The 72,089-nt window shown below is 37.5% G+C and overlaps 1 protein-coding gene across 1 annotated transcript; it reads left to right on the top strand.

The window, feature by feature from the left end:
• Positions 1 to 5,361: 5,361 nt before the first annotated feature.
• impg2a (interphotoreceptor matrix proteoglycan 2a) lies at positions 5,362 to 30,806 on the top strand. Its single transcript, XM_039746277.1, has 8 exons — positions 5,362 to 6,129; positions 9,157 to 9,376; positions 10,067 to 10,277; positions 12,062 to 12,250; positions 19,640 to 19,651; positions 22,007 to 22,208; positions 28,146 to 28,225; positions 30,728 to 30,806. The coding sequence occupies exons 1-8, from the start codon at positions 5,362 to 5,364 to the stop codon at positions 30,765 to 30,767; spliced, it is 1,722 nt and encodes a 573-aa protein (XP_039602211.1). The 3' UTR covers positions 30,768 to 30,806.
• The last annotated feature ends 41,283 nt before the right edge of the window (positions 30,807 to 72,089 follow it).

The following is a 72,089-nucleotide window of genomic DNA, read 5'->3' on the forward strand; positions in this document are numbered from 1 at the left end:
AAGGCAATCATGCGACCAAGGTTGTCATGCTGGGGACACCATGTCCCAAGTCTCGACTCCCGCTGCCTTCCATGGTGAGTCCTGCGCCTTCTGGTCACTCCCGCCATCCAAAGCAAACTCTGCAGGATCGACCACAACTACTACTTCTCCCAGGTGTTGGCCAAACACCCAGGCTACCTGCTCAGCTGCTGCGAGCCTAACTCTCGCCTGCTCTCCTGCACCGACGTGCTTGCTTGCTTCCTGCTGCAAGCTCCGTTTCCTTCTCTTTTTCCTTTCTCCCTTTTTGTTCTCCTCTCTTCTAACCGACTCGTGCTTCTTTATATTGAGAGGGGCCATAGCAGCTGTAGCACATTATCAACCCCAGGAACAATCACCAATGTGGGCAGTCCCTCACCTGTGCACTAGGTGAGAAACACCCACACCGCAGATCGCCCTGAGATCCACTACAGCCACCACATCCCCTCACTAAGCCATGAGTGTGGTGATTATTTATTTAAAAAACTGCCCTCTGCTGACAGAACTGTGGACCCGCTATACCACACTGCGGACTTGGATGGAATTTTGACGAGGATCCAAAGGCTGCCTTATGTCTCTAACTTCTGAAAACGTAAGAGACGCTGATAAAATGAAAGTGGGGTGTATTAATACTTGTGTAATCAGCTATTTGCACTGCGATCAGCAGCTCAGTTACAGTTTACCGCAGGATCTGTTTGTCCTCAGACGGAGAGGGCAATGTGCCAGCACAAGAGTAAAAACAAGACAAAAAGTATTTAGAGCTGGTCTACCACCTACTGTAATGGGAAATGTTCAATCACTGTCAAATAAGATGGATGAACTGTCTGTGCTTATAGTGGGTCATGGAACATACAAGTACAGTGGCATTTTGTACTTTACACAGAGTGGGCTTAAACCTGATATACCTGATGCTGTTTTAATGTTGGACAGATTTCATCTTACTTGAGCAAACAGAGACCCAGTGCGGTGTGGAAAAAAGACAGGATGAGGAATGGTCACTTATTTGAATGAGGAATGATGTAAAAGGAAGCATATTATTGTTAAAAGTACAGTTTTTTACATTACATCATCTTTTTTAATGTTTATATTCCTCCCTCCACAAATGGGAACTTAGCAACGGAATTGATTCATTCTGCCACCAATACTTTAATGATCACTCACTGTGACTCTGCAGTTTCATGGTGATTTCAACCGTGTGACTTTGGAAGGAGCTATGACAAATTTCTATGAGTTTGTGAATGGGTCCACTTGAGGAAATAACAAGCTCTACCTGCTGCCAAATGTGAAATGTGCCTTTGAATGTAATCTATGGGCTCCTTTAGGCAAATCTGACCACGGCCTGATTAATTTTACTCCCAGCTACAAGTCATGACAGCCTGTTACAACCAGGAAAGTGAGGATGTGGAGCCTGGATGCTGAAATAACTCTAAATGATTGCTTCCAAATGACAAATGATATTTGAGTAACATGGGAACAATATTGAGGCACTCGGTCACTGCATCACAGGCTAAATCAACTTCTGTATTGACACAGTGGCAGCCACAAAGACAGTGCCTTGCTTTCCAAATAACAAGTCCTAGATTACTAATGAGCTAAAATGTCTCATGAATGAGAAAAAGAGGGCATTAAAATCATGGTGATAAAGAAGATCTGAAGGATCTGCAGCGTCCGCTAATGAAAAAGCTGAGTGAATAAAAGGAAGCTTACAAAGCTAATTTAGAAAACAACTTAATTCAGAATAACATGAAGGATGTCTGGAATGGACTGGGTATAATTGTGGGACTGAAGCAATGCAGTGCTATTAGGAGATGTGGACAAAGCTAATACCCTGAACCAATTTATTAATAGATTGTTCCTTCCACTGCCACCTTCTTCCAAAGACCAGTCTTCTTGCACCATCCTTACTACATCAGCAACTCCTATCATGTCGACTGGAAAGGCCAATGACAAATCCACCATCAGTTGTGACCTGTCCATAACTAAAGACACAGGAAAAGCTGCAGGACCAGATGAAGTCAATCTTCGAGTTCTTAAGGTGTTCTCTGTCACCTGTTCAGTTGGTCCTTATGGCTTCAGAAAGTGCCACTGCTGTGGAAAACATCCTGCATTGTTCCTGTTTCTAAGAGAGAGACATTAGGAGCATGTGCTTACAGCGCGAGTGTAGCCATGCAACGGGTGACACCTCAGCACAAGTTCAAATGGAATGGAACCAGTGTGAGGTTTTTTCTATTGTGGCCGGAGTGCCAATTCTGCCACCAACCCCCAGGTTTTCCGTGCAGGTTGGAGGGCCTACATGCAGGGGTGGATGCAGATTAAAGTCATAACCAGGACAGAGCAATTGCAGGTTAAGTGTCTTGCTCAAGGGCCCAACAAATTAGAGTCACTTTTGCCGTTTACCGGACTCGAACTGGCAACCTTCCGATTACCAGTGCAAATTCCTAGCCTCAGAGCCACCACTCCACCCATTGTTTCTAAGAAAGCAGTTGCCTTTTCACCTAATGACTTCAGACCAGTGACACTTACATCTCACATCATGAAGACTTTTGAAAGACTGGTCCTGGACTATATGAATGCTCTTGTGGAAAACACCTTGGACCAACTACAGTTTGCCTATCAGACAAAGATTGGGGTGAAAGATGCAATTGTCTATCTGCTCCCAAGGCTTATTCTCATCTGATCAAAACAGGCAGCACTGTGAAGGTGATGTTTTTTTAATTTTTCCAGCACATTCAATACCATCCAGCCATCTTTGTTAAGGGTTAAACTCAGAGCTATGCAGGTGGATGAGCCTTTGGTGTCCTGGATAATTAACTATCTGGCACTATGCAGCTCCAGGGACCCGGGTTCAAGTCTAGCAACAATCTGTGTGGAGTTTGCATTTTCTCCCCGGCATCGCAGGTCTGTCTTAACAGCATCATAAGGCCCTGTGCAAAGTTGTGTGCTGGGGCCCCTGTTTTGATAGCAAAACAGAAATATACATAGGCATCAGAAATGTCATGGGCTCCTATGCTACTGAGGTCCTCAGCCAGTGCCCATATTTGCATTTTAGGTTAATTGATGGCAGAAAATTGATGCTATATGACCGAGTATGAGCATGTTTATAAGACAGGCTCGACAGCAGTCTCAGTTTGTTTTATTAAATGGACTTATTATACTTCTCCTTGTATCATTTTCCTTTATTTGGCTAATTAACCCAGAATGACTTTTCTACAGTTGCAGGATTCCATTTGGTGATTGTTTCCTTGGCGCCCATTGCTTTATATTGCTTCATGTACTTCTCAGACCACACAGATACAGGCGGGTTTAGGAATGAGTGGCGTTAATAAATAGGATCTGATTCACAAAAATAATTGTAAAAACAATCGTGATTGGTTACCCCTAGACTTTCTCATATACTCAGATATGGGGATGGATATTTGTGGAGTAAACTGCAAGACAATGATTATATTTTTATATTATGTACATTAAAGAACCATCAACAACAAATTAAATCAAAATAATACTATTTTGAGCAATTATCATAAAAGTAACTTTGAATAATTCAGACTCTGCAGCTGCATGAACAAAAGGTAAACTACCACTTCTGGTTAAAGGAAATAGCCCAAATGTTAAAAGAAATCCAAGTTTTGTACCTAATACTTGCATGCAAAATCTGGTGGACCCAAGTGAAAAAGTACTCAAGTTATCATGTTTACATACACACATACACACACACACACACATGAACACACACACAAAGACAGACACACAGACATAATTCCAAAAACAGTATTTTCGTACTGAGGGATGTCTAAAATGTTAAGATTCATCAAAATCTCAAAATGGAATAATTTCCATATACTTCATATATGAGAAAGTCAGGGGCATCTAAAACGTTGAGATTCATCAAAATCTGGACATTCAAACTTTAGACGATTACAATACTTTCCCTATACTTCGTATATGAGAAAGTAAAAATGACCCAATTGCTTTCTTTGTGTCCTAAGCTTTGACTCCCCACAACCCTGTAATAGAAAACAATAGCTTTAAACATCTATTGCTATTATATGAGTAAGCCTGACAAATAAAATGATTCATTAGGATTTCAACTTAAGTCTGTTTAAAGCTGCAAATTTTCCAACATACAGTATAGAATAGAACAAATATAGAAAGAAAATATTCTTAAAGCATGCAAATGAAGAGCAGCTTTTATTTCAAATTTCATGACAGCAATAAATACAAATGGACATCACAGTGGTGCAGTGGTAGCACTGCTACCTTGCAGAAAGGAGACCAGGGTTCATGTCCCAAGTCCTCCCTGTGTGGAGTTTGAATGTTCTCCCTGTGTTTGTGTGGGTTTCCTCTGGTGCTCCGATTTTCTCCCAAAGTAGAAAGACATACAGAATAGGCTCATTGGCATTTCTAAATTGGCCTATGTGTGCACCTGGGGAGTGTGTGTGTTTTTTGTTTGCCCTATGATGGACTGGTGCCCTGTCCAGGGTTTGTTCTTACCATGCACCCAATTTTGGCTCCATGTCCCTCGACGACTCTGTTCTGGACTATGCGGGTTAGAAAATGATTGACAGAATAAATACAACTACAAATAAATTTCAATGCAAATTCCTAAACGTGTGGTAAATTGGTGATTTAAAATGATTTAACTACTCATGTTACTGAAAAATAACTACACAGAACATTTTAGAAATAATCACAAACAAAAGAAACAGTAATAATTTACTTTCTTGCTTATTTTTTCTTTTTTTCATATTTTTTCTGATAGATTCTTCAAGTTTACAGGATGAAGGACTGCTGCTTGACCAAAAGGAAGCCACTCAAAAAACAGTAACAATCAGTACAAAGTTGGAATTAGTGAGTCATCCTGTCCATTCATCTGGTGATTCCAATGTCCTCTCATCTACACCTGGAATTTTGATAACAGCTACTTCTGGAGCAAACCCACAACTGGATGACAGTCACACCCCCACATCACCAGAGGTCTTCACATCTTTTGGGACAAACTCTGTAGAAATCATTGATACTACAACACCCAAATCAACTGCAAGTCCTTTTCAGAACCAGATATTTCAAGAAGGGTCTGGCTCTGGGTTCTTTTATTCTGAACTAGAGAAAAACTCTAGTATAATTACAGATGTGGATCCGGCCGACATTGCTGTGTCACCTGGCAAAGATGGTGTAAATGACTTATCAACTGTGAGTGATGTACATAGTCAAGAAAAAAATGAAGAGGTTAAGCCAACTTTGGAAAGACCTCTGCTCACAGAGAACATAAGAAATATTCCAGATTATACCACTACTAATGTGGTTCCAGTCCTCTGGACGAAGGAAATATTAACAGTGGAATTGTCTATGCAGACCTCAGAGGCATCAGGTATTTATGAGTACTATGAAAGTGAGCCTACCACAAGACTGGTGATAGACTCTGATGACCATCTCCAGGAATCTGCTACCATTAGGTTAGATCCTGAAGATAAAGATGTGACTAGCAATGCCATAGAAATAGTAGAAGTCACATCTGCAGATACATTTCATGTAGTAACTGAAAGCAAATTTCAACAGTCTGGTCAAAGTACATCTTGGGTGGAGAATATGGATAGTTTCCCAGACGTTCTTACAAGTAAGAAACCAACTGAAGCTGATATTGAGGAGAATGGAAAGCAATATACCTCGACAACTGACAACACTATTACAAAATTTATTGAAACTTTCGAAAACCCAAAAACAAATAAGGATGCTGATCTGACAACTCAGGGAAATATTGAAGTTACCTCTGTGAAAATATTAGTTTCTTTAAATCCTTCTGATTCCCGCACACAAGATATGTCTAATCAGCAAAATGTCAGCCTACCTGAAGGATTTATTGATTGGACTGATGAACCAGCCATCAATAACAGTTTAGACCCTATTAGCAATGATCTAGAAAATGTTTACTCAAATTTTGATTTTGGCAATGATGAAGAGGTCACAGCTTTGCCTTCACTCAGAAATAATACTCGGCCAACACGAGCACTAGTGGTCTTCTTCAGCTTGAGGGTAACCAACATGATGTTTTCAGAAGATTTGTTTAATAAGAGATCTGCGGAGTACAAGGCTCTTGAACAGCGATTCCTAGAACTGGTGAGTTTTTATGAGCAGTGGTGACTTTGTTCAAATCCAATTCCCTAGAATCCAAGTCTCTAGGCTCATAGTTTTTTTTGGAATAGAGAGACTAGGGACTTGATCCACCAATTCACCTGAGATTATATAGTAGCATACCCTAGGATGGTAAGCATCATAGTGCAGGATCAAGATTGATTTGAATAATGTATAATAATGTTTACTATACCAATTCTCAAACCTTCTAATCCAATTCAGAGTCATGGGGGCTGAAGCCTATGAATGTTGTATTAAATGTAAGACACAATCCAACCCTGGTGATAGGGTCATTCATATGGACAATTATTTTACACTATTACAATTTACTTATTAACCTAAACACATCTTTCAGGGTGTATAAGGAAAAGCAGAGTACCCAGTGGAAAGCTAATACAGAACCTGGAGATTGTACAATGCCCACACAGAAGGCTGGGCAGGAAATCTGAACATGGATCTGTAAGGCAGCAGCTCTAGCCATTACACCACCAAAATAATTTTAAAAATTGTGCTAAATAGTGTGGCCTACAGGGGGCGCTCAGCTCCTCAAATCCAGCACAGAAAGATACAGGACACAAGTTCAGCAACACATGTTTTTTATTTTTCTTGTGGGAAACACTTCCCTCATTTCCCACCTGGTCAGCACAGCACAAAGCCCAATAAAGCAGCACACAGCAATGTTCTTTCTTTCTTTCTTTCTCCTCCTCCACTCCATCAAGTTTCATCCTCCACCTCCCAACTCCGACATCCTGAATGAAGTGAAGTGGTCCTTTTTATGTTGCACATGGGAGCACTCCAGGTGGACCATTAGCATGATCCTGAAGTACTCTTAGGTGTGGCTGAAGCCCGATAAAATATTGCTCACCAATTCCTGCAGCACCCCCTGGCGGCACCTCCAGAACCCAACAGGGCTGAGCCCATAAACTACAAGTCCCAACATGCCCTGTGGGAATCTGGGATGCTGTAGCATCCCAGGGGGCTGCCACCTAGTGTTACGTGGGAGGTAGTGTCCTGTGTCTGTTTTTGCCCCCGGTCATTCCACTATTGAGGCGTCCTGGCCAGGTAAGGGCACCAACTGTCTGCCACAATAGCTATGAAAATTTATAAGAACAACCATATGCAAAAATTCCAAGTTAGGTCCTTGCTGTACGTTCAGTGTTGCCAGGACAGGCTCTGGCATGTGTGACCAGGAACTGGATTAAGCAGGTTTGATAATGGAGGAATGGTTTGATGATGTGAACCACTGGGGCACATACAGCCCCCCCTATCCTCAACACAGACAGGTTGAGACACAAGTTTGCCCCACAGCATGCAGTTTATTTACACCTGGAGGCGCTTCCTTCACTCCCCACAGCAACACAATAGCTACAGCAAAGTAAGCACAGTACTTTCTCTTTGCCAGTCCTTATGCCTCCACTCCTCTTCTGCAAGCTTCATTCACCTCCTCCCAACTCTGGCTCCTCAAATGGAGTGAAGCACCTCCTTTTATTCTACTCCTAGGAGTGCTTCAGGTGGCTCATTAGCATTACCTGGATCACTCCCAGGTGTGGTGGAAGACCATTCATATAATGGACTTCCACCACACCTGGGAGTGATCCAGGTAATGCTAATTACCTGAGTGATCTGTAGCTTCCCCTTGCAGCCCCCACAGAACCCAACAGGGCTGTTCCAAACTGCAAGTCCAGGCATGCCATGCCGGAATCCGTAGTGCCACAGCCGCCCAAGAGGGCTGCCCTCTAGCGCCTCAGGGGAGGCTGTGCCTTGGAGATGCTCTGTCCCCAGGTCCTTCCATCCCACTGCCGTCCATGCAAATTATTCATATGTTAATATATTATCCTCTTGGAAAACTTAATTTGATTTTAGTTTTGATGCCATGCTTGCAAGGATTAGCAGAGTAGTTATTGGGTTGCAAAAGTTAAATCTGATCTGCAGCATTCTCTAGTAAATTTGCCTATTTTCAAAGCCTTGTGATAATCTTGCTGTGCGCTCACTCCAAAATTGTGTGGAAGATAACCATCTCTATTGCCACAATGATGCCAAAGAGAACAAAATATTGAGAGACTTTATAACATACATAAGGTAGAGCTAACGCATAGAAGCATAGTACAAAATTAAACATATAAATCAAACAAATTATAAAAACCCTTCATCTCTGTACCTTGCTAAACAAAACACTCCTGTTAAAACACCCATTCTTTCTCTCTTAACTCTGTGCTCTTTCCTAAGTTCTCTCACAGACTCCAAGCTCAATTGGTTTCTGTTAATAGAGCAGGTCCATGGGATTTTGGTTTACCCAGTATTATTTCGGGGGTAAATTCAACTTCCTAATGGTAACAGGGACAAGATTGTAGTGACCCTGGTTGTTAATCACCACTGAACTGTTTGAAATCCTTGCAAGGCAACGTATCCCTTGAAACTCCTGGCTGTCTGTTCCAAATAGGAGACATCACAACCCCTCATATCCCTGTCATGGGTCGAATGTGATAACAACTGAAACTTTTTTCCATAGCACCTTCGCATCCTTTTTAAGGAAGGATTAGGCATCCACACCAGTTGATGGATTGCCTGCCTGCATGCTAGTGCCGAGATGGAATATTGAATGTTTGTGTCTTATCAGTCTTATCAGTTCTCTCATCTAATCTGTTGTTGTATTTATTTTAGGTTTTCTGCATCTTTAAACTTCTATTTAAGTTCAAAGAATGTGATAAACAGTAAAAAGATTTAAAACAAATATAGGTTTTATAATTATGGATATTGCCTAGTGCTTGATTATGCTGGGATATACTCAGGCCTCTTGTTACTCTGAGCTTAAAGTAGGTTCAGAAAGTGTGTGGATGGATGGATTAGTAAAATCAGTCATGTAAATCTCATCACCTATGATGTGTGAAACCAATGTTGTGTTTATTCTGTTCCAGTACACATAAGTATGTATGTTTATTTCAATCTGTAACTTAGAAATTGACTGTTCTAAGGTAGACATTCTTTATTTATTGGTGTTTTCTTGTGTTGCAGCTTGTGCCATACCTGCAGTCCAATCTGTCCAACTTTGAAAACCTTGAGATCCTCAATTTCAGGAATGGAAGTATCGTAGTGAACAGCCGCATGAAGTTTGGAAAGCCAGTGCCCCGAAATGTCACCAATGCTGTTTACATAATCCTTGAAGATTTCTGCAACACTGCCTACCAGACTATGAATCTTGCTATTGACAAGTATTCTCTTGATGTGGAATCAGGTAATACATCTCAAATAGAAAATACAAAGAAAACAGGAGAGGATTTAAAATTTTTTGGTAGAATGTTATGGAGAGGCATTTGTTGTGGTCTGAGGCCTTAGAATGTATAGGGTGGTCCAGATCTAATTACGCAATTTTCATTACGCTATAACTTATTATTATTTATTACATAGAAAATCACCCAAAAAATCCCGGACCATCAAGAAGTGTGCGAACTGACGACATGAAGAATTGTCTTTGTGCCGAACTGGAATTGTCCCTGCATAAATCAAAATCATCCAGACAATCTGGATCTGCATAATTAGATCTGGACCACCCTGTACTGATAGATTAACCAAAACAGTCCAGCGCTGTCTATAATGTGGGTTTACCTCCACAATTTATATTTTTTTATTAAATTCTATACTGTGCAAAGAGCTGGTGATGAGATGGTTTAAAAGCACAGAGAGCTAGTCCAGACTAGACAGGATTTTTATTTAGCATCCTACCATGTCATATCATTAACTATAACAACTGACACAAGTTAATGCAAAGGAACAAACATTTTTATTCATGTAACTTACATCAAAACTCTTTTAATGTTTTTTTCGAAAGCTCAGTGATACAAATACCACATTAAATTGCATTCTGGCCAAAAAAGTTTCATGATTATGGCAAGTAATGTGTCTTATGTTTTCTGCCTTTTTTTAGGGGATCAGGCCGATCCTTGCAAGTTTCAAGCATGCAATGAATTTTCACAGTGCACTGTAAACCGCTGGACGGGAGAAGCTGAATGTGTTTGTAACCCTGGATATTTTAGTGTAGATGGGCTGCCATGTCAAAGTGTATGTGAGCTCAAGCCAGACTTCTGTCTTAATGATGGAAAGTGTGACATCATTCCAGGTCAGGGGGCCATCTGCAGGTATGTCCCTGATGTAATTAGACCTAGTTTATAATATAATAGTCTTACTCTTGTGTCAAGTTCAAATGATTTCTTTTATTGAAACTAGCACGGAGGATGTACTGTTAGCAATGATGAACGCTTAGATATGTGCTGGTGAAACTGAGTACTCTGAGACTGAACTTCAGAATAATTCATCAGTAAATATATATTTTAAGTAAAAGCACATGTGCATTTTTCTCTACTGCATTTTACAAAGAAAAAAAAATGAACTATGATAAAAGTGCAAATCACAATATATTCTGACACAATGTAAAAAGAAAAATGAAAAATATAATGATTTTATAGTTTATTTGCTGCAAGAGGCAGCACTTAGCATTGCATAGGAAGTAATTTTAGGCTCTGGTCCATTTGTCTGCTGGTCTGGCTGCAATCTGTTCTGTTTCACTATCTCTGAACCAACAGGTAACACTGTTGTTCAAACTCTAGTAAAAGGGCAAAAACACAAAGGTAGCCCTGGGGTCATAATTATGGGTCAGGACACAGTTTATTGCCTCCCCCTGATCAAATCAGTGATGGTGTGCAAATTTTGGCAGAGATTAGTGCAGCGGTGTGAGTTTACATACTTGACATACTATATACACAACCCCAGTTTGAAAAATTGGGACACTGACTAAAATGTAAATAAAAACAGAATGCAATGATTTGCAAATCTCATAAACCGCTATTTTATTAACAATCAAATGTAGAAAACATATCAGATCCTGAAAGTAAGACATTTAACTTTTTCATGAAAAATATTAGCTTGTTTGAATTTCATGGCAGGAATATGTGTCAAAAAAGTGGGAATGGGGCTATAAAAGACTGAAAAAGAAAGTGGTACTAAAAAGAAACAGCTGGACAAACATTTTACAGCTTATTAGGTTAATATGGCAACATGTCAGTAACATGATTGGGTATGAAAAGAGCACCTCAGAAGTAAAAATGGGCAGAGGTTCACCAATCCGCAAAAACCTGTGTCTACAAATTGTGGAAAAATTTTACAATATTGCAAAGACTTTCAATATCTCACCATCTAAAGTAGAAAAATATCATCAAAAGGTTCAGAGAATCTAGAGAAATCTCTGTGTGCAAGGGGCCGAAAATCAATATTGGATGCCCGTGATCTTCAGGCCTTCAGGTGGCACTACATTAAAAACTGACACAATTCTGTCATTGACATTACTGCATGGACTCAGGAACACTTCCAGAAATCATTATCTGTGAATCAGTTTGCCATACCATCCACAAATGCAGAATGTATGCTCTATCATGCAAAGAAAAAGCCATATGTGATCAGATGAATTGAAATTTGAAATTCGTTTTGGAAAACATGAATGCCACATCCTCCAGATTAAGGACGAGAGGAACCATCCGGCTTGTTATTAGTGCTTAGAATATATATACTGGTATGTAAAGATAGATGGATAGGTGCTAGCCATGGTGCCTGTCACAAACAAACGTAAACAAACTCACCAATCAGAGTGCTCTGAGGGACTGGACACGGTCTTTTATCACATAGAACATACAGTATATGTACATATATACACAGACACAGATTTTGATATTTATATATTAGATAATTATGAGCATGAGTACTTACATTAATTAGTGGAAGTCAAATAAAGCTTGAAGGTAAAAGAAAAAAAAAAGATGAGACTGGATATATTTATAAAAGCAATGAAATGATCACATTATTTTATTTTTTGCATTCTGAACTTGTTGTAGATAGATTCATATATTAACTCTCTGTTTTGTCTACATAGGTGTCGAGTAGGTGAGAACTGGTGGTACCGTGGAGAGCACTGTGAAGAATACGTCTCTGAACCTTTAGTAGTGGGTATTGCAATTGCGTCAGTAGCTGGATTCTTGCTTGTTGCCTCTGCTGTAATCTTCTTCCTTGCAAGGACCCTAAGGGATCAATACGGAAAAAGTGACAAAGATGACTCAGGAGAGTGAGTATTTTCCATAAAGACTATTTGATAACAGCTTTTTTTTTTAAATATCAGAAGCAGCTATACTGCTGGGGTAAGCACTGGCTACCCATAACCTTGAAGTGGATGGTCAAGCTCATAAATGGATGAATGGGTATTATATTTCATAGTCTCTTAAAGGTTTTGTCTTATAATAGCCTGGTGTTGAAAGTCCTGGATCTACCTGCTAAAAATTCAGTGTTATTGAATGAATAATCTGATGATTATATTTTTACAATGAAAATGTACTGTTCAAGCATTTGGAACCTATGGAATGATTCTTAAAAAGTTTATCCTTATAATGATGAAATGATGAAAAGAATGATAAAAAGAGAATGAAAATGTCACATTTTATCCAGAGTTGTTTGGATGTGTGTATTTTAAGTAGTGTAGTGTTATTGTAAGACTAAAGTAATAAGGAATTAATTGATGTTTTGTTTTGTGGTCAGCTATACAGTAGATTTGTATGCTCTCTGATTCTTAAACAGTGCTCAAAGTGGAACTAATTACTTGCAGTACTCGATTTTAAGGTGATACAATAACATTTGATCAAATATTTGGTGGGTTCTCTGTGAAGATTCCCAAAGAGGTGCAGATACTCATCAGTATGCTAAGAAAGAGAGAACCTTCAATATTTGCCATACATTTATGGTTGATTGTACAGCAGGGTTGTTCCTGTGAAGATTACTGAAATGGTGACGGTACTCACTAGTACGCTAAGAAAAGGTGCCAGTATGGGAAATTTAGATTGTTGTGATGTAACGATAACAATGATACAAAGGGGTTGGGGTACTTCATGAAAATTAGTAAAGAGGTGACAGTACTTATCGGTACACTAAGGTGGAAGAAGAATAAGCCACATTAATTAATGATCAAAAAATTGGTCTTTTTTTATAGTATATCGATGGATTCGATTCCAATCCAAGATAAGATCTGAATAAGCTCTGTGTTCTGAGTTATCATATTTAAAGGTTCTTCCTCCCTTTGCATCATACATGACTTTACTGATGGCTTAGCTCTGTAAAAATAAAAATCACAGGAAACATATGGTTCAAAATTTTTTAGATTTGTCAATTAGAGAGCTGATTAATTACTTTGTATCGGACGTTTACAGAAATCCCGTCTATCTACATAATACAATGCTTCATTTTGAACCAACAAACCACTGAGACCACGAAACAACCCAGTTGACAGCTTCATCTCTCAGAGTTATCCTAAGTATGGTTCCTCTTGAAAGGGCCACATTTGAAAATACAGGCACAAATTGGCTCAGTACAGATAAAAAAGGTGATATAAAAATGTCAAATAAAGGCCATATAGATAAAATTAAAAGGAAATAAAGCAAAAGTTATAATAAAAATAACTATCCATATTGATAAGCATAATCAGTTCCACACTAAGAAAAAGTATTGCAACGTTATGTTGAAATTGGAAGAGGTGCCATTATTGCGTTCTGCTGAGTATTGGCCCACTTCAAGCACTGCTCTTAAGTAGGAAGTATTCAATTGTCTCTACTGTTTATTTCACATGTTTTGTAGTTACAGCTTGGCGACAAGTTTGACTAATAATGTTTTGCTTATTTTTACTGTCCCTATATACTGATATAGTATGTGGTTATAGTAAGGGCTTAATATTGCCTATAAGCTGCAAAAAATATCTCTCTTAAGATGACTATTATATCTGAAGTGGAGTCATTCCCCAATTACATGCAGAAGAGAGCTGAAACAGTAATTTCCTTTTTAAATGCATAATTACTGTGGCCTTCACCTTTTGTTTATTTGTCTGTTCTTCTAAATCTTCTCACTGATTCACACTTTTGAGGCATTGGATCTCATCAGATACTCATATCATACTTGAGGGAAATTTTAGCTAACGCTTGTGTTCATTTTTAAACATTATTTCACAATGTGACAGCATTTTGTCTTATAAAGATGCAGAAGTTGTAAAACTTTCACCTACAAATCTTGACCTTACATTGTTCTCTTCTCTTGCTAAATGAAACTTAGCCTGAAGAAGTCTATTAATTTTTTACATTTAATATGTCTCACTAAAATTGTTTCCAGTGTTGTATCTGTCCTAGTGTCTATATAAACACAGGGAACTCCAGTTTCTGTATTACATCTTGCCTGAAGAAGCAGCCTGAGTTGCCTCAAAAGCTTGTATATTGTAATCTTTTTAGTTTGCCAATAAAAGGTGTAATTTTGATTGAATTCTCACTACCTATAAAAGACAGAAATCTTGTGGTGAAATGAGCATAACCAGAGCTCAAAAAAGATACACTTTACTCATTAGCTTATTTTACACCATTTCCCTTTTGTTCTTATGTAATGAGTGTTCTCTTGGTAGTCCAGTTTTCTCCAAAATCCCAAAAATGTACATATTAAGATTTTTCTAAATTGGCTTCATATGGGTGTGCCTACTAATGGACTAGCATCTTGTCCGCTGTTTCCTGTTTTGTACTTGATGTACTTTCCAAACCTTTACTGGAATAAGTGACCTTGGAAAAAAGAATAAATGAATGAAGGAATTAATGAATGGCTAATTCTTCCTTAAAGCACTGTATCATCTGTTGCAACTGTGAATCTGTGTCTGCATCTGTAGACAAGGAATATGATTAAAAGTTTGAAATGTCTCATGCCTTCCACATAATGTGAAGTTAGATATTTTATTATGTATAAACCATGTAAACGTTATAAAACTGTAAAATTATAAAACATTCACTCTTCATTGCTTCATAAACAGATGGCTTGTTTCTTTTCCTTTTTATTTACTGGTGGAAACAAGACATTTAACATTTCCTGGAATGACAAAATTATAAAAGTATCTTGTGCAATTTCACAAAAAGCTGCTGGTTAATTTTAGCCCTCTAACCAGCAATACAGCTTGTGCAGTGAAGCATTGCAAAATCCAAACACATAAAAACTTATAAGTGCATCATTACTCAATGTGATCCAATGAAGAAGTAGAACAACGCTTTTATCTGGTCACCTTTAATTCAATGCCTAGTCTCAGCAAAACAAAGGCCTGACTTTCTTTGTGCCTGCCGTAACGTCTTGAGTGTCACCAGAGGCAAGGAAGAACGATATTGGCATGCTGCAGGCAGGCATATCATGTGCTAGTATTGCTAGAAATTGTACATTAAAAATTTAAATAGCCACAAGACACTGTGCCCCAGTTTCAGGAAAGGTTTCACCAAACCAGCAGGTCATAATCCAAGAATTGGTTGCCTTCAATTAAGCAGGACCAATACACCAGACTGACCCATTTGAGAGATCATTTCAGAGGTTCCACTTGCACTGATAGTGAAACTACCAACTGAGCTAATGGAGTGACAGCAAAGTAAAAGACTGATGGCTTGTCAGAGGCCTTCTGCTCACACCTTCTACATGGCACGCCCAATTGGCTTAAGCCAGACAGAGGCTGTGATGGACTTGCCAGCAGTGGCATCATGTTCTTATTATTTGTCTTGATCCATGCCAATCCAAGTGCATAAGGAGAAAAGAATTGTATGCTAAATATATATATATATATCTAGGAAACTGAGCCATGGGAAGGAGCATGATGCATTTTAGAGATGAAATTATCATTCTCTGTGTTAGGCACCTCAGCCTAATCCTGCAGCAGGGTAATGCCAGGCCATGCATCCTCCTAGGTCATAAATGTCCTAAGGATGAATACTAGTATGCAGATGCTGCCTTGGCCTGCCTTCTTTTTTGACATTAACCCCAGTGAGCACCATTGGGGTGCCTTAAATTGCAGAGTTCAGAGTCAAGACCTCTGCTAATAGCTGCAAACTTTGTCAGGGTCCTCTGATGGAATGTGATAAAATCCCATTCCTGGAGATTCAGAAAATCATTCACTCAATCAATCAGTGCTGCCTGAAAGAAGTCACACAAGATACTAAATGACTACAAGATGACTTTTGTTAATGTTCACTGTTTAACTGTTGGTTTTGGCATATTGTTTTGCTTTCCAATAGCTTTATTTTTTATTTTAGCCTTTACATTTGAAATTCATGAGTGTTCCATTTCTTTTTTCCATCAGTGTATTTATTTTATTTGCTTTATTAGTGGATTGCAACTCTCTAAGACATGAAGTACTACATCTTATTCAAATCACATCAGATAACCCCAGCACACACACCCACACACACCTGCAGGACAAGACAATCTTAAGAAATATGTTGTAGAAGTTTATATTAATGGTGATTTATTTTATTTAATACAGTACTATGTATATGAAATATATATATATGGTCTTGAGACAGTCTACTTCACCTTAATATGCAAATGGCAACAGTTTTTATTCTTTACTTTATATGGAAGTGAAGGCAACTGAGCTAAAACCAATCTGATGTAAAGCCTTTGGAAGAAAACGTCTTAAAATGTCAGATAAAGAATCTACTTAAAGGCCCAGGACAAAAATCAGTCTCAATTATTGTCAAGAAAAGGCAAGGAATCTAAATAGGATCTTGAGCAGCTTGTTTACACTGTCCGGAGGAATGTTTCAGCAGGGTGTTTCTCATCCTTTCCATATAGCTTTTTTTTGTTGAATGAAGGAAGAGTAGCATCATGAAGAAAGTCAACCGAGGAAACTTAACACTAGACATGGTGGCAGACTGGTTGCAGATGCTGCTTCACAATTCCACCAACCTTGGTTCAAGTAATGCCCCTATCTCTCTCTGTGAAGTTTGCATGTTTACTATCATAGACGAAGCATGTAAAAATTATTTTATATTTATTGTCACCCTGTAAGAGTGACAGAGTGAATGTGTGGGCATGTATGTGTGCATGCGTATGTGTTTGTGAGTCAACATATGGCATTCCTTGAAATGAACTGGCACTCCATATAAGTAGCTTTTTGCCTTGTGTGTCATTAATATCCCTTTAAATTAAACAACAATTCATAATTGAGAATTGAAAATCTCATAAATGTAAAGTCAAATGAAAAAATTCTAAACTCAAATCCTAAAAAAATACAAGAACATAAAGACTGAAATCATTTAAGCAGCAACCAAATAAAACATAAACCAAAAGTTCACAACAACCAAAGTACAAAATCCTAAATCAAATGTCAAAAGCAGAAAATACAAAACCCAAAATGGTCAAAAGACTAAAAACTTACAAACTCTCAAAAGCATAAAAAGTTGGTCTAAGAGGACAGTTAATAAAAACTAATGTTCTAGCAAAGGGGCAGCTAGAGGAACTGGAGGAGAATGACCAAACCAATAGAAAAAAAGAGAAATATGTCAGCAATCTTTGCATTATGTGAATTTTTCTTAGGATGCCTCTGGCTCTCTGGCTCTCCTTCCTTCTGTAAGGCAGAAGGAATGTTTTGAAAATCTATTAATGGCCATGTTTTGCACATTAGAGTCACTGGACTATTGATAATTCAAGTAAAAGGAGTAATCCAAAAACTCTAAAGCAAACAGTATGTTTTACCACATGTTTGATAAAGGGCAGACGGTAAGAATTGAGAGGACTAGGAAGTAAATTGCAATCATAGCAAATAACGGGTGAAAAAAGGATGTAAAGCTTTCTTTCAAACAAGACCAAAACTAAACCAAATCGAAAATAGCTCTAGCCCAAAGTCAAAAGGCAAAAGAACTTTGCAAACATACACACTAGAAGTATTTGAGAAATTATTCACAATTGTGGAAGGTGTTCTAGCTGTAATACAAACATTTAGATCAGCACACCTATAAAGTTATCATTCATCTAAGGCCACAACTCCTAGTGATGGCTCCCCATGTCACAGTGACCATTATCCAAAATGCAGGTGACCACTTAAAAAAAAGATGATGGCATGGAAAATTTCAAAACAAAACCAGTCATAAATACTTCTTAATCAGAAATATCATTAACAAAAATATAAATAAAATAATGACTCTAACAAAAAAAAATTAAAGCTCAAAATAAATTTAAAAAGCAGACAAACTCAGCACCAAGTTACAATCCAATCCAAGTCTTTCTCAAATGCTTTTGATGAACAGTACTTGATTACTCATTTTGTCCTATCCTATCCCACCCATCATGTGATTGCAGTGCAACTGATATTTCTAGGCAACACAACTAAATGGTTGGGTTTGAAATGTGAAGCGTAGAGCTATCAGTAAAGAGAAGGCGCATCCATGGCACAAAGCAGCACTGATAGTTGTAAAACAACATCATCCAAAACAGTCCAAAGCTATATTTTTTTGTTGTTTGTTTAAATCAAGCTTGAAACAATCCACCCCTCTGTCTCTACAAACCTTTTTAATACTCAACTGCATGCATGGCCAGAAACTGATGAGATGTGCCTGCTCTAAGAACATGCATACCCAACTAAGCAAGGTCCAAACACAGAAGATGCCACTCTTAAACTCAGTTATGCTCATGATTAATTTGACACAAACCCAAAGATAAGACTAAATTAGGAGTGAAAGTTATTTTTTTATCAACAAAAACAGTAATAATAATAATTGATACAAATGGGAAATGATTAACCAGACCTAAAGAAGAAAGAAAACATAAATAAGAACCTAGACTGAAAACACAACTTATTGAATGAACCACAATAAGAAAACTCAGAAACTAAAATAAGGGAGGAAGAAGAGAAAGAGAAAACCTTAACAAGGAGAAAACAAAATCCCTACAAATAACTGAAACTAGAATAAGACTAAATACCTCAAAACCTAAAAAATACAAATCAAACATTAACTGCAACAAGACTGGAATCCCTAGAGCCACCATCCAATGACGAGTCCAAAAATATATTGCAAAGCCAAAATAAAGAAGACAAAACACAAAAGCTTTAACTACTTGTACTAGAATACAAAATTCAACCAGCCAAAATTAAATCAAACATAAGAAAGTTGCAGCATCAAGAGGAGCACCATAGCAAAGAGTTGCCATAGCCAACAGCTGAGGATTCTTCAATAGATCCTCAGGTGACTCCCATAACTGGCAGAGCATCTAGGAAATAAAAGATAAATGAGGAGCCGATCCTCAAAGGCTTAATTGTAAAGAAGGCAGGGAGAAAATAAGTATATAAAAGCAAAGAAAGAACAGGAAGGTAAGAAATGAGTCCATTTAAATCACAACAAAAAGTGAGATGACATAGAACAAACTGGAATAGAAAAAGAATAGGGTTTTACATACCATATTGAAATATTGCCTGGTCTCTATCCTTATATTTGAAAAAAGTGACTAGATAGCTCAAGTTGGTTGTCTGCAAGTGTTACGAGTGGTCCGTGGTGCAGTGAAGTTTTTAAATAAATAATCAAATTCGGGGAAGTGCAGGCTTCTATCGGGTGCGGGTGTGCACGCGTGTGCTTTGCCACGGGGATGACAGGGGTACTTAGCTGATTGCACATACACGTGCAAAGGCGAGTGGATCAGTCAGGTGCTTCATTCACTCCTCGGAGGTAGAGGTGTATCACACCTGCACCCAATCAGGCCATATAAAAGGAGCCTGAACCACAGAGAAGGGGACAGAAGGACAGAAATAGAGAGAAAAGAATAGAGACACTGAAGGTTAAAGGAACAGCATACAGAAGGCAGGATTGGGAGTAGAGAGTTAGTGAGGGAGAATGAAAGCAGTCAGCCAGGAAGAGTCCCAGGAGAGGAATATGTAGCAGCCGCTCAAGAGAAGACTGCTCCAGGAAGGCTCCCTTGCTTGGCAGTTGGATGAGAAAAGCTCGGTGCAGCACACTGCTGGAGCCTGTGACAGCAGCAGGGGCCTGAAAAGGATTGGTTGTGTCTATAGGTAGGATGTCTCATCTTGCTGCAGGATCCCATTAGGGTTAGTTTTAAGAAGGAAGCACTAGGGCTCATAATTCCTGTCTGTGAGTTTAACCTCATTTGTATGGAGTTATTTCATAATGTTTGACCTTCACTATTCACTTTGGTTTTATTGGATAGTTTTATTAACTTTTGGAAGAATTTTATGCACTGCACTATTTGCACTTTTTGTTTGGTTTTAATAAAAACACCGACACTTTTTGCACAAACACCTTGCTAAATGTATGTGCCCTCATTTGCCCCGATCACCTTGGTACATGACTATCGAAGGTGAAAGAGGCTCCCAGAGGCCGTCACAGTCAGTATGCTCCTTTCTTAAAGTTAATCTTCAGTTTTATACATCCAACTTATAGTGCACCAGCATAACATGTAAGAGACAGGGATTTAACTCTTAAAGGGTTACACATGCAGTAGGCTTTGATGACAGTGCTGTAAGTATTACTCCACGCCATAAAGTTCTGGTCTATGTGTACCCAAATGACTTGTTAGTTTTATTAGAAGTAACTTTTTATCCATTCATCTGTTTTATGTCCAGGCTTGTGGGTGGCAGCACTGAATATGAAGTGGGAAGTCATCCTGGACAGGGCTGCAGTCCATTGCAAGCCAAGCTCTCAAACACCTACAATCATATTTAATCATTAAAAAATAAGCTAACTAAACAACACTTTGCACGGCTGTCATTTTTCCCAGAATTGAGAGAACAGGGGTGACACCACTGTCCTTGGACAATTACTACTTTCATAATGCTGTTTGATTATATTCATATAAAGATTTTAATCAAGCACATTTTTTGATAGTAGTATGGCAATTGACCAAATAATACTGCTGCCACATAGCCTCTGGGTTTCAGTTTACAGCCTGATCACTGTAAGTGTTGCGTTTGCGAGTCTTCCCTTCATCTGTGTGCACTTTTGTGCCTAACTGTTTCATCCTCCATCTTAATGATGTATTCGTTCCTCTAAAGTGTGTCCTATAAGTGTGTGTGAGAGTGCCCTCCAATAGACTGATATTCTATCGTGTCTATTACGCCTGTCTTGTGTCCCAAAGCTTTGATTGTTAAGTGCGTTGATCTAATAAAATAACATTTTTTGTTCTATTTTCCACACTTACAGTACATCTCCACTGGAACATGTTGTCTGACTTTATTTACCTTGCACGCCTCTGCTTGTAAGATTTTCTTATTGATTGTGTCTTTATCTTTATTTCCTCCTCCACAAAAGGAGGGATTATCTGTGTGAGAATATTTCAAAAGTTGTCTCCATGTTGTCATAAATGCCTTTCTCTCTGCTACCCAGAGAAGAGCCAAGCAAAATGACACCTTTTATTGGCTAACTAAAAAGATTACAATATGCAAGCTTTCGAGGCAACTCAGGCCCCTTCTTCAGGCAAGATCTTTTTGCTTGGCTCTTCTCTACATTCATAATGGCTAACATGGTACAACACCCTAATACTATAGACTCTCTGCTACCCTGCAATTGATTAGGTGAATTCAAAGGCCGGATGGAAGGATGGTTGGAAATTTAAGTTTTATTTTTGTTTGTTTTCAGTGATTGAGAGCATGATGAGAACAAAGCTGAACAGATGTGAAAACACAGACAAAAACAAATATTTGGCTTGTTTAATTTTTTTTTTTTTACTCAGTTTACTCTGCATTTTAACAGTTTCACTTTTGTGTGTTATGGGGAGAAGTGTTTTTTAAATGAAAGAATACTATTATGACAAAAATATTATTAAAAAAAATATATAAAATGTAATGCAAACCTGACTATTTTCCTTTTCATATTTATTTACTGTCAGTGTACAGTATATGATAAGTAAATCCAAACACAAGCATTTATTGGCAAATATTTTGTTAAGCAATGAAGAACATTAAACATGATAACTGTTAGACTACAATAACATTTTCTTACACAATGGAATATTTCTGTCTCAACATCTGTTGCCATTTATATTTCAGACGGGGTAACTGCCAGTCCTCAACTGAGAAGGCTGTGAAATACAATCCGATGTATGAAAGCGATGCCACCACAGGATACAATCACTATTACAGACGCTACCCACAGCTGCCCTCCTACAGTTCTCCCAGTGCAGAGGCCTCTACAGACTTCAGCAGTGAAGAGATCAGGCACATCTATGAGCACAGTGAGCTCACTAAGGAGGTACCATATTTACTTTCACTGTATAAACTACTTCCCTACCTACTTAGTATATCTGCAGTTGTCAAAGTGTGAAGGTCTTTTTTTGTTTATGTTTTTTGATGCATTTAAATGGTTTCTTCAAACACACATACTGTTCTTAAGCCTGTGTAATCTATTTGGAAGTCATGGCGATTAAGAGACTAGCCCAGTAACTTCAGGTTCTAGACAGAAGAATACTCTGGACAGGATGCAAGTCCATTAAAGGGCCTGCTCACTCATCCATAGGCATAATTTACCTTGCCAAGGATTTGAACCCAAGATACTGTATCTGTAAAGCAGACGTTCCAAGTGCTTTTCCACCATGCTGCCCTTAAAAGATACATTTTGTATAACTTCTATATCAGTTATAACAATGCATCATATCATTCTGGTAACAAGCAACTTTGTTTGTATGCCCCAGTATTTTATTGTTGCCTCTTAGACAACTTGTAAAATGAAAGTAAAGATGCTAAAGAATATGCAGTAACCCACAACACAAATAAAAGCCAAGGCAATTGTTGCTTTTTTGAGTCCTATGTTTGAATCCTGGTCTGGGGTCTTATTTATAAAACTTTCCGTGGATTTGAGAGTGAAAATACACACACACCAAAGAAACAGGAAAATGCATATGACCAAAAAAAATCAGATTTATAAAACACATGTTTCTACACAATTTACTGTTTGTAAGTCACAATCACTTTGTAAATGATTCCATACATGGAGTATGCTAAGAAACCTCTGTAAGAATTGAATTTGAATCTTGGTCCAATGAGCACCTAGCATGTGTCTGAGTCTCATAATCTTCTAAGCTTATGCTTAAAAGCTGATGCTGTTATTTTATTATTTACTATGATAAAATACATTTTTTATATATTTTATAGATAGATAGATAGATAGATACTTTATTAATCCCAAGGGGAAATTCACATAATCCAGCAGCAGTATACTGATACAAAGAAACAATATTAAATTAAATAGTAATAAAAATGAAAAAAATTAAAATAAAATTAATGTTCGCATTTACTCCCCCGGGTGGAATTGAAGAGTCGCATAGTGTGGGGGAGGAACGATCTCCTCAGTCTGTCAGTGGAGCAGGACAGTGACAAAAGTCTGTCACTGAAGCTACTCCTCTGCCTGGAAATGACACTGTTCAGTGGATGCAGAGGATCTTCATGATTGACAGGAGTTTGCTTAGTGCCCGTCGCTCTGCCACAGATGTTAAACTGTCCAACTTTACTCCTACAATAGAGCCTGCCTTCTTAACAAGTTTGTCCAGGCGTGAGGCGTCTTTCATCTTTATGCTGCCACTGCAGCACACCACCGCGTAGAAGAGGGCACTTGCCACAGCCGTCTGGTAGAACATCTGCAGCATCTTACTGCAGATGTTGAAGGATGCCAACCTTCTCAGAAAGTATAGTCTGCTCTGACCTTTCTTACATAGAGCATCAGTATTGGCAGTCCAGTCCAATTTGTCATCCAGCTGCACTCCCAGATATTTAAAGGTCTACACCCTCTGCACACAGTCACCTCTGATGATCACAGGGTCCATGAGGGGCCTGGGCCTCCTAAAATCCACCACCAGCTCCTTGGTCTTGCTGGTGTTAAGGTGTAAGTGGTTTGAGTCGCACCATTTAACAAAGTCTTTGATTAGCTTCCTGTACTCCTCCTCCTGCCCACTCCTGATGCAGCCCACAAAAGCAGTGTCATCAGCAAACTTTTGCACGTGGCAGGACTCCGAGTCATATTGGAAGTCTGATGTATATAGATTGAACAGGACCGGAGAAAGTACAGTCCCTTGCAGCACCCCTTTATTGCTGCACACAATTTCAGACCTGCAGTTCCCAAGACGCACATATTGAGGTCTGTCTATAAGATAGTCCACAATCCTTGCCACCAGGTGTGAGTCTACTCCCATCTCAGTCAGCTTGTCTCTAAGGAGCAGAGGTTGGATGGTGTTGAAGGCACTAGAGAAGTCCAAAAACATAATTCTTACAGCACCACTGCCTCTGTCCAGGTGTGAGAGGGATCGGTGAAGCATATAGATGATGGCATCCTCCGCTCCCACCTTCTCCTGGTATGTGAACTGCAGAGGGTTGAGGGCATGGCGGAACCTGTGGCCTCAGGTGGTGAAGCAGCAGCCGCTCCATGGTCTTCATCATTTATATACACACTAGAACAGATACAACATTGGAAAACCTTTAAGTGAGACCTCTTAAATGTAAAAGATTAACAGACCTCTCCAGGCTAAAATTCATTAAGCAAGAGAGGAGAACAATGTATAAGCAAGATCTTTGGATAAGATAACTGTCAAACAGAGTCTTTTGAAGTTTCTGATGAGTTTTTCAATACAATGTGGGTCTGTGTCAGTCCAAGAGATGGAAACAATCCTCATATCTGGCCATAAAACATTTGTCTCTATTCAAACCATGTGTTAAATTTTAGCATGTTTTTAACTTCCCATTCTTTTCTCTCTTGCTGTGTTCTGAAGTTACCCATAAACCCTGTGACTTTAAGTCCCTCTCACAGTGTCCATGGCTGTTGAAGTGAGCTACAGGAACATCTGTGTTGCCACGTTTAATGTAGAGCCTGTGTAAATTCATTCTCTGGTGGAGTGTTTGTTCAGTTTCTCCCACATATAGTGCAGTATCAGGACATTTTATACAGAGAATTAGGTAGACCACATTAGACGATCTGCAGGAAAATGATCCCTTTATGCGATGTCCTAGTCGACAGTGTGGTATAATTACACGGTCTGCATTATAAATGTGAGCACACGTCTTACATCTTTTATGTAGGCAGGGAGTTGTGCCATGTTCTGTTAGGGAGCTTCGGACAATTAGTTGCTGCTGGTTTGATTCTCTGTATGCCAGGAGGGGAGGTTCTGGAAATACATTTTTCAGCGTTACATCATTGTGTAGCATTGGATGAAGTTCTTTTATTATTTTTCGATGTGCTTCAAGATATGGGTTATAGGTGTCAACAAGGGGATGCGGTTTTTGTTGTCTTTGTTTCTATATTCCAGAAGGTTGTCTCTTGGTATGGCAGTAGCTCTTCTTATTTGAGTGTCTGTTGTTTTGGGGGTATAACCTTGTCTGATGAAAGCTTGTCTAAGCTCCTGCAGTTGTTGTTCCCGGTCAGTCGGGTCTGAGCCAGTACGGACAAGCAATACGAAAACAACTGTACTGGCTCAGACCCGACAGACCAGGATAAACAGTTTAAAATATGTTTTCATCACAACTGCTGAGAAACTCATTTTGATGTTTGTACATTTTAAGTGAGATTGTAGTTACAGGTGCTTTAAAGTGACTTAGTTGTGCATGAGTCAATAATTCATGGACAAAACACAGAGAACTATGTTATGAAAAATTGTAGTACTTGAAGTAATCATTATGGGATTAAATAACCCGTTTTAATAAAAGCATGGTGCTCAGTCTAAAAAGTAAAATGCTTACCCAAGTTTTAATAATGTACAAATCAAACAGGGCATAATGCAGTTGCATGCTATGAAAGGCAATATGTGATTGTGCTTTTGATTACATGGAAGATATTGCACAGTGATATGCAAAGCATTTTTTCTGTTTTAAGGTGGGTTAATCATAGAGCCTCGGAGCAATGAAAAAGCTTATATGGTTTGATAAATATTGTTTGATAAAGATTTTTCTGGTAAGGACTAAAGATATTTCAAGGCAAGATAATTATTTCAGATATGCAAGACAGAAGTTTTGTGGTAAGGAAATTATACTCACTTATCTTGGTGCCAGAGAGTGGCCAATGTGTTGCATGTTGATTTCCACATGAAAGTAAGATTTTCACTGCTCTCTGTATGCATGACAGTAATTACCCTATAAACCTATAATACACCTTTATAATGCTTCACTGCTCATTTTAACTTTATCCAACTAAGACATTTTCCTTCTTTTTAGTTATTCTTGTTGATATGTGTTTGTTAAAATGTGTATGTATGTATTCATGCATGCATTTATTTATTCAGCTTCTGTAAAAAAGCCAAGTTTCCTCCTTGAGATAAATAAAGTTCTAATCTAATAAAAAATAATATAAAATATTATATAGTATATTCTTTTGCTAAATATATAGTTAAAATTCTACCTGATACTACACAACCCACACAAACATGGGGAGGACAAATGAAAAACAATGGACAACAACTCGGTACAGGAAAAAAATCCAAGAGACTCCATTAGTGAAGCAGCAGTACTAACCAACAAAAGTGTGTGGGACAGAAGCATTGTGACAAATGTATGGAGGAAAAATGTGTGTGTTGATAAATTCACACAGCTGGTAAAGTGTCAAAGTATTGTGCAATTTACAGTGTCATGAACAAAACGTGCAAAACAAAAATATAATACAAGGTGAAACATTATGTACAAAGGGAGAGACAACAGGAAACATTGTAAACTAAAGATTAACCATTCTGTGAAATTTAGGGTGCCTGATTATGTACAGACTCTTGCAAAACGTTTAAATGCTATTAGCTTTGGGTGTTGTGTCTTGTGATGCCATTTTGTGCCTTTTCAGGAGCTTGTAGTGGCCAGCAGATAGAAGCAGTTATTGAAAGGGTAGGCCGGGTACCCACAATGGACTTAAGCACTTAGAAAGAGAGTGGAGGCAGGTATCTGATTGACGATAAATCCTGTAGAGCAGTTGTTCCCAAGTTTCATCCATGGTGACCCCTGGGCTGCAGATTTTCAATCCTTCCAATGTTTACTTTTTTTGGACTTCTGTGTTAATTAAGTAAGCTGTTATTTCACATTTTTTTCATTTTGGTGTCAATACATAAATTACAAAAAATAGTTTTTAAAACTTTTAAAACTAGCAATATTTTCCGAATGTTACATGGACATTATTCATTTGTTTTCATTTTTAAAAGGAACATTATCATTGTTGTCATCATCATGATTTTAATTCCACATTTCCAGCTGTTCTACCTATTTAAGCTGTAATTTACTAACAAGCATGTTAGTGAGTATGATGAGGAAGGAGCACTGCCTTTCAGCATTTGGTACTGTTTTCCCACATGTCAGTTCTTCTTGTTATTACTAGGATACAACTAAGGGAGCAAAAAAGGTGAATTAATAGGAAAAAGACAAAAGAGAGTTAAGTGCCATGGCAAAAATACAAATATTTTGTAAAGTTTTATTATTGTAAATATCACACTACACTATGCACTTTTCTGAATTTGGAATTTGAGGTAAAACAGCAACTAATAAAACAATAAAATCTATAACAGAAAAATGACTTGCTGATTGACAAACTATGTGGCACAACAACCTGTAGCTACAGGGGGTCCCTCAGGGAGACTGTAGGCAGTGGAGTGCTGATAATTCGTGTGCAGGAGAGACTATTGTGATGAGCTGACCACATGTGAGGAGCTGCACAACAATGTACACTCCACGTAGAGGGGACATGGTAGAGTGAGACATGCCTTGTCCCAGTGTTTGTGTGTGTATTTGTTCTTTTGCTAAAGTTCCTTGTAGCTCATAATAGCATGGAAGTTTGCAGAATTTGGTGATAGAAGACATTACCCTGTCCTCCAAGTGAGTTATAGTTAATGGATATTCTGAAAAGGCTTCAGAAATTAGTGCACTAGTAGTATTATTGTCACAAAAACAGAGTACAATTAAATTCCTACCAACAATCAAAACGTTGCCACTCCCCGGTGACATGAGAAACAAGAACATGTTAAAATATGTAACTTCAGCACATTTAATAAAAAACAGAAATCACCTTCGTTTGTGTATTTCTTGGCTTTGACATTGTGGAAAATAACCTGAGAAATCTGCACGCATTTCTTAAAGTGTGACGAGCATCATTCCTTAAGTGGGCTTTACAGCAATAAAAATTGATATAATGAGGTCCTTAATGCTTTTAACACATGTGTATGTTTATGTTTCTCATTAGGAAATTCAGGATCGAATACGAATAATTGAACTGTATGCAAAGGACCGGCAGTTTGCAGAATTTGTGCGACAACATCAGATGTAAGTTCAATAGTTTTTTCTTTATCTTTAGATTATGTTATTCACAGGTCACATCTAATCATGGGGTTATCTTTCTGTACAAGTTATTGTTAATGTATTGGACAATTACAATATAATGTTTCACAGATGCCTTTGAAATGCAAAATTAAACATGATGCTGTTCAATCTAACTTGTAAGTATGGCCTTAAACTGGTTTTCGTTAGTGAGACTTAAAGCTGAGTTATGGAAAGGTTAATCAGGTTGATGGGATAGACAGTTCATATTTTCATGTGATAGTATTTTATGTACATAAATTAAAATAGATGTTCAAATCAGCACTGATTTCTCCTTGTTAATGCTGATACAAAATGCTAAGGTTGCATCGGGTGTTGCTTGTTCTTTGAGTGCACATTGTCTTTGTGCTTGCGGGACACAGTGCACCCACCTACATTCTCCTTCACAGTATGATTAAGAAAGTACATAATAAGATTTGCACCAAACCAGGTCTGCCACTGTCATTTGATCTATTTAATCCGGGTGAACTTGGCTTGACTTCAAAGGATCCTCTTTAGTGCTTATTTTAGTACTAGCAGGTGCATGACTTTAACTCTTCCTGTTTAATACACTACACTTACATGAGCTTGTTATTACAGTGGCCATCTTATTCCTTAAATGGCTAACTAAAAATATTATAAAAAAATAAAAAAATGACTCCTTAGTTACCAAAAACCACCCCAAATATAAAATGTACTGCCCCCAGGAATTCTTGTGCTCTCATAATGGTATACACAGGATCTCCTCTGCTACCAGTATGACTTTTTTCTGTCCTAAACTCTCTGTGCCCTATGCTACCTTTGCCACAGGCATGTTATTTCCATTTGGCCACCCCTTCATAGACTGCACACTCTCATATCTCAAGGTTTTTTATAGATTGTAGAGAAAAACCAAGGGAAAGCCGCATGAATTCAGGGTGAATATGTAGAATGAAAACAGAAGGTGTTTTTGGCCTAAACTGAACCTGTTACCAGTGTCGTAAGATAAATTAACTATGACTGCAGGACTGTTTCATAAACCTATTTAAGGTTAAGGAGAAACAAAAATCAATAGGAACATTCTCTCTGCCTCTATATAGACACAGGCCAGTGACAGAACTACAGACCAGATGGAACTATGTATCACACGTACAGAACTGTGCAATGCCCTTTGGAACAAAATGAAACCTGCACTGTTAGAAGCATGAGATGTTGGTACTTGAAGCAGGATATAGACTAAGCATATGATGTAATGGTGTGTGAGTGACCTTGGACAGCATCTACACAGGAGAGAGATTGTGGTGGCTAGAAGAGAAAGTATTAGTGTTTCTACAACATAGCAAAAGAGAGACTCCACACAACATAACGGAAATGAAAGGCCCCTAACTTGGAGATGGAAACAGTATGGTCAGGTCAATCAAGTCAGTTTATTTTGCTTACGCACTCTTCACTACCTACTGGGTACGAGTGCTGTAAAAAACTGCAAATTTTACAAATTACATAATGTATACAGATGAGGATAAGCATATATATTAAACAGAGCTTTTTCAAGTTGATTAACATAAACAAATCCTAACAAATGTACAGTTAAACTATAGTTTTAATATGGCCAGTTGAGCACAATCCATTATAAAGGACAAAGGCTGACACAATCACAGGTCTGGAGATCTAGGCCATATAGTTGTCCATCCCCTCCTGGAAATTCTACAGTATTGTATAAGTTTGTTTTTTAACTCGTTCATCTTCCCATCCAGAGGGTAATGTCAGTGAGGGGATGCAGGAGACAGAAACACCTTCTGGCTACAAGAGGGCATGCAGACTCAAATATGTCTATGGGGAGTGCTGTCCTCTCTGTTTGGGCTTTTCTTCCGATACTGTGGTGTGATCTCATTTCTCAAAAATAAAGTAGGAATGGATGACTATATTTTAGACTACGTCTCTTAGAATCTGACACTCGATTTTCAGAGGACAGAGCATCTCATTATTTTGCTTTATACAACATGTCCTTTGGTATCAGTCATGTGGCCAAATAAATTTATAAAGTTACTAATTTTTTCCTAAGTGGAATATGCTTTGCTTTAGAAAAAACAGATTTAAGTGTGGAAAAAGCCTGAAAATGGCCTGCAATATTTGAGGTGGTAGCTGCTGTAGTCTTTCCAGCAGACACTTTAGATAAATAAGCTTAATTAATTTATTTTCATTTCAAGAAAGCTGGTTTATATTTTGTTTCTGAAATCTTTTAAAATCCCAATTAAAGATAAAAGAGACTTATTATGCAAGAATATGTCTAAAAACAACCCAATTATGATTTTTTCTGTTACCAGATTAATTAATTATGTTGTAAATGAAATGTTTTCACTGTTATTTTTTTTTTAAGACATTGATGCTTTCCCAGGGTTCAGTAATATTTTCCTTGTAACTTGTGTCAAGCATTTATTAAGTTTTAAGAGCTGACTACAAAAAATAAAGATGAATTGTTTTCTTCAATAGCAGGTCCATGGATGCAAAGCAACTAAGTTCTTCAAGTTAGCCCCAGTGAAGAAATGTTCACTAGGCCACATCCAAAGAGGTGAGAATTTTAGGTACTTGAGCAAAGTATTTCATTTTTGACAAAGTATAGATAAGGAAAATTAGCCTCAGCCTAAACTGTTAAACCCTCACACCCTTCTTGTCTTCTGTCTTCATTTTAATGCTGCTTACACAACAGCCTTTTGGGTAAGAGTACACTGGACAGTCTTAGGTCACTTTGTTCCACTTTTCGGCTATTGGCTAAGACCTAGATTAAACATTATTCATTTCTTATTTTACTCTGTAAAATGCTGTTCAGACTTGCACTTAGGCTTGTATATCTGAGATATGAATGCTCAGAAATGTGGAACTGTTGTTACACCAGGTGAATTTTGTTCCTGAATTTTGAACAGACCCTCTGAGTTTTGCTGAGATGCGACATAGTAACTGTAAACATTAATGAGACAATAGGAAATCATGCAAGAAGACGTAATTTCACTTTCATTTTGTGTGAATTTGCAAAACTTATAGTATACAAATGATTATATCATTACTATTAACTAACTTGAACCTAACCCAAACCTTAGCCACTTAATCAGATCACAGCTATGGGTAATAGAAACCAGTGAGATTTGTTGGTAGCCATACTTTCAGGTTGACATTAGCTGCAGACTTCTACTAATTTTAATTTTAAAAGCACCTGATTGGTTGTTGTTATTTTCTACATGAAACATTTTCTACTTGAAACACATATATAATTTGTTAGGTGAAGTTTCATAACTCAAACGCACAATTGCCATAAAAAAATGTAATTGAATAATAATATTAGTCATTAGGCTGCGGTGGGCTGGCGCCCTGCCCAGGGTTTGTTTCCTGCCTTGCACCCTGTGTTGGCTGGGATTGGCTCAAGCAGACCCCCGTGACCCTGTAGTTAGGAAATAGCGGGTTGGATAATGGATGGATGGATGGATGGATGGATTAGTCATTAGGACAACCCTTAATAAGACATTATCCCTGTCACTTTGACCTTGAGTTTTGTTTGGCCTTTTGAAATGTTTGACAGTAGATTTTCTTTTGCCTTTTCCTGTTATGTTCTGTGTCTTCTCTCGGCTATGTTTTGTCTAGCCTCTTCCTGCCTTCATCTCCTGGCCATTTAAATATTAACACAATGATATTCTGTTATTTTCATTCTACTCATAACAACATATTTGTCAGTTTTTATTTTACTTTAAATCCAAAAAAAAGCATGGACTAATACTGGTAAACACTTGCTCAGCAGCAAAAGTGTCACAGTGGGGAGCGTTGCTGTCTCGTGGATCCAGCATCCTTGGTTTGAATCATGCGCTGAGATAATGTCTGTATGTGGTTTGTATGTTCTCCTCCTGCCTGGTTAATTTAGTTTTCCTCTCAGAGCTCCAAACCATATGTGTTATATAAGCCCTCGGATAGACTGGTGACCTGGCCAGTGTTGGTTACTGCCTTTAGCCAACTGCTTCTGGTTTCCCATTGCAATGTTAATTCTTGGCACTAGGAATGATTTGTACAATATTTTGCATTATTAATTTTAATATTGCAACATGCAGGTGCAGTGAGTGGCACTGTCATCTCCCAGTATGGTAGAAATCAACATCTTAATTAAAGAAAGAAACTTATCCTCTGTCGGGACATGTTTGATAAAACCTTTTGGGAGCAGCCGAAAGAATACAATACAATACAATTTATTTTTGTATAGCCCAAAATCACACAAGGAGTGCTGCAGTGGCCTTTAACAGGCCCTGCCTCTTGACAGCCCCCCAGCTTTGACTCTCTAAGAAGACAAGGAACAACTCCCCCCCCAAAAAAAACACAGTAGGGAAAAAAATGGAAGAAACCTCGGGAAAGGCAGTTCAAAGAGAGACCCCTTTCCAGGTAGGCTGGGCGTGCAGTGGGTGTCAAAAAGAAGGGGGTCAATACAATACAATACACAGAACAGAACAAATCCTCAATACAGTATAAAAATAAAAATTTTAGAAGTACGTAGCAGAATTTAACAATGGATGACATCACATAATATGATTTGGATTTGTTTATAGTCAAGCTGCCTCCCCCATTTGGCCATTCCACAACAAGAAAAAGAAGAATCAGGCAGTAGAAAAGTTGTCCTTCTGCGTCATTTAAGTACTCTTTGACAAAAACCTTAGAGGGGGCTTCTTTCACAGCAGTTTGTTACAGCACGATCAGAATGATCCAAGAAACAGAGAGTTGAGGTTCATCTTATAAACTATTGAGTTTACATGCAGTGTCAGTAAATACATTTACTCTGGTTGGCTTGTGGGTTTAAACTCAAATGACTTATATAATAAAAAAGCCTATTTTATTATATTTTAATTCTTCCTAAATCTTTTGGTTTAGCTATTATCTTTGGAATTTCTGTCTATGTGACAACTGTCCAATCTTGCTAACAGGACATCTGATGATCTCTTAGTCATCTTTTAGTCCATTTTGTGTATTACATCTTTGTCTCTGTTGTTCATTTGACCTTTATCTGGTTTCCTGAGATGCCTGAACAGGCTTCTGACATTTATTAATCCTTCATGCTATTTCTTTAAGACACATGCTATGTTATCCTGTTACCCTGTCCTGGGTTGAAACTTCTTGATTTGTCCATGTGGAATTTGTATGGTTCTGTGTTTGTGTTCGTTTTACTATGTATGCTCTGTTTTCTTCTCTCACATATCCAAACACATGCTGCTTAAGTTACCTGGCCCTCTGTGAGTGTAAACATCTTTGAGTTGGCATCTCTGATTTGGATTAAGTACATTAGAGCGTGTTGATATGTTGTTGAATTCATTATGACACATTTTGTGTCAATGCCCCAAACCATTGTTCCTAGAATTTATGATGATTGCATTGTTCTTATTTCTGAAGTTGCCTTACTGATCTGCTGTGTAACCAACAGTGTTATAAACATTGACATTATATTAAAAAAAGTTTTTTCAAGTGTTAAAGAGGGTAAAAACAAAGCCATTATCATCTTGTGCATACATGCAAGCCAAATCTTCTTTAGCCATTTTTTATTTTAATGACAGGCAGATGAAACATCATTATTTACAAATAGTTTTCACAATACAAAATAAGAAGCCTGATTTCCAGACGGCAATCCAACAGATTTAGCACTTCCAGAAAACATGCTTACATTGGATGACGCAAACCAGAATTTTGTGTATGTAAACAACAGAAAATATGATGAAAATTCACAACTGGTAAAATGATTCATGAAAAATTAATTGTGCCAACAATGGATTTACTAGGACTGCTGCAGTAATAGAATCAAGGGGGTTGCATTTACAAGGAATGTAAAATGGGTTTTCACACTGGGAGGGGTGGGTGACACACAATAAAAGTATTAAGCACATCTTTTGTTACAAGCAATAGGTTTTAAAAGGTTTGGACCACTCACGTTGACTCTAGTAAGCAAAGCCTGTGTTCCAAAAAGGGTGAACCTCCCATTTAAACAATAAAATGTGAATTTTATGATTGCAGTTGCTGGTATTTAATTAACAAAAGTATATTTATACATGCCTTGCAAGTAACGTGAACAAAAACTAACCCTTAATATAAAATGTCACTATCCCCTCTGTTATAACGGTAAGAAACAATTATTCAAATATGTAGGAAAAGTAAATTAACCCTTTGATGCATACGGGACAAATATGTCTCTCGTATTAAAATGCATGCCTGTACTTTATTTACACACGCAATGACGCAAAATGTTTCGTAGTGGTTCCAAGAGGTGTCAGGCCACTGCAAAAGGTCATTTATATTGTCCACCTGCTTCAAGCCGCCATTTTGTAACAAATAAACAGTGCTTGTTTTTAGACATGCCATGCTAGATATTTCAGGTGAGTTTTTTTTAAATATTAAATTTACTTCTGATCTTTTTTCGATCAGATCTATGAATTCATTTGTGTAGATGCTAAAAATCAATGTAAAGTTGCAAAATATGCGTAAATATGTATAACATTATATGATATTCTTGAAGGGACACATTTGTCCCAATGTGCTGCTTGTGTCAATTAGATATACTGGTGTGAGTCACTCATTCTACATCTACAGATTCCGGTATGGCATGGCACTTCCACATTGATGATGATGAAATTATCCAATATTTGAATGCTGATGACAGTGGGGCTGAGACTAACTTGGTACTTGATACAGAAGATCAAGAATTTTTGGACGGTGATGCTTACAAAATTGGAAAGGATATAATTATTGAACCACCAATGAATGACAAAAATTTGGGAAGTGACAATGCTTCTGTAGTTACCTTTTCCTATAGACCTTTTCTATTCAGAGACGACAAGAAACCACAGGCTTATGGACAAGGACAAACAAGCTTGTGGAACGGTTCATGTGAATCTGAGACTGAGAAATCTGCCTGCCAATTGATAAAAACATGAAAGGGGACATTTCTGCTGTTTCCAGTCATTGCATTGCCTGTGTGAAATGGATAGACAGCAGAAGTGTTGTGATGTTGAGCAACTTCATTTTGTCAATTCCTACTATGACCATGAAGACATGAGTAGCAGGATCAACTAATAAAGTAGATGTTTGTTGGCCTTTGGTAATTCAGAAATATAATCAACATATGGGTGGTGTTGATCTTTTGGACCGGACAAAGGTGACATATGAAGTTGACAGGAAAGCCAGAATAAAATATTACCTTCGCATCTTCTTTGATTTGGTTGACATTTCTGTGAATAATGCAAATATAATTTATCTGAAGATCAATGAAATATACCATTTCCATGACACTCAGATGAAGCAGATTGATTTTCGGGCAGCATTGGCACGTTCACTGATATCTGATTTTTCCTGCAGAGAGAGAAGTATTCAGACAAATATCCAAACACAAATGGCAACAAACTCTCGCAAGCCAGAACATGCCATGAAAATGGCAGAAAAACGCAAAAGATGTTATTACTGTGCACAAAAGCAAATTGAAAACACAACTGACAATGTATGTACCATGTGTGATGTTCATTTATGTTATACATTTGACAGAAACTGTTTTGTTGATTTTCATAAAAAGTAATAACTGGAAGCATGACCTTGGTGCATATAGAAACAAATATGTCCCATAATGTTTTAATGACATTATGCATATGCCACTTCTAAAAATGGAATAAATGGATTCTATTATCTTGTTTGCATATATTTTTCCACAAATTAATATCACCTGATGTGTAGTTCTCTTATGTGTGTCAAAGGGTTAAGGCTCATTCTTCAGAATAGGTTATGGAATGCTGGGATCCTGCATATGATATTTTGTGAAATTTTTAGCACTTCATTTATACTTTTTTTTTCTAAGAAAACCAGTTTTGAAAAAGGCTAGAAAAAACATCAGTGCCTTGTAGTCTATGTAAGTTGATATTTTATATGGGCATTATAAATGTACTTCAGGAAGTTGGAAGCTTCAGGTATATGGCTTAACTAAGTAAGTAGTAAATAAGTTGAGCAAATAATTAAATCCTTCTAATCTCTGTCTTGAAGCATTTAAGTAAATAACCACATTATTAGCTTAGTCTGTTCAGCATTTGTCTTTGGTCCAAAAGGTCATTGATTCCAAAGAAGAAGTGTACGTGTATTCATTTGCTCTGTGTGATTACTTTTAATGTTAAAACCCTCTTAGAAATGTATTGCTTTCCATATGAAGACAAAAGTAACAATTATCTAGTTGAAAATAGTGAGAAGTCACGTAACAATGACACCTTTTATTGGCTAACTAAAAAAAATACAATATGCAAGCTTTCGAGACAACTCAGGCCCCTGATTACTACATTCATAATGGCTAACATGGTACAACACCCTAGTACTAGTTGAAAAATTAAATACATCTAACCTCACATGACAGACAACATATAAGAGGTTTCACTTTACCATTATTTATTGGACAAATTTGTACAACATGTCAAAACCATGTGTAAAAATATAAATGTACAGCCTGACTCAAAGCTTGCAAAACCATCATAAGCAGCAAAAATAATAATTTTTCTGAAAGAGGCAATTTCACATTGTAAGTGTAACCTACTCCTTCTAGCACTAACACTATGTCAGTTGATTCATATCTAAGGTCATTTATTAATTTACAGTTCCAAAAAAATCCAAATAAAGTTGTGGTCTGTACTTTGACTTCACTCTTTAAAATCTTCATTCTCTTTAACTGCTATTCTGATGATGCACTTAGGGTCATAGTCCTGTTACACAGTACACTTTCAACCAACCTTTATTGCACAGAGGGACTCATATTTTCCTCTAAAATATATGGTTATTAGGAAGATTTTATATGGGATTCTAAAACTACAAAGCATCAAGGCTCTTCAGAAACAAAAAAATCCAAAATAATCACTTCTTAGAATGTTAGTTGGCAGTTTGCATAGGATAATGTGATGTGCATAAACCCAATGTTGGTCAAATCCAAAGCACAGTATTGTGTATTGGATTGGTCTATCCAGAGAGCATTATTTCATAAGTCTTGTGGTTTGTTCAGATACAAATGTGAAAACTCAAGTTATTCTGTCATGTTCTTTTTGAAGAGAGAAACCTTCTGTTGGCTACATTCCTAGTAGTCTGCAGGAAAATGGTGTGACCTTTGTTTGTAGGAAGTCTATGACAGTGGTGTAGAATTGTGATGTTGTAATAGTAAATTTAATACTTGTTTTGGAAATGCAGTGATAGTGAAAGTAAAAGATAAATTTGAGAATTTTGGGAGGTGCATGTAATACCTCTAAACGAGTCTCTCTGGCATTGAAAGGTAAATGTTGTGAAAGCTGTTTTGATGCAGTATGAAATATTGGAATGAGATTTGGCCAATATAGAAAAGAATGATCAAGTGGATGTGTGGAGCTCTACGAAGTGAGAGGAAGATGAAGACTGAGCTAAGAGAAAGACTTGACGTGGGGGAGACAGAGATGCTGTCCAGAGATGAAACAGACTAAGATGGTTTGGACATGTGAACTTAAAAGGCAAGGGATGATTGGGTGAATAAGGGCACTAAAATGGAGCGGGAAGTGGAGAGGCCAAGGGAGATACCAAAGAAGAAATGATTGGAGGTAATGTTAGATGATATAAGCAGAATGCATCACACCCAAAGGGTGCGCAGGACTACACAGAGTGAAATAAAAACATTTAGTGGGTAACCAACTAACCTAGGCAAATCTAGAAAATTGCTGTTAAATGGGTGATGATGATGAAAATGATATAATCAGGCTGATGTTAAAGGGAGGATTGGCAACTGTCTTTAATGTTCTCCATTTGTCAACAATCTTTATAGAAGAATACCAAATTTAATATAGTTTGGAAATGGCCTTAAAACCCTTCCAAGACTGATATGCAACAACCAATACTTTTTTGAGGTCATTGTGGAAGTCTTTTGCTCTTGGTTTAGTGTTTCCACAAACCTGAATGCTCTAGACTAAACTGCCAAAGGTGCTACTTTTCTATTTATCTATAACTAAAAGGTGCAATTGACTAACAGCATCTGACATTACTGACCTTTCAATCAACATGGAAGCAGTAAGGGTGTGCTTACTTTATCACACATGTTTTCTGTATGTTTACTTATTTTTTCTGTTTACTAAACCTTAACCAAATGAAATCTGTTGTGTATTGTTTCTAATATGAGGTTTCATTTATCTACTTGCACTTAGCTAGTACTGCTGAGGAGTAGATGATTGTTAATTATCTGAGTTTATTCAATACTGAAATTTTATTCATCCACCATGTATGTTGTTAGCCAATAAGATCCACTGTTTGGTGAGTTGTTTTATTTTATACAACCACCTTCTATTTTGACCATCTTGCAGACTTACTTTATACTCCTATACAATACAAAATAGCATAAATATTAAGTGAACGGATGATCAGCATGTATTGTAGATGAAAAGCATGAGCACTGGCAGGCCAAAAGTCTGCCTACTAACAGATATTATTAAATTGAACTGCAGTAGAAAGTTCTGCCACTATATTTAACCACATAATCAAATTCAATCATGCATTTAAAACTCTGAATAACTGCTTCCAGTTATTGGTGGGTATTCATTCCAGCATAGAAAATAACATTACTTTTATGATTCTCCCTATACTTTCTGTGTTAGAGATTGATTTTCTAAGATGCAACATATTCAAATAGACATTAGTTTTAATTAATTTCACGATTAGATTTAATCTAGCTTCTGGGTTCAGCTTTGTCACTGATAGTAGCCACTAGAAAACTTTATAAATGGTTTTTAAAGTTACCAATGATCTACTGTTGTCATCGCGAATCCGAGCACCATTTTCAACTGCCTTTCAGACAAGCTGGGAACAGTATAGGGACAGTATAGTGGATCTGAAGGCTATCTTACTTCTGCAACACCTACAATGTAAGAGATTCAAAGAAACTAAAAATGCGGTGTATTAAATACTACCTGTAATCAACTGCCAGCACTGCAATCCCAAGCACCTAAGCATCTTCATTTCACTCTACCAAAGATAGAGAGGATGAAGAGCTGGAACAGGAATAAAATCAAGTCAGAACAGGGTCAGAACTGGACTACCACCTATTCTAATGGGAAATATTGAATCACTCTCAATTCAGATAAATGAACTGTCCTCTCTGGCATTTAAAGGTACTGTGGCATCTTGTGTATTGTGGGGTTATGTGTAAGCTAAGTTTAAATTCCATTTACTATGTCATTTTCATTCATTTTTATTTCTTTAAATATAATTGTTATTTATCTTCATATAAATGATGTGTTTTTGTGGTTTTATATATGTGGATCAGTTTTCTGCCATGCCACTTGTGTTTTGTGGGTAGTTCCTCAAGAGGTGGGGCCACCAATTAATCTCCATTGATTGATGGCTCCCAGCCCTGAGAACTGCAGTCCCACTATGGCTCATGTGTGTGTGCTTGGTGGTTGGTGAATGTCTCCTTTTTGCTTTTGCTTATTTTTTTGGATTTACTGGCTTTTGATATTATATTGTTCTGTTTTTGATTTTTATGATTTCTGGATCTCTTGGTTGATCTCAAGCTGCCTTTATGTGCTCATCCTCTGGGAAGAGATTAGGAGATTCTGCCCTGTTTTCCTGACCATTTTGGACACCTCACACCACTTTTTTGCCATTTGTGTATGGGACAAAAAAAAATGGAGAGCTGCCTGAAACCTGATGTACCTAACACAATTTTACATCTGAATGGATTTCATATTTTCCAAATGGACAGAGACCCAGTATGGTGTGGAAAAAAGGCCGGTCATCTATGTGAATGAATATGGTTTTCTTCCATGGAAGGTGACCAATAAAGGGATGTTTTAATGAGCAGGATCCAGTCAGGGAAAGGCTGCCTAATATGAACAAACAAATCAGAGTGCAATTAGAATCAGCATTTTCAAAGCTCTGTATTTTCATCTGTCCTCATTGCAATGTCAAGCTGGCATTTTCAGAAGCATTTGGCTCTGTAGAGCATTTTCAAAAGTCTCAGTTTTTGGGGGTTACAAAATTACCGGGGTAGAGTAGATAAAATGCGAAAAGTAAGACAAATGTAGTAGTGTGAATGTAGCCTCAGTCACTGCATTCACAGACTATAATTTTTGTGTCAACAATATCGTAAAGTAAAACAGTGTGCAACTTTCTAAGCAACAAGCCCTGGATTACTAAAGAGGTAAATCTACTGAATGAGAAGAAAAGAACATTTAAATCTTGTGACAAAGAGGCTCTAAAGAACATACAGAGAAGGCTGAAGAAAAGCTAAGTGAAGGGAAGGAAGCTTTACAGAGCTAAAATAGAGAATACTCTCACTCAAAATAACATAAAATAGGTTTGGAATGGACTGAGCATAATTACTGGACTCAAGCAATTCAGGGCTTAGATGCCTAAAGGAAATGTGGATAATGCAAACACCCTGAAACAATTTTTAAAGAGATTTTCTCTTATTTCAGCACCACCTTGTTCCAGTGGTCAATCCCCCCACACCATTTCTACTACACCAACATCTCCTGTCTGTGTCTATCAGTATGGACTGGTCATAAACAATGATCAGTTGAGGAGACAACTGAGGAGACTACATAGGGGTAAAGCCAAGGGCCCAGATGGGGTCAGTCCTAGAGCTCTTAAAGCATGTACTGACCATCCTCTGTTACTTGTTCAGTAGAAAATGCTGCTGCTGTGGAAAATATCGAGTATTGTTCCAGGTCCAAAGAAGGTGCATAATGATTACAGACCAGTGGCCATTATGCCTCACATCATGAAGATTTTTGATAGTCTGGTCCTAGATTAAAGGCCAGAAGTCCACACAGCAATCATCATCAAGTACTTCCATGAGAACCCTGAATACCATGAGGACTGATTGAAGTCATTTATGTTAGGTAGAGTGCCTAGAGGGGGCTGGGAGGTCTCATGACCTGGAACCACTGCAGATTACATTTTTTTCTCCAGCTTTCTGGAGTTTTTTATTTTGTTTTTTCTGTTCTCCCTGGCCATCTATGGCTATTCTATGTTAATTAGTGTTCTCTTATTTTAATTCTTATTTATTTTTGTGTTTTTTCTTTCTTCATCATGTAAAGCACTTTGAGCTGCATTATTTGTATGAAAATGTGCTATATAAATAAATATTGTTGTTGTTGTTGTTGGGCTATATGAGGCCTCTTGTGAAAGACCTCCTGGACTGACTGCAGTTTGTGGATAAAGCAGTGGACGATGCAATTATCTATTTGCTACACAAGATTTACTCTTACCTGGACAATGCTGGCAGCATTGTGAGGATTATATTTTTTATTTCTCCAGTGCCTTTTACACCAGCCAACCATCCTTGTTAAGGAGTATATGCAGGTGGATAAGCCTCTGGTGTCCTGGATAATGGTTCAGCAGACCACAGTTTGTGAGGTTCAAGAACTGTGCTTCTGATACGAATGAGAGCAACACTGGAGCAACAGAAGGGATAGTCCTGTTTGCATTTCTCTTCACCATCTACACCTTGAACTATAAATATAACACCAGAACATCTCACCGGCAGAAATTCTGAGATTCTGCACTAATGAATTATATCAATAAGGGAGATGAGACAGAATATAGGAGTCAGGTGGAAACTGTATATTGGTGTAGAAAGAATCATCTACAGCCTAACATTAGTAAAACCAAGGAACTGGTTATTGACTTTTGCCTTCACCAAAGACCCTCTATGTCTGGTCACTATTCAGGGAGTGAATGTTGGAAAGGGTTCACCTCTACAAGTACTTCTGAGTCCAAGCTAATGAATAGGGCATGCTCAGTTATAGGACACACTCTGGACCCCCTGGAGGTATTAGCAAAGAAGGGAATTAAAACAAAACTGAGTGCCATTATGAACAATGCTGCACATCATATCTCTGATACACTAACATTGAGGACTTTCAGCCAATGAATCATTCAACAGAAATGCGTCAAGAAACACTGCTGGGGCTCCTTTATGCCAACAACAATACACATGAATAATTCCTCAAGGCAATGGTGATGGATAGGCTGACAGATGAGATTAGACTAGAGTCCCTGTGGACTATGATGTTTGCTGATGACATTCTGATCTGTTGCAATAGTAGGGAGCAGATTGAGGAGACCCTGGAGAGGTGGAGATATGCTCTAGAGCACAGGTGTTGAACTCCAGGCCTGGAGGGCCGCAGTGGCTGCAGGTTTTCATTCTTACCATCTTCTTCATTAGTGACCAGTTTTTGCTGCTAATTAACTTCTTTTGCTTTAGTTTTAATTAACTTGACTCAGGCCCCTTAGTTGTCTCTTTTTCTTTAATTAGCAGCCAAACAATAATGAGACACAAAACAAGCTGCCACATGACCAGCTCACCTCGTCACACAATATCTGAAAATAAAGAAAAGTGAAGGTCTCAGTAAGGCTGATCTCTCAGGTCACCAAAACGTTTGACGAACAGAAAATCAGTTTTGGAAATGTCTGCTGTGGCAGAATGAGAGCAGCAACAAACCACAAAATTAAATAACAGGCTTAACTAATTTACAGCAAGAATCAGCTTCTCATTATTAGATTGGTTGGAGTGAAATTGGTTGGAGTTTGAAATCCCAGATTAACTGCTCATCTGTTGGCTCATTTCACATCTCATTTCTGTTTGGCTGCCATTTCATGAAGAAACGAATCAATTCAGAGGACTGAATCCTTAAAAACAGGGCTATTAAAATGAAGAAGAAAGGAGTTAATTAGCAGTGAAAACTGGTCAATAATTAGGAAAAAGGTCAGAATGAAAACCTGCAGCCACTACGGCCCTCCAGGCTTGGAGTTTGACACCCCTGCTCTAGAGAGGAGATGAATGAAGGTCAGTAGGAACAAGAAAGAATACAGGTGTGTGAATGAGAGGGAGGTCAGTGGAATGGTGAGGATGCAGAGAGTAGAGTTGGTGAAGGTAGATGAGTTTAAATACTTGGTATCAACAGTACAGAGTAATGGGGATTTTGGAAGAGAGGTGAAGAAGAGAGTGCAGGAAGGGTGGAATGGGTGGAGAAGAGTGTCAGGTGTGATTTGTGACAGACAGATATCAGCAAGAGTGAAAGGGAAGGTCTACAGGACGGTAGTGAGACCAGCAATGTTATATGAGTTGGAGATGGTGGCACTGACCAAAAAGCCGGAGACAGAGCTGGAGGTGGCAGAGTTAAAGATGGTAAGATTTGCATTGGGTGAGAGAAGGATAGATAGGAAATTAGTACATTAGAGGGTCAGCTCAAGTTGGACAGTTGGGAGACAAAGTCAGAGAGGCGAGATTGCGTTGGTTTGGACATGTGCAGAGGAGAGATGCTGGGTATATTGGGAGAAGGATGCTAAGGATAGAGCTGCCAGGGAAGAGGAAAAGAGGAAGGCCTAAGCGAAGGTTTATGGATGAGGTGAGTGAGGACATGCAGGTGATGGGTGTAACAGAACAAGATGCAGAGGACAGAAAGATATGGAAGAAGATGATCCACTGTGGCAACCCCTAACGGGAGCAGCCGAAAGAAGAAGAAGAAGACAGTGACTGCTCTCTGTATCTTTAGCCAAGTCAAAAGTTTTTCTTTCTTTTTAAAAATTATGGTGTGTATTTGAAGAAGTTGTTGTTGTTTTTTATATGTATTTATTGAACTTCTATAATAATGCCAAAAACGTCTGTTGATGGTGTTCACCAGGTGGATCACCCATTCTCATTAAATTGATGAGGGTAAATGCCTGTCTCTTGCTGAGTTCCCGAAGTAGGATTGAGATGCTCTAAAAAGCAAGACAAAAGAGCAATCGAAACGAGTAGGGGATATAATTATAAAGAAACACAGATCTAGAGAAAGGTATTAGACCATCTCAAAGGCACTGAACATACAGTGCTGTCCATCATACCGAAGTACAAAAAATATGAAACTAAAAACAATTTGCTGAGAAAAAATGAAGGTACTGTGACATCAATGTTCACAGCTTAACACTCTCACAGAAAATGGTTTACGGAAGTAAAGCCCTGGCTAAAAAGGATATTCTTACCTATAAGGAATTTGCACAACTTCACTTGGAAGATACTGCAAAGATGTGTTAGAAAGTCTTGTGGTCTGATGCGACTAAAGTGTAACTTTTTGCCTTGAATGCTTGAACCCTAAGTGGTGTAAATCTAAAACTGTACATCAACCAGGTGATACCTTCTCTACTTCCCCACTGTACAATATAGTGGTGGCAGCATCATGGTGCAAGGGTGCTTTTTGGCAGCAGAGGCTGGAAGACTGGTCAGGACAGAAGGGAAGGTGAATGCTACACACTATAGACAGATCCTGAAATAATAGCTGCTATGCTCTTTATGAAAACTTAAATTTTGAAGGAAGTTTGTTTTTCAACAAGACAATGACCCAGAACACACTGTCAGGGCAACAGCTGAATGGCTTAAAATGGAAAAATTGGTATCCATCAGAATCCTGACCTTAACTCCATAGAACAATTGTGGTGAGAACCAAAAACAGATGTCCACTACAGAATACCAAATAACCTGGCACAGCTGAAACAAGTTTCCAGGGAACAATTGGGAAATCTAGCTCCATCACACTGTGTAAAATTAATAGAGACTGCTTGCTGTGATAGCAGTGAGAGGTGGTTCATTTATATTTTTAGGGTTTAATTTATTAATAGTTTATAGTTTGTTTTTTTTTTTGACAGAATTATTAAAAAGAGTGTTTGTTTTACAAATAAAAATTCCAATTCAAATTCATCAAAACCTCCTGTGTGACAATCATTTTTGTGAAAGGCTGGGGGTAGAATTTTTCAAAGCATGTACAGTTACAGTACATGTGCTATGGACAACATTTAATGAAAAAACACTTTGAAAACACATTGAAAAACAAAGAAAATGTGTGCTCCTTAACCACCTGAAAGAACGTATGGCTTATAATTATTAACAAGTGCACTCACATATTCTTATAAAATGTTTACTAAAGTAGTACAAAAAAAAGTTTGTAGTTATTTTAACTATCAGTAGTTTTTAAAATTTTGCCTCCATTATATCATTAGCTTTTAGATAGTTATTTGGAAAGCTTAAATCAAACTGAGATTATTAATTTGTTGTCTCTGGCTCAGTATAGATGTGGGCACTCTATGTGCCATCTGATGGTTTAGGCTGGCTCCACCCATGTGTCGGTCCTGCTGTTTTCTCATTGCTGCTGGCCTGTTGACCCTCAGCCAGACTGTTATTAGATGAAGAAGGGCTGGGCAAAGGTGGATGGATAATAGAATATTGATTAAAATGTATCTTTTTGTGATCACTGATGCATCCTCATGGTAGTTCTTTGTGATTCCCAGCTTATTTTTAATTAAAATACCAAATAAATGTCATAATTATCCATTTTACCTTTGTACATTTTTGCTTTTGCTCTTTTTAAACATTTTGGTAATATGTCAATGATTATGAAAAATAATATCAAAATGTTGTTCTCTTTTTGCAATGTCATTTTTGCTTTCCATCTTCTTTATTTTTGCTGGATATTTTGTATTGTTTTCTTATGGACACAGCCATTGTGTTTACCATTTCCATGGCCTATTGCTGGTCAAGTAATTGAGGATGACATGGCATGTGACATTGTGTAAAGTGAGAGAGAAGAGGCAGAGGCAACAACATAAACAGCAAAAATGTCTGCTGAGTTCTGTTTAAGCCTATACTTGGTGAACGAAGCTATACAGAAAGAGTACTTGTGACTATTATTTATTAACAATGCAACAATATAGAAATGATTTTAAATACACAGAAAAACTAAAGTAATCTTCACGATTAACATACTAAATAAAACTGGACATTATAAAGTCACATTATTATTATACGTACAGTGCTGTATTCAGAATAACAGTGTATAAAAGCCAGTGTATAGGTTTTTAAACTAATAATATTAACAATGGCAACTTGTGCAAATGTTCTAGTTTGAGATTCTCTTGTTAGTTTGGCTAGAAATTGTTTCCTTTCATTTTTAAGACTTGAACTGCTTATTTGTTAATTGGGAACTTTTAGTACGTTTTTGATTTTCTGGCATCAGACTTTGCCTGCCTTTTATGATGATCCTTTATGATTCTCTCCTTTTTAATTCCCTTTCTAGGTTAATACTGTTGATTTAAAAAAGCAACTTTTGGATTTGCCCATTTCCCTTTTAAAAAGAATAATAAATGAATAAAATGTTCATTCAAATGAGTACATTTTGTATAACACTCTTTATCTGGTGCAGGCAGATTTTCAGGTTCAGGTTTCAGTTTTCAGGTAAAAATTACTATTACAAATTTTACAATTATTAATTACATAATTCATACATAAATGAGCAGATATGTATAAACACACAGTAAAACAAAGCATTCCCAAACTGATTAATGTAAATTAAACATAGCTATTTCTGTCTATTAACATTATCATGAACTGTGGCTAATTGTTCCTAAACTAATGATCTACCTACACATTGACCAGTTTTATATCCTCAAACAAGAAAGAGCAGCGGATTAAAGCAAATGCACTCACCGTTCTTTTATCAAGTCTGAGAACAGCAGCTGCGACTTCTCTGGGTGGTTCAACATGTCACAATGAGACGAGAGAGTAGGTTATTACTGAGTGAAGACTCTCACAGACTGTGCCTGTACAGAAAGTACACAACTGTATATCTAGAATTGCAGCCATTTAGTTTATTAAAGATAAATTCCATTACTGTAAGTGCTAAGTGAAATGAGCTGCCGGAGCCATAAGCATGTTTGGGAAAATCTGGATTATAACCTAAATTAGAAAGCTCATAATGCAGATTGTGTAAACTGAAACACCACTCCTAATTTAAAGACTTACTTTCTTCTCTGTGATGGCTGGAAGCAGATGTATTATACTCTACATACAAGTCATTCTGTTATCATTTGAGGAAAGACTCACTGTGCATATCATCTTCTTTTTCTGAAACCCAGCATTTCCCTCACCTGGAGTCACTAACAATGTTCCTTATTCTTTGAAAGTTTTAACCAAGGTTAGACAAAAAGTCAAAACTGAGTGACTGAAGGAACCCCAATCAAATATTACCCTGGAAAAAACAGATATAGACAGGGTTATATCTCCATCTGTCTTAGCTCAGTGGTGGGGCTGTGTTTGGGTAAACTAACTAAATGTTTGTCTTTTTCTGTTGCAGGCAAATGCCTTGGTGGATAAAGTCGCAGGCCAGAAATGCCAAGTGTCCAAAGGGAAGGAAGACTAAGATCATTTTGGCCTCAGGATCAGCATGATGTAGAAAGACTAGATCTTTGTGTACTTAATTCCATTTTTGTTGTGGATTTCTAAGGACTTGTACTAAATATCAAAATACTATTATAGGAATTAAATTAACAAGTGTTTTTTTCATGAAAGAGATATGATTTAAATACCTTTAAAGCTTGTTTTAATCATTTGTAATATTAAAAATGATTTCTCAATTACATTTATTTTATTTGTTCCCTTCAAATTCAGCTCCCAGTATTGGATAGACTATTTAATGCAAAACAACATTTTTTTCTGACAGAAAAAATAAAAGTAAAAAAATATATAATAGCATGCTGTATATCCTAATATGCTGAAGGCAAGGTTTAAACCCTAAATTGACTCACATCTCCAAAGGATTCTGACACTGTGCAGCCCATTAATTTTATTACATACACACAAAGCAAAAAAGAATACATATTGAGAAAACATCCTGTACATTAGATCTGAGGGTGAGGAAAAAATTAAAGAACGAGAAGTCATGCACACTCCTCCCAGAATGCACCTCTGTCAGGAACAGATATTGCAGCAGGGCAAATCTGTGCTGCCTGAGTTTGAGGAAGGGATGATTTACTTCGCTTAAGGAAGAGTCTGTTACTTGTTTTGCTGTTTGTGGTATCAGTGTACTTTGGACATAAAGACCATGTGTAATGATTGCTGATATCATTTACATTTACTCCATTAAGATCATACAAATCAAACTGTATTTGTAACCAGAGGGCAAATATGTTGTACTGGAATAGCACTTTTATTTCCCATGTGGCTTCTTTTTTCCAAAATAACATGAAACTTTATCCTTTTCTTTCAGGATGACCACATGATTCACATATTGTGCTCTGGTTGCAGCAATAGTCATTATTTTGATATAAACCAGAACATCCAATAGTTTCAAGTCTTACAAACCACAAATGATTGCTAGTAAGCCGAAAGGAGAGCCTGTCAGAGGCAGAAACACTTGAAGGGAGCTTCAGAAACTGTATGCTGTGAAATATTCTACATTGTGGGGAAATCTTGTGTTTATCAACATTGTTCTCATTATTCTAGTCTGTATATAATATATGTAATTGCTTTTACTGAAGAAGGCATTTCCATGTTGTATTTTATGGCATCATTTCCTGTGATTATTCTGTTATTAAGTAGATTCAAAGCATTCAATGTGCACACTGCACATTGTTCATTACTGCTTATATATATATATATATATATATATATATATATATATATATATATATATATATATATATATATATATATATATATATATATATATATATATATATATATATATATATATATATGTGTGTGTGTGTGTATTAATTTGGAGGCATGTATTGTAGACAAAAAATCTCCCACCTTTTTCTGCTAATAAAATGAAATTGTGGCGCTAATTTGATGAAATGTATTAAAGTGTAAGTTAACTGCAAGGACGCACAAGCTATATATGAAGTCTTATCATTACCCTGCTAATTTCTTAAATTGTTTTCTTCATAAATGTGAATAGGGTGAGTGTTTGAAAATTATGTATAAATAATGGTGTAAGCATAGTATGTGAAAAAAAAAATACCATTAGATTTCTTACCTAAAAAATATGGCAATTGAAAGCTGATTGTTAATTTGAATGATGTCAATAGTAAGGGATATTGTGTTTAATTTTACAATGAATTGTGTTTTTCCCTATTATTTTATCTGCATATTGCATCTCAAAATTGAGAATGGCCCCAAACAGTTGTGTGGATAAAGTACAAAAACCCTACTAATTATGTGTATTATGGCCGTTTTGGATCGTAGATCAAAGTTTGCTAGTTTAATTTCATGTATTTTCTTTTGTAGCTGTCATGAACCAAGAGCAAGTAAAGATCAGTTTATTTGTTGTACATAAAATGGTCATTTTTTACATAAATGCTTCATTATTTTTACAATATTAAAATATTCTTTCACTATTGCATGTGTTTGTTATTCTTATCATTAAATTTCAGTATACTGATGCTAAAGGCAATGATCATTGACCTTTTCCAGCATATGTAAAATATCATAATGTGGATATCTGTAGCCAGTAAATCATTTTCTTTGTATTTTGCACAAATTTTATACATTAAGAATGTTTTTTTGCTATTTCACTTTATAATTAAAAGCCAATGTAGCATGCGGCCGGGGCTCTTGCCCAGCTGGGACACCTCCACACTGAGAAAACCGGGGGAGCAAGTGTGGGCAGAGCTTTACCTCCCCTGGGACGCTAGATGGCAACCCCCCTGGGTTGCACCAGTGCCTCAGACTCCCGCAGGGCTGAATGGGAGTGTGGTGCAGCCCTGTTGGGATCCGCAGGCACCGCCAGGGGGTGCTGCAACAGGTGGTGCAGTTCTTCTGCCACACCCGGAAGTGCTGCTGGAAACAAGTAATCAAGAACCTGGAGCACTTCCAGGTGCATTATAAAAGGAGCCAGCAGCCACCACTCGAGGAGCCAGAGTCGGAAGGAGGAGTGACGAAGCTTGACCTAAGGATTGAAGGAGGAGAGAAGGAAAAGAGTAAAAGAAGGAAGTAATTCTTTGTGCGGTGCTGGGACTGTATTATACTTTTGGGGAATGGGGAAGGCGTTTCTCACAAGGGAAAAATAAAAAATAAAACCTGTTTGCCATAAACTTGTGTCCCACGCGTGTCTGTGTTGGGTTCAGCTGGCAGTGCCAGCTTGGTGGTCCACAAGTGGCGTAGCCGGCAGGATACCTGCCTGTCTGCAAGGCAAGAACCTGCATTGTAAAGTCTTGTGGCAACCAGACACAGCAGCGCAAGGCGCGCACACAAAGAAGCACAGCGGCATGCACGCACACGTGGCTTCGGAAGCACATGCTGAGGCTGTGCTTGAAAAAGAAAAAAAAAAAGGGAGCCTACTCAATGGGGAAGAAGAGATCCAGGAGGGCTCCTAAGGCAGCAGGCACAGGCATGCCTGCCGTTGCGAACGAAGCCCGGATCGAAGTGCTGCGGATAGCGGCCACCCAGAAGGCGGAAGCTCCAGGAGATGGGTTCCGCAAAGAAGTAGGCGGCAGCCCCAGGGATGATTTGCCCTGGGAGTGGTTTACATTCATTCCATATGCCTACCCCTTAGATGGCGAAATACCGGATCCGTGTTGTTGGCCTAAACACACTGCTCCCTGGGACGATGGCAGGGCGAGCTCGAGTGAGAGTGACTTCGACCTGGGCCCGCTGCCCTTCCAACATCTATGCATTAGTTTGAAAGGGTTATGAAAAGAGAAGAGTGGAGGAACCTGTAGAAAACTGAAAGAAATAAGGATGAAATAATTAAAATGTCATTTTCATAAAGGCTTATGAGACAGTTTATCAGGTTGTGATGGTTATTAAATTCACCATTTCTGCCTGCTTTTCTGATTAAAGTTTCTTTTCATAATTGGAGTAGGCACTTTTGGACATGTTTGTCTGGCTTTTATTTACCTATCTAACAGAAAGTTATACTACATTTGCTCTCATACTTCTTATTGCCAGTCCATGTTTCCACACATCTGTTTCAAGTTCCCTCAAAATGATTGAAAAATTAGACAAATTAAAGTTTCCTTCAAAAAATTTTCTGTAGACATTTTGCAATGAGCTAATAGCACCAATAGTAGCAGAAGCAATAGTAATAGTAGCATTGTCACATTTACAGTGTAATTCTTACTTGCATGTCTGACCAATATGCCACTCCCCAAGTGCCATCTGCGGGTTTAAACTGTTTTTCTAAAACTGTACTCCTTCTTGACTTTTGCATCTACCGTTATAAAAGTCTTCATTTAACTTTGCCTGGACAATATAGTGTTGAAAGAAAGTTATACACAAAGACTATGTTATGGACATCACAATAGGCTTGACGTGCTAATGCAATATGTTCCATAAAGCAAATGCTTGGGGTCATGAAGGCCTGTTATCTAACAGTTTTACTGTTTTGAGTTCAAACCACAGCCTATGCACTCTCTGTGTCAAGTCACATTGTCTTTGTCCACAGAACATTTCTTCAAATTCCTCTGTTATTCCAAAGATGTACAAGTTTGGATAATGGTCAAATCTAGATTTGCCTTATGTGAGTGAGAAATTATGTGATTGAGCCATTATGGACTAGAACTCTATACTGGTCTGAATACCGCTTGATTGAGATTTGGGCCCCAACCACCTCCTGTTGGACAGATCAATTTGCAAAATAAATGAATTCACCAAATGTGTCATTCTTCTGAATATTGATTCCTCAACTTTCAGTACCACATCCTAGGCCACTAATTAGCACAAAGTTAAACTTTAGGTCAAAGAATTCCTTACAATGGAGTACTTCACCAAGATATTTTTCTATTTTGGGTGATTCTGTGGTTTAATTGTGTACTTTAAAATATTACATTTCTAGAATTTTGCTCTCAAATAATGCAAATGTTTGACCAAGTTATTGCATGAGACATTCTCTGCCTTCATATTATACCAGCAAGCCATGCATATGGGGCAGCTTTGCATATTTTAAAACTACTTACAATTTTTATTGTATGACTTACGACCTTTAGTAGTAGTAATATTGGCAATATCACATGTACAGAGTCAGACTGACATGCTATAAAGGTTGAATACTGTAGATTTTATTCACTGTGTGGACACGTATTAGGAAAGTCAGCATTCTGACCCTACCATTATTTCTGTGCACATCTTCCTACACCAAACCTTAAATACCTTTTAATTCATTTTCTGGTATATATAATTGTATAATGAGGGAGTATGTGGCTTAAAGTATTTAAAATATATTAAGGTGTGCACAATTATTAGGCAACATCATTACCTCAAGTAAAATAGACCAAATTTTACTGACTGTTTTGTCTTGCTAGATTCCAATTTGACTCTACTTTCCTCTTTTGTGTTCTTTATTGCATAGACTTTATAAGAATGCCTTAATTCCCCTAGACTTACCCTTGTTTATAAAGAATTGTACTTTACAACTTCTCACCACCTTCCCTTCTACATTTATAACATAAGTCAATTACATTGATTAAAAGCACAAGCAGGAGTTAACTTACAGCTTAATAATGTATTATTGATAATATTAATAAAATAATAATAATAATAAGGGAGAAGAGAGAGAGAGAGGTTAGGAGCATGTGCTGATAAAGTGCATTGCCACACCCACCACAAGACAAATCAACTCAGGATCCCAGATTAGGACCCGAGTACAGCCATGCAATGGGTGACACCTCAGCATCACACTAGTTCAGATGGAATGGAACCAATGTGAGGTTTTTCATGGTGGCTGGAGTGCCAATTCTGCCACCAACCCCCAAGTTTTTCCCTGTAGACTGGCCTACATGCAGGGCTGGAAGAAGAGTACATGTGAATATTGACAACCATAGAACATGATAATGTTAGATGTATAATTTCAGGTGGCACACAGACCTGTAGTTACTCATATGTCTCTGCTCAGTTCATCACTACTGTCAGACACGTGCGAGTAGGAGGATGTTGTATGGGCCAAGCGATGGTAATTCTAACCTTCTCCTGTTATCTCTGTTATCTTTTTTTCAATTTCACATAGAATTTCACAGAAAAACATTGCACTTCAAAATTCATCATATTTCTACTTGCGGAAAATCACAAAATACACAGGAGACAAGTTTACTCTAAAGGAGGGGTAATATTGTAGTGTATCTGGAGAAGCTGGTTCACTTACATTTCACTGACAAAAGTGGTTCTCAATCAATTTTTTCCTATGTATTACAAAGTCAATTGAGACATTTAATTTCTCCAGCTCGAGCTTGTAATGGGTGGGCCATTAGGTCTGTTCCTTAGTGGGTTGGGAGGATGCATTCACAGGAGATACTAACATCATGCCCAACCCACCTCAACTGACCCTTCTGTGAAGAAGCAGTACTACTCTCAGATCCTGTTGTATTTCTGAGCTCCTCAACCTATTTTGAACATTTATTTATTTTAAGAGTTTCTGTAAAAAGCCATATTTCCCCCTGGGACATATAAAGTATCTATCTATCTATCTATCTATCTAGCTGAGAAATCAGCAATCCTCTCTAGAAGGAGCATCATTTTGGTTGCTTATACTTGCAATCAAACTCATTTGATCATGACTGTAAATGTATTTTAACATTCTCAAATCCTAATTCAAATTATGATTGCAGGGGGGCTGGAGCGTAACCTAGCAGCACTGGGCACAAGGCAGAAAGCAGCCCAGGGCAGCAGTCCATCACAGCATACTAATGCCACACCCACACTAACACTCAAACAGGACCAGTTTAGTACTGCCAATGAGCTTAACCAATATATCTTTGAGGATGTGGGAGGAAATCCCACAAGACATTAGGAGAATGTGAAAAGTTCATATGGACTATGACTGGGCAAGGCATTCAGCCTTAGGACACTTGATCTACGAGGCAATAGTGCTACTTGATCATGGGAAAGGTGCTATATAAATAAAATTTATTATAATTATTATTATTACCCACTGCAATACCATGCTAACATACATTATATTATATTATAATATATTATATTATATTATATTATATTATTCTAGACACTTGATCATGCTAAATGAGGACCAGCTACATCTGGGCACTGCCCGGTGTGCAAAACAAATTTCAACAGGTTACAAACCATTTTTTAAATCACTTTTTATGAATTTTACAATGCCTTAAACTGGAAGACGACTATGAGACACAGTAAGGTCAGGTTTGCCACTTCCCCAAGAACTACAGTATCTTCTCTTTGTCTTTCTGCCGTTTTCACTTAACTACTCTGCTTCTGTTTTAGTCTCTATTTGTTAATACCAGTAAAGTTTGAATTTACACCTCATTTTGTTGGTAATTTCTGAGTTAATTCCATATTTGCAGACTACTGAATGGCATGTATCCCTCATTACCAACTACACCAACCCAAAGGCTGGAAAGTGAGCTATGCTATCTGAGCTGCAGTAGTACTGCCGTGCTTCCACATACAGTATTAGTAATTGATTTGAGAAACTGAGGGTTGTCTTCTGTACAAAGACATGTATAGTACAGTACCAGTGCTCAATAATAGTGCACAACTGTGACAAGACAAGATTATTGTGAGTCTCTTTTACCTACAGAGCCTCTCGTGCATCCCATTAATAGTTTTGATGGAACACAGTATTCCTTACATCAATTTTTTGAAACAAGATTGCAGGTTAATTGCTCACCATTTAAAAACAGATTTTATCCTGGACAAGATGCCTAGATGCCTCAGAACCAAACACCTAGCGGGACAACTGAGATTAGTACATTTTAACTAACTGAGTTTTTTTGAACTGTGGGAGAAAAAAGAAAAACATACAGACAAAAGGAGGACATTGGAACTCACCTCAGACAGCCTGGTGCCCAAGTGATCTCCACTACTCCTTAGTGCATTATGATAGATACATTTCTGTTTCCTTTGTGTTCAATGAAAATGTTAAACTTTGAAGCCATCTGCATGTTGTCATTAGTCAGTCTTTTTAACATCATCTCATAACATTATGTTTATTTTTGTAGTGAGAAAGATAGGGGGCAATATGCATCTCTCCCAGAGACCACAATAATGCAAAGGTGACCACAATACCTGAAATAAAAGGATTATTTAAGAAATTATAAGGGATGAACAGGAAGAGTTAATACATCATAAACAGGAGTAATACATTATAACAAACAGATAGACCCCACTTGTCCAAATCAGACCACACCAAGCACACCAGATAATGCTGTCTTTCTTCTTTCTGCTAATTGAGCCCTTATCCTGTGTCAAACTCAGAATCCAAACACAATAAACTAGCTTTGCTACCCTTGTTTTCTATTGTGAACAAATGTTCAGAAAAGGTATTTTAACCCTAATTTTTTTTTTATATTGGTGTTCAAGTTTATTCTGGAAATGCTTAAATTGTTATCCTTGATTCACATGTACAGTATGTTCTACAGTACTTGCAAATTTCAGATTCAATCAGCACAGGGAACCTCAAATACAGAGCAACTTCAATTAGTTACTAGGGCCTGGAAGCTGCTTGCTCGTGAGGCATCCCTGACAGGATTTGTGGACATATTGATCTGTCTTTGGGTTACCTCTCCCAAAAGGGCTACACTTCAGAATACCTTAGCAAAAACCAAAAGCCACCACGATTGCTACTTCAGTTTTTCTCACTCAGAAAACTACCTTTGACTGGACTACACACTCTAATAGAAGTCAAGGGCCCTTCCCTTGCCAGGTCATGGTGGGCCATAGTTGAGTTCTGTAAGAACTTAACCTGAATGGACGCAGTTTTATATTAATACTCCTCAGTTATTGCTACACAATGCCATCTTTCCCATATGGGCTCTGGGCCCACATATTAAGAACAATTATTTAAATAATCCCAAAATTAAAACATGCTAAAATAAAAGTAATGTGGGATATATATGTAAATCAAGTTTAGTAATTTAGGCATTTCCAGAACAAACTTGTCCGACAATATAAAAGAACCTTATGGGTCAAAGTGCCTTTAAGTGCCTAAAAAACACTATCTTTGAGTCATTTCAAAGCTAATCCAATTCGATTCTTTAGAGGTGAAAGATTTGCTTTAGAAGCCCTTGAGTCCTCCTCATAGATCTCACCCCAGTGGCCCTAGGTGTTCCTGCAGACCTGAGTTTCACACCTTGAGTTCCACTTCTCATTTACAGAAGCAGAAAACTCTTATGTAGCTCTTCTTCCCCAAAATATATAGTAGCTGGGGTCCACTTCAGTACTGAGGAGACTCCTTTGCTGGCCTCTAACAATCTGGATGGCTTCTGTCACATAATTTATGCAGTGCTTGCTGCCCTGCATAAGTATTTCAAGGGTATTAACTAAAAATATACAGGGCTCTGTCACACTAGTATTGATCTGTCTGATCTAATCTGTCCGATGATGAATGTCAGTATTGCCAGAGCCTATTTCCCATTCACTGTCAGAAATTTGTAACATTCTGTTTCTGACAGGTAGCAGTCAATTTATCCTGACTTGGCTTCCCTCTATGAAGGACTACAAACATGTTACATTTTTTTTTGAAACAGAACAATTTGACTGATAAAGGTTACTTAAAGCTAATGAAAATACGAGGATAAAAGCATGTTATTTCTGAACCCAGATGCTGTTATATTGTCTCCAAGAGGACAAATGCCAAAAATATGCGTCCTCATTTTTGAGCATCACATCCATGGCCACTCTAAAGAAGATTAGAGAGCACATATGGCAGGATTACCAGATCACATTCTAAGGACAGCATAGTAAGAGATCTCCCAAAAAAAGACAATGAGTCAATAGTGTACTGGCGTGACCTTATTCACTGCTCTATGACAAATTAGATTTGGCGGATAATGAACACTTGGAAAATGCTGAGTTATGGAGAGTTCTTAAAATTAAGGAGCAATACCCTGGGTGATGAAATATGACTTTAAAGTGTGTCTGTTTCTCCAGAGAGCAATCTTCACTAGACTCTTAGTTAGCTGACTCTTGCAGTTTTAAACTGGAATGTTGCTGTAAAAGTTATTTTCATATGACAGCTATAATTAATGCTTGCAGTATGTATATCAATAGTGTTTTAGGAATCAAGATACTAAACATGTGGGGAAGTCTAAACAATTCATTCATAACTAAATGCTTGTAGATAAAAAAAAACCTCATAAAACAGCAAATTATACAACTGCTCCATAATAAACACATGGCTTGGGTTTAGGACCATATGTTTGCATTACTTTCACACTGTGAAAGCCCTACCAGGTACAACATCATCAGCAGCCTTTCTGTGATTTTACAGCTTGCCCTACGTTTGTCCTTTTTGTACAGAAGTATGAGACATTGATCCAGTCTCCTAACACTTTTAATGCCTATTTTTAAAGTTTTGGCTAAGAAAGAACAAGAGCCAATCCATACAGCAATCATCACCAAGCAGGAATCAGCTCTGGATAGGGTACCAATTGCTCACATTAGAGGAAACTATGTGAGTAAATGAGAACAAGATTGGTCCACTTACGAAGACACCCCAGTCAGAAGCTAAAGTGTGGTCTAGATGCTGTGAGGTGGCTCTTCGGCTCTGTTTTTAATGCTCCTGTATTTCTCTAAAGCTTTTAAAAATTGATAGACTTGTAAAAAGATTAACTACTTTCATGTTTCATCAAAAATTTTTTGGTCCTTTTAAGTGTGTCACATCTACTTCTGGCTTCCAAAGGTAAAAGTAGCCAAAGAAAAGTCCGCATTTAGCACCCCTGTCAGTATTGGGTCCTCCCATTTGGATTACATGGGACTCCAGCGATTTTCCACCATCTGCTGGATAGAATGCTAGGCCCCCACATCTCTTATAGTGCTGCCTACCTGGATGAAATTGTCATTTATTCCAGCACCTGGGAGAAACACGTGTAGAATGTTCATGCCGTACTTCTGACACTCAGCAAAGCCAATCTTTGGATCAATCCACGGAAATGTTATTTTTGTTGACCGAGGCTAAATACTTGGGCTACTTGGCAGGCAGAGGTGCAGTACATCCACAGTATGCTAAGGCTGATGCCAACATGAAGTAGACCCATTCGAAGACCAAGCAGCAAATGCAAGCCTTCTTGGGGTTAGCGGGGAACTACCACCATTTTGTTCCCCATTTCTTTGAGAAGGTAGCACCCTTGACACATCTTACAAAAAAGCAGGCTCCTAATTTGGTGTTTTTGGAACACTGGAACAGAAGCCGTATTCCGTGACTTAAAACAGGCCCTTATGTTTGCACCTATATTGTCTACTCCAAATTTTTCTCTAATTTTTATTCTGCTTCAGATACAGGTCCTGGCGCTGTGTTAAGCCAAAGTGTAGATGGTGTAGAATACCCTGTCATGTACCTGAGCTGGAAATTGGTAGACCAGGAAACCAGGTATGTGGCCGTGGAATGGGAAGTTCAAGTGGGCTATTAACCAACTGAGGTACTACTTGCTTGGCTGTGAGTTAAATTTGTCTACATACCATGCAGCTCTCAGTGGATTGCTTTGCATAAGGAGTCAATCTTGTGTGTTCTGTATCTACAACAATCTATGTAAACACATCATTAAAACTGAAACATTTTTCATGTTTTAGTAATAATTGACAAAATGTAGACACATGAAGTGTATAATGTGTGAAGCCTGAAGTCCAAATATCAAATAAACACTTTCACAAAAGGTACAAGAATAACAAAACATGTGTGCTTTTATTCAATAACGAAGTTCCTCTGCAAGGTGAGCCATTTTTCTATATCTCCATCTGCCATCCCTTCTGGTGCAGGTTATGTTTGGCCTCCTGTCTAAGATGTGTTCCAGCACTTCTTAGTATAGTCTGTAACCCAGTCACCTTTACTAGATAGATAGCATATACATATATATATATATACTAGCAAAATACCCGCGCTTCGCAGCGGAAAAGTAGTGTGTTAAAGAAGTAATGAAAAAGAAAAGGAAACATTTTGAAAATAACGTAACATGATTGTCAATGTAATTGTTTTGTCACTGTTGTGAGTGATGAGTGTTGCTGTCATATATATATATACACACACACATTATATATATATCTATATCTCTATATATCTAATATCTATATCTCTATATAACTAATATCTATATCTACTGTATATCTCTATATCTATATCTACTGTATATCTATTTATATCTATATCTCTATATCTCTATATATCTATATATATATATATCTATATACAGTACACATACATACTGTACATACATACACACACACACATTATCTCTCTCTCTATCTATGTCTATCTATATATATATATCTATATCTATATATATCTATATACATATATATCTATATATATATATGTATATATATATATATGTATATATATACACACACACATACATATACACACACATATATATATATGCCCTTTGGGGTGCGAGCAGCTGTTGCTGGGGGTGCCAGAATCCATCGAGGAAGAAAAATGAAAAACATTATTTGTACAAAATTTTAATTTATCTATCCATTCCTAAATAATTAAATGGGCAGGCTATTTCGTATCAGTGCAATACGCTGCTTGTTAAAACGGATGACTCCTGCTCTTATGTGCACTTAGTGCTGTGTGGGTATTATGAACTATCGTATCTGTTCAAGTTCTATTTAAATTTTAAATATAAGTAATTTTTATTTAGTCAACAGAAATGTGTTTGGTAGGAATGTAAGTTAAATTTAGTCATCATTACATACATTTTTCTTCACCATAGAAATTTAAAGACTAAATTCAACTTACATTCCTACCAAAGATATTTCTGTCGACTAAATAGAACCTACTTATATCCAAATAGAACTTGAAAAGATATATTTTTTCGAATCTGATCGCGCATTGTAAAGCGACTTGTCGCGCACCACATCGAGCCTGCGAGCTATTGAGCTGTCGCCTGCCTGCCTCAATAAGTGACCCTCGCTTCGCTCTTACTTTTTTACCGTTCATTTATTCATGGGTAGTCGCGAAAAAATTAGAAAATGGAAGGAGGATTACACTGAGTAAGGCTTTACCAAAACAATTATTGATGGCGAATAAAGTATCCATTATTCATAAAGCTTCAATGGCATACATTACAGTCAGTTCTGTTTTTAGCCGAGACAGATCAAAAAGTGCTCCGTGGCTCTTGTGTTAAACTGGAGAAGGCTGCATGCATGAAATTTTTCTTGTATTCCCGAAACTTCTGGGGCTCGAGGAGTGTGACAAACATCATGTTTTCGTGGTCTTAAAATCTGGTCTGTGTCTGGCAAATAATATTGTCCAGAATTCTGCCATGGAGTTGGCCGTAGTGTGCGCGACGATCTTTCACTCGGAGCGTTTGAGGTGCGTTCATTGGCCTCATAGAGTTCCTCATATCGGCTTCTATCCAATCAATGGGTCTGAATACTGGGATGTTGCCACACACCTGCTAGAGGGCCCGACTGACACCAACTCAAAATCTGATTGGTTGAAGCAACAGGTTAATCAACATTTATTCTGTGTTAGAGTGCCTACACAATGGATTGTGAAAGCCTCTCTGCCTGGTAACAAATGATGGATGAAATGTGATTGGTTAAATGGTTTAATACGAAACTCCACCTCCCCCGGCTATTGAGCCGCAGTCTATTCTCTCTGCCTGGCAACAAATGATGGCTGAAATGTGATTGGTTAAATGCTTTAATCCGAAACTCCGCCTCCCACGGCTATCGAGCTGCAGTCTATTACAGTACAGTATATGGATGAAAATACATTCCAGTTATGAACATAACGCGTAGAATTTCGAAATGAAACCTGCCCAACTTTTGTAAGTAAGCTGTAAGGAATGAGCCTGCCAAATTTCAACCTTCTACCTATCAATCAATCAATCAATCAACATTTATTTATATAGCACATATTCATACAAAAAAAATGTAGCTCAAAGTGCTTTACAAAATGAATAGAGAAATAGAAGACACAATAAAAGATAAATATAAGTCAACATTAATTAACATAGAATAAGAGTAAGGTCCGATGGCCAGGGAGGACAGAAAAAACAAAAAAAACTCCAAAGGCTGGAGAAAAAAATAAAATCTGTAGGGTTTCCAGACCAAGAGACCGCCCAGTCCCCTCTGGGCAATCTACCTAACATAAATCAAACAGTCCTCTTTGTATTTAGGGTTTTCATGGAAGGACCTGATGATGATGGTCATGTAGACTTCTGGCTTTCAGTCCATCAATGTTGGTGCATCATGATGCTTTGAGTAGGTGGTGGTGGCGCAGGCCGCCACCACAAAGAAACCGGAAAAAGAAACAGAAGAGAGAGTAGGGGTCAGTACGGATTTTAGAGCCACCATGAATAGTTATTATGAAGAATTGAACATACAGAGTATCAGTATTAAGTTAAAGTGAAGTTATAAAAAGGCCATGTTAAAGTAATGTGTTTTCAGCAGTGTTTTAAAGTGCTCTACTGTATTTGCCTGGCGAATTCCTATTGGCAGGCTATTCCAGATTTTGGGTGCATAACAGCAGAAGGCACTTCTTTTAAGTTTAGCTTTTGGAATTATAAGGAGACACCTTATACCTACACGGGAAGTTGGAGAATTAGTGATGAGTGAGTGAGTGAGTGAGTGAGTGAGTGAGTGAGTGAGTGAGTGAGTGAGTCAGTCAGTCAGTCAGTCAGTCAGTCAGTCAGTTAGGGCTTTGCCTTTTATTAGTATATATATATATATATATATATATACACTCACCTAAAGGATTATTAGGAACACCTGTTCAATTTCTTATTAATGCAATTATCTAATCAACCAATCACATGGCAGTTGCTTCAATGCATTTAGGGGTGTGGTCCTGGTCAAGACAATCTCCTGAACTCCAAACTGAATGTCAGAATGGGAAAGAAAGGTGATTTAAGCAATTTTGAGCGTGGCATGGTTGTTGGTGCCAGACGGGCCGGTCTGAGTATTTCACAATCTGCTCAGTTACTGGGATTTTCACGCACAACCATTTCTAGGGTTTACAAAGAATTGTGTGAAAAGGGAAAAACATCCAGTATGCTGCAGTCCTGTGGGCGAAAATGCCTTGTTGATGCTAGAGGTCAGAGGAGAATGGTCCGACTGATTCAAGCTGATAGAAGAGCAACTTTGACTGAAATAACCACTCATTACAACCGAGGTATGCAGCAAAGCATTTGTGAAGCCTCAACACGCACAACCTTGAGGCGGATGGGCTACAACAGCAGAAGACCCCACCGGGTACCACTCATCTCCACTACAAATAGGAACAAGAGGCTACAATTTGCACAAGCTCACCAAAATTGGACAGTTGAAGGCTGGAAAAATGTTGCCTGGTCTGATGAGTCTCGATTTCTGTTGAGACAGTCAAATGGTAGAGTCAGAATTTGGTGTAAACAGAATGAGAACACGGATCCATCATGCCTTGTTACCACGGTGGTGGTGGTGGTGTCATGGTGGGGGGGATGTTTTCTTGGCACACTTTAGGCCCCTTAGTGCCAATTGGGCATCGTTTAAATGCCATGGGCTACCTGAGCATTGTTTCTGACCATATCCACCCCTTCATGACCACCATGTACCCATCCTCTGATGGTTACTTCCAGCAGGATAATGCACCAAGTCACAAAGCTCGAATCATTTCAAATTGGTTTCTTGAACATGACAATGAGTTCACTGTACTAAAATGGCCCCCACAGTCACCAGATCTCAACCCAATAGAGCATCTTTGGGATGTGGTGGAACGGGAGCTTCGTGTCCTGGATGTGCATCTCACAAATCTCCATCAACTGCAAGATGCTATCTTATCAATATGGGCCAACATTTCTAAAGAATGCTTTCAGCACCTTGTTGAATCAATGCCACGTAGAATTAAGGCAGTTTTGAAGGCGAAAGGGGGTCAAACACCGTATTAGTATGGTGTTCCTAATAATTCTTTAGGTAAGTGTATATATATTGTAAAAGAATAGACTTGACACACTTAAAAAGGTTTGGGGCAGCCACCCATATATTATTCCTGGCTGCAAAAGATTCTTGCAATAGTACAGAGATGTTCTCAATACCGAGTCCAAAACAGAACTGTCGATGGTTTGCCAAGATGACGGTTTTAAGGGATTGGACAGGAAGTGATGTAAGGGAACCAGAAGTGATGTTCTTCAGATGTCAGAGTAGGTGCCAGAAGTGATATTCTTCTGGGTGCTGGAACTAGAAGTGATATTCTTTTGGGCGCTGGAATCAGAAGTGATATTTTCCTGGGCACCAGAACCGGAAGTGACGTCATCTGTTTTAAATCAGACAGGTTTTCCTGTGGCTGGTCTGTAGAGATAACAGGAGAAGGTTTAGTGCACCCTGCCACTCCCTGGCCTGGCGTGGAATTACCTTTGCTTGGTCCATACAACGTCTTCCTAGTCGCACGTGTGTGACTATATATATATATATATATATATATATATATATATATATATATATATATGTACATATATGTAGTTCAGTGTTAGAAAAAAATTAATTTGTTCATTTAGCAAATCTAGAAATAAGAATGAAAAGTATACTCCAAAAACAGTTAAGTATGGAATGGAAATCTCTTGAAAAGTGCATTTAATCCACGGTTGTCAGCTGTCTTCTGTCAAGTTAGATCTTTATTTTTCCATCTGGAGTCTTTTCCGTATTGGATTACCTAATTCTGAAGAATGAGACAAAGTATTTTAACCACTTCTGACATCTTCCTAAAATCCACTTACTTCAGTTGTCCATGCTTTTCCTTACTGGTGCAGTTACATTTCACCATCACAAATGTTATAATAAGAATTGTGATTTCCTTATATTTGTGACACAACAAAAGGAGTCGTTAATTGATGTATTTTGTATGCATACATTGTGAGCTCCAAAGGAGAAAATGTTAATGAATGTTAAAATGTTTTTTGAATTTGACAGACTATGAGCTAATATTGACTAGTAATAAGAACAGGAAAAATGATAATAAATATTTTATTTAGTAAAACATGATGAGGTCTGTGTTTTATTTTTGAATATGAAAAATATCAGGCTGGATATATGAACGATGGAACACCCTCTTATTAGAGCCTTTGCCTCCACTTATTTAAGTATATTTAACAATCTAAACTATAGCATTATATTTTTATAATCTGTTTTGCAAAACAAGCAAACATGTTTCATTTCCTCCCTTTATGGTATTAATTGCAGGTTTATTTTCCATTGGGTGAATAGCGGAGGTTACATTTTTTCGAATTAAAAAAACAAGGATTTTACAACAAAAAATAGTTGATAATTACTTACATTAATAAACTATAAGCTTAAAGCAATAGAGAAAAAACAATCCTCAAATAAACCAACAATTCAATTGGATCTTATCCAACAGCATAGAAATGTTTGGGAAAAAAAGAAAACTTAAATGAAAAAATGTTATTTATTATTAAAAGAATAATTCACAACTACATTCAATTCAATTTTGATTGGTTTTCTCAAGCTCTATATCCTGAAGTTAGACTCTGAGTGCTTAAATAGATCTATACATATAAAACAGAAATGGGAATATAAAAAAGCAACGTTTATTTAAATCAGCATACTTAAGAATTTAAATGACCAGGAAAACAGTAAAAAAAAATATCTGTTAGCTTTATCTTTATTTTTCTCAAAGGAGGAATTTGAGAAATGTAAGCTTAACAAATTTAACAAAAGTTTTGAATCTAAGGGGAATAGGTCTAGCAGAGTATATGACCACTTAACATTGGAACAGAGAAAAACAAAAACAAAATAAGTATCTGAGGTGTCTACAGATTTTTAAAATAGTCATACTCAAAGTCTGGCTGACCCCCTAGAGCATCCTTCAGCATCATACAATGCCTGCCGTTATCAATTGTAGTGTAATAATTCAATGGTCTGACGCACTTTCTTTTACTATGGATGAAAAATGTTCTCCTGCAAACATTCTGGAACATCTTGTCCCACTAAGTGAAGCCAGGTCAACATAGCAGTAGGCCAGATCTCACTGAAGGATAACAAGAATGCAGAAGAGTCAGCTAATCACACGATGGCTAATATTTTAATTTGCACAATAAGCTATAAGACCTTTTGCCTAACGTCAATAGCCAAAGCAGAGTTTCTAAAGTAGAACCTGTGACTAATCGTGCATTACTTACACTAGAATGCAGATTGTGGCTTGGTATGGGGTGTAACTAACATTCTCATACTTGTTTTATTTATTCTTGACATTTTTAGAAGACAAATGTTTTGTAGTAATAATAGAGGCTGTAATATATAGATGTTAACAGGTTTTGTAAGGTTGAGGGCACTAAGCAATTTACTACTTTCTTCTGCTAGTTAGAGTCTGTTTGGTGTACTCATTATTAAAGTTTATGATTTATTGTGATTTATGAGAATGTATTTTTAAACGAAGCAGCAATTAAATGCACTGCATTTTTGATTCCTACCGATGGCTCTTTGCCAGTATTAGCACTGCTGTTGTGAATCCTATAGCAATTGCCATACAAATGGGGCAGCAGACAAACTGACACTATAACAGAAAATAAATAACCGAAAAAAAAATAGGAAATAAAAAAGAATGAGTAAGTACTATTCCCATTTGAATCCATTGAACATTCTGGTGCCCCCATTAATGTAATAAAATTAGTGCAGCAATAATCTGTGTAAATAAATAACAGATTCTATTAATAGTTTTGAAGAGGGCACACTGGCCTCCCAGGACCCCCCACAGTCATTTCATCAGCTACTTTCATTGGTGTGAATGTTAATAGACTTCAATGGGAAAGTTGGGTGCATTGCGATGCTAAATTGGCCCCTGATGTGTCTCTGTTCAGTCGGCAATGGTCTTGTGCTGATGCTTGCTGGGTTAGAATCCAGCCTCATTATGACCCCGCTATGAAAAAGTGGGTTTGAAAGATGAATTAATAGATGGGGTTAGTACTTCAACTATCTGTCTTTTTTATCTCCTCTTATTTTCTTTATTGGAAATATAGAGAGAAAAGTGTTGGTTATATCAGCCATCTGTTGGAATGAAAAATGTAATGCATATGATTATTATATGTGCCAAACCCCTTGGAAAGGCCATGTCAAAATGACACTCTTGAATGAGCCTGTTGCGATTGATTTTGTAGGTATGGAGGACTGCAGTGAAAAGTTTTTTGATTCATTTAATTTAGCTGATCCTTCTGCACTTAGATTTAAGTGCTACACCAATAGTCCAAAATTTACTGTGGACTGGGCCAGTTAGTCTTCTATAGAGAGGAATGTGTTCATCGATACATAATAATAAGTAAATAAATTAACATTTGAATTAACATACTGTAAATTAATTAGTAAATCATACATCTTGCTGTTTCAGTGCTCAATACACTTATGATTAAAAAACCTCACATTAGGTTTTTTGTACATGGAGCTAAGTGACTTGCACACATTCAGGTGTGGCGTTGAAGGCAAGAGTTGAAGCTTTTTGTTTGAAGTTTAATGGCACAGCTCCAACACCATTAAAAAAGCAGAGCTTTGTTTCATTCATGGGGTGGCGTGGTGGCCCACCGGTTAGTGCTGCTCCCTTGCAAAAACATGTTACTCATATTCAAACTACAGACCTCTTTGGCTTTTCTCCATTTTCTTTTATTGTGTCAAATGTTCCAGAATTGTGTTAAGACATGTTTAAAAATTGAATGCTGGGTGGAGGAGAGTTAAACATAAACATCAGAGTTATAGTAATGCAAAGACCTGGTGTAGGTGGAAGAAAGAAGGTTAGAAATGGCTTCAGCTTTAGGCCATGCTGAATCACAAACTTTACAGTAATTTTCATCTTTTTGGGGTTAAATGTTTTTATTTATTACACAAAGACTTTTTTCCAGGTGTTTGATTAAAACTAATCACCCTACCACCTACTGAGCCAATCACAGCGTTGGATTATTGTAGGAGGGTTTATAAAAACTATTTTCAGTAGAAGTTCGCTTAAGCTGTGAACTTGCCTTCTGCAGAAGTAAATACACAATTGATCTGACTCTGACCTCCTTTCTCAGTCCTTATTTCCACTGCCACTATGGGATAGATGCTAATCACTTCCTCCAGCAAGCTTCATCCTCCTCCCGACTCTGGCTCCCCAAATGAAGGAAGGTGCATGGGAGTATTCCAGGTGGCTCATTAGGGAGGTCTGGAAACACTCCCAGTTGTGGTGGAAGCCCATCAATGTAGGGCTCTGCAGCTCCCCATGGCATTTGCCCCTGGAAGCCAACAGGACTGTGCCAAACTTCAACACCCATTGAGCCCTGTGGGAATCCGAGGCACTGCTGTAACCTAGGGGGGGGTTGCCATTTAGCACTCCAAGGGAGGCAGTGTCCTGTGCACATCTACTCTACTGTTATTTCCTTTACAAAGTTGTCCTGGCCAGGTAAGAGCCCTACCCATCCAATCTTTATATCTTTATCTTTGTCCGTTTGTATGTCCAGGATTTTTAAGTCACCTGTAGCTCACAAACTGTTTGACCTATTGACCTGAAATTTGGTACACATATACTATGTTACGTCTACTATGTGCTTTCTGGGTGATGATTGACCTCCAAGGTTATATTTTATTGTAGAATCAACTCTCAGCAGCAGCAGCAAGCATGGCTGCTGTGCAGCGCATGAGTATGGGGCGCCGTTCTCATCCCTACCACCTTCACCATCATTTTCCCTTCCTCTTCATATCTTAAATCATTCTTGAGGCAGATTGAAGACTTAAGTGCCAGCTTAACTAAAAAATTGAAGAAAACGTACAAAGTAATTGAAACACAAACACTGATTTAGTCAGTTTTAACGCAAAAAGGTGCAGACAAAAGAAGAGAAGAAGTGGGCTGCTTGGATGGAGAAAAGAAGAGCTGTTCAGGAAGCAGCCAGTGCATCCTCCTCTGAGCAAACGAATGCTAAACGTACAGAGAAAGAGTATGAAAACTATGAATATTTAAGTCAAGTGTAATTTGCAGTGCGCCATTACTGTAATATATATAGTATACGTAATTGCCTTACAAAAATTCCTGCCAATCTGATTCACTGCACGACAATTTCGCCACAAATATAGCAGAATGTATAGCGGCTGTTACGACATTGACGAGACATATCGGCCAACACTAAACAGTCTATAGCATCAAGCTTACTATTATATTGCTACAGATACTATATATTACTATACTATACATACACACTGACTATCTATATAAACCAAATTAGCAGGATTGGTGTATGCAAGCCACCTTTATAGCATGCTGAGACAGCGTCAAGCTCGTTTAGACCTGCCCAGGCATGCCCAGGATGTCATCTTCCACAGGACAGCTTCCAACCTGGCCTGATTCCACGTCGGGACATGCCCAGGCTGCACAAACCGTTGTTGATAAGTCACTTACAGGAGCGAGAATGTTTGGATACAAATATAAGAAAAAATCATGACAAAACTGAAATGGTACGTGACGGGTAAATTTTGATGTGATATTCATGATCAGCACCCAAAAATCTATAAGAAACACCCAACAGTGTTCAAGAAGCAAAAACTTTGTTGTGCAGTGATCCATATCCAGCTTACCAATATACAGTTACAGAAATTTGACAATCTACATTTTATAGAGCCCTTCATGAGAGGCATTAAGTAATGTCCAACTCTTTTGGGTTCAGGTACTATGTGAATTTTACAGCGACTATTGGTGGTTGATTTTATTCACATGCATTTCTGGACAGAGTTTGGTGAGAGAAGCAAGGTTGCTGTTGATTTGCTACTCAGTTTGTACAAAAAGCAATTAAACTGTTTTGGTAGACATAAACAGAAACTTAAATGCAAGACAGTATCACATGGCTCCAAATGCTATTTTTGGTTCAGATAATATACACATATATTTTTTTACAAAATAAATGATTTGAGAGACTAGATTTGCATCACATCTTGGCAATCCGAGTGACAAAATTATTTCCTAATTGTTTATTGAGAACTTTTAGTGAGACTAAATGAAATATTAAAAGTCAATTGTCTCATTTAAGTGTTTGTCCACTTTTTTGTGTATAAAAATCACATAACTCAAAAAATATTTCTTTGGTGTCCACTAGGATGTCAATAAGTGCAGCATTTACCTTTTTTTGGAGTTGGGAATTTCCTGTTCATATCATCCAGTTCCAGATAATATAATTTAAAATTTAAGAAAAACAAACAAAAAAAAAAACACACACTGTGTGTCCATCTGGCTGCCATGTCTCTTTCGTTCCAACAGATGGCACATCACAAACATTTGTAGTAATAAAATGTATTGCAATTGTCATGCCAACAGGTGGTGCATCACAAACATTTGTGGTAATGAATTTTATTACTACAAATGTTTGTAATCCACCATCTCTTGGAATGAGAAATGTAATGCATACTATTACTACCAGCATTACAAAATACATTCCAATTGATGGCGCACTGCAAACATTAATACTGAGATCTGTGTTAATTATTTACATTTCAACTCATCTTTTATGGGTAGCACAGCTTGTTAACAATAAAAATTACCTCTGAAATTCAAACACTGCTATCTTCAGTCAAACATAGATAATCAGACATTAACTCTCCTCATTTGATTTGCCCCCAGCAATAGAGAAGGTGTTTTGGACACTTTCTCAGTGTACTCCACATTGCTTTTTGTTTTCATTCTTGACTCACCCATTAAGTAGTTTTGGATTACTTTTTAGAAAGAGCTCCATTTGAGCTGGTTCATCCATTTTCATTTACATTTCAAGAACCTGCTTTTTTGCATTTTCTAAATGAACTGTGTTCTATTTTGGACTTTTGTGTGTTTGGTTGTCTGTTATTCATTTCCTAACAAAATGTATTAGAGATACGACAGAAGGCAGATTGTTTTTCTCATTATTGGCACTCCATATACAAAAAGTTGCCAAAAGTTTTAGAACACCTCAGTTTTCCCAGTTTTTCTTCAGATTTAATCAATTGAAATACAACGAATGACCTAAATGGTGAAAAAGGCAAGCAGTAAACTGCCAGAGGTTTAGATTTAAAGTTTAGGTTAGCAATAACTGATAAAAAAGGAAATATCAGAATATCACAAATGGACCTTATTCCGGGAACATCTAATAGGTTACAACGTAAAGATGTTACGCAACAATTAAATTAAATTAAACCTTGTATGTTGAAGCAAACAATTTGCACAGGTGTCCCAACTTCTGTTTATTACTTAAAAACCCTGTCTGTCTGTCTGTCTTTAGACAGAGTTGGAACAGACTGTTACTACACACTCTGAAGTACTATGTGGACAAAGTTCCAGTGATAATGGCAAGAAAACTGCAATTAACAATTGAATTGACATATTATTATCCTTAGAAGTGTTGGCCTTTAATTCAGAGAAATTAAAAAAAAAAGATTCTAAGGGTGACCAACTTATGTGATATGTGCCTCTCAGGTCATTCATTGCATTTCAACTGATTAAATCTGAAGTGAAACTGGAAAAACTTTGAAATGTTGGGGTAATTAATAAAGGATTGTGTGTGACTGTTTGCATTTATTTATTATATCTTGTACAATATAACATATTCACTGACATTTTAATTACTTGCCTTTCTTGTTTTACTTTGTGAACACTGGGATCTGTTTGTGGGGGTGTTAAAATATATAATTCCATTATGGTTTTATAGGGATACTGCAGGCTAAATGTCTTGTTTAGAGAGCCATTGATCTATTCCTCACATATCCAAGGGCAGCACATTAGTTGCAGAAAAACATCAGAAACAACAATATATTCTGTGAACATTAAAACAACCTTTCTTTGATTCACTAATTGGAAGTCTAAACTGTTTAAGGTTGTTACTTTGAAAGCACAAGTTCCATTTGGGTTCAATTCAATTCAATTCAAAAGCCCATCTATAAAAGTTGCTATGCACATGCTGATTATGCTGTATATTTTCAATTTCAAATTCAATTTATGCATGTTTATAAGATGGAAACACAGTCATGGACATATTTCAAATGGAAGCATTATTTATGAAGCCTGCTTTTCAGTTCCCAGAAGAATACACACATAAATAAATGAGTAAATAGCTTTGTGCTTATTAACATTGCTCTTGTTGACATGCATACCTTCTTCCAGTGGAGTTAACTCTGCTGTTATTTATTGTTGCTTCACATACAAATGCAGGGCATTGTTTCTTCTCACATGCTTTAGAATTCCCAGTAGCATTGGAAGGCCATTTTGCCAAGCCTTACATAACATCTTAGGATCCTGGTTCTTATTAAACAGTTGGCAACAGTGAAACAGGCGCCTTTGTCTTCTTAACTTTCTGCTTCTAATATTGCTGACAGGAGAGGCTTGATTCAGCATTCATTCTCCTATATAGACCTTGTTTTTGAGTGCAGATCCTCTGAATTTGGATGAAATGATACCTTTCATTTGACTAAATGGTGATATGACTGGAGATATTATTACCCAGGAGCCTTCATTTCAGGCTGGGTACCTTCTCTGTGGAGTTTGATTTTCCTGCTGATGTCAATTCCTCCTCAAAATATGTGCTGCCAGATTAATTGGGGACCTGCCATTTTCATTTACTCTGTACTTGCTTGCCCCCAGTGCAGTACTAATATTTTCTTTGTGGCAAGTTGTGAGCCTTAAACCCCTTTGTTGCTGTAAAACAGCCTGACTCACTCTCACCCTGAGTTTCCCTCCATCTAATAATCCATCCATTTATTATGAAATCTTCTTAAATCAAGTTCCAAGTTATGGTAAAAGGAGTCTATACATGCACTTGTCATTGTCCTATTTACATTTAATTTTGTAGGATAAATAATGAATAACATACACTCCCCTTCTCTCTAATGAGTTGTTTAAAAGGTTTTCTAGACACCATTCTCAAGACAAAAAAGACAACCTCTAGCATCATTTTTTTTGTTTTATACTATAACACTTCACCCTATCCCAAACAATACCGCTATAAGTCACAACACATTTGGTGATGTATTTGATCTGGATAGAAAATCAACCCTAATGCACCATTGGACCCCTTCCTTCGATATCAATGAATTAAATAAGATAATTAAACTAATATAAAGAAAATTACCCAGAATAATAGACAAAGAAAAAATTATAATAAATCAATTATATACAAA

Source organism: Polypterus senegalus, chromosome 2 (assembly GCF_016835505.1).
Source record: "Polypterus senegalus isolate Bchr_013 chromosome 2, ASM1683550v1, whole genome shotgun sequence".
NCBI classification, from domain to species: Eukaryota; Metazoa; Chordata; class Cladistia; order Polypteriformes; family Polypteridae; genus Polypterus; species Polypterus senegalus.

Bases quoted from the DNA above. Each gene is read 5' to 3' on its own strand.
- impg2a (XM_039746277.1), top strand. From the start codon at position 5,362: ATGCAGACCTCAGAGGCATCAGGTATTTATGAGTACTATGAAAGTGAG. The intron at 9,377-10,066 runs GTAATACATCTC...GCCTTTTTTTAG, and splicing joins TTCTCTTGATGTGGAATCAG to GGGATCAGGCCGATCCTTGC. The intron at 28,226-30,727 runs GTAAGTTCAATA...TTTCTTCAATAG, and splicing joins TTTGTGCGACAACATCAGAT to CAGGTCCATGGATGCAAAGC.